The 60,948-nt window shown below is 38.4% G+C and overlaps 2 protein-coding genes and 1 non-coding gene across 3 annotated transcripts in view; all 3 read right to left on the minus strand.

The window, feature by feature from the left end:
* The window catches only part of aqp1a.2 (aquaporin 1a (Colton blood group), tandem duplicate 2), a 6,929-nt gene extending 2,906 nt beyond the window's left edge, over positions 1 to 4,023 (minus strand). Inside the window, exons 1-4 of the mRNA XM_067452168.1 lie at positions 3,650 to 4,023; positions 2,835 to 2,999; positions 2,636 to 2,716; positions 2,216 to 2,393 (exon numbers count right to left, since the gene is read on the minus strand). Of these exons, the coding sequence (XP_067308269.1) occupies positions 2,216 to 2,393; positions 2,636 to 2,716; positions 2,835 to 2,999; positions 3,650 to 4,015 (790 nt within the window). The 5' untranslated portion in view covers positions 4,016 to 4,023. The remainder of the gene's footprint in view (positions 1 to 2,215; positions 2,394 to 2,635; positions 2,717 to 2,834; positions 3,000 to 3,649) is intronic.
* Positions 4,024 to 34,680: 30,657 nt separating this feature from the next.
* On the minus strand, positions 34,681 to 38,273 carry aqp1a.1 (aquaporin 1a (Colton blood group), tandem duplicate 1). The gene is made up of 4 exons (XM_067452169.1): positions 37,863 to 38,273; positions 36,686 to 36,850; positions 36,328 to 36,408; positions 34,681 to 35,253 (listed from the first exon to the last, which is right to left on the minus strand). Exons 1-4 carry the CDS (start codon positions 38,217 to 38,219, stop codon positions 35,074 to 35,076), a joined length of 783 nt encoding a protein of 260 aa, XP_067308270.1. The 5' UTR covers positions 38,220 to 38,273; the 3' UTR covers positions 34,681 to 35,073.
* Positions 38,274 to 43,137: 4,864 nt separating this feature from the next.
* On the minus strand, positions 43,138 to 43,212 carry trnaa-agc (transfer RNA alanine (anticodon AGC)). Its single transcript has one exon. It is a non-coding gene; the product is annotated as a tRNA-Ala (tRNA).
* Positions 43,213 to 60,948: the final 17,736 nt, after the last annotated feature.

Below are 60,948 nucleotides of genomic sequence, written 5' to 3' on the forward strand. Positions count from 1 at the left end.
GTACATTCTATTGTCAGAAATCTTTTGAAATAAGACTCAAACTTACTAACCATCTGTCTCTCAAATAAAACAGATCTCCTTCAACTGTGTTTATTTCATCTACCTCATAAGACAATAAAACATAGTTTTCCAATGACACCGAGCCAAAAGTTATAATTACCATTTGAATGCTGGCCAAGAATTTTATCCATGCACCTTAAATTCTTTGCAATCCTCCAATGCAGATGCAATGCATTGTGGGATGGCTTGTTGTTTTTCAGTGGTGTTAAAACGGATGTTAAGCATTGATGATAATTTCTCATAAGCGAAAAGCTCTCCCTAAAAAATAACTATTGTAGACAACTAACAGGGTTTGTTGTAGCGCTCATTAAAAGCAATATATGCCTGCGTAAGCAGACGTGTGCATACGATACCTCTGACTGCGCCAAAGAGGAAACAAAATCATTCATTTAAAAATGCACAAGTGGACATATTATTTTTTATAATGTTTTCAGTTAGGACAGAGCTAAAAGCATGAGACATTCAGGTCATGAAATTGTCCAACAAACAGTTTTGTTAAATTCTTTGTAATTCGTGCAGTCAACAAAATGCTGACTTGTGTGACAGCTTTAGCATCAGTTAGTCTGGAGGTGATACAGAAGTTGACATCAGGTCGGTTTGGTTATACTTGTTAACTGATTTGCAGAAGTGTTCTCAAACCCCTCAGTAAAATGTTGAGCACATATTGCTACAGACTTGCAAATGATTAAATATGAAGTGTGTAATTCTTTCAATGTTAAAACACTTTCCTTTTTGCCAATTTAATATCTAGAGACAGCTAAGCCATTCTTAAGGCAAACACGTGTTGAAACTGTCGCTCTTTGATTCCTTTGAAGCTTTGCTGTGTTTGTTTGATTATCCCAGCTAAGCCGACATAATATTGCCTAACCCAATAGCCTGTTTAATAAATGAATATCTGTTTAATCAATGTCAATCAATGGTTAGTGTTGGGGAAACCCATTCTGCAAATTTGGTATGCTAGTGCCACAGAAACTTACATACTTTCAATTTGAAATTATGTGGTTCTTGTCTAATTTTGTAAAATCCCACCTTAAAATCCAGACATTTTCAAACATAGACGAAATATTCTGAATATTACAGTTTACAAGGAGGTCTTAAACAACTATACCCTACAAACAATGCTGCAATGTCTGAGAGAGGAGGGTGATGATACACGGGGCACCTTTGAGTAATGTTGCAGAGCGACTTGGTTGGGCACTTTCCCAATTGAGAATGGGCAACAAATTTCTGTTTGGATAATTTATAATGGTCATGGGCCCGGCATCTCACCTTGTTTCCCTTTGACTGAAGCATTGCCTGGTGTATCATCACCCGAAGAGATAGAAGAACAGAAGATCTAAATGACTTCACCTTATTATACAGTTGTGATCATAAGAATCTGCATTTTTTTTCATTTTAACTCATTAAGAGGGATAACGTAACAGGATGATCAGAGCAAGTTGTAATTGTTTCTTCTGTTGGAAAGGGTTAAATATGCAGAAGATGCTGGAAAACCAAAAAAGAACATCTTAGATGAGCTTTCTGAACAATGTTTAACTCCCAGGACAATCAAGGGACTAGCTAACAGAAAAAAAAGTATTTAAAATTAAAAACTTTGAACAATGGCATTTGACATTCTATTATGTGAAATAGCTTATTCAGAGCATTATTAAAAACATAAAAAGCAATTTTTTATAATCCCTTTATTTTACTAAAATGAGTAGTTGTTGCAGATTCTGAAAGGTGTATGTAAACGTACGACCACAACTGTATGTAGGCTATAGGGCTGTCAGCAAGTTAACATTTGAGACCGAACACATACGAATTGATAGGAAAATGAAAGTCAAGATAAGTCATGTTAGTGCTGAAAACAAGAATAATTTATTTCAATCAATTGCCAGCCCTTAAAGAAAAAAATATCTGCCTCAAAGAATAAAATTGTAGGTGCACTGAATGCCGTTACAAGAAGTTCCTGAGATGTTAGACAGAACACGGAAGTAGCTGTGCAAGTAGCCAATTCAGCTAGAATGATGCTGCTACATAGAGTAAGAAACTAGAGGAAGCTGGCAAATGAATAATTTGGACAACAACAAGAGAAACTGTGTTGTTTGTTTTGGCAATGTATGTCGACATTTAGTGAAGGTTAAAGATATATATCAGGGCCTGGGCCACTGACCAGAACCAGATCTGGGGGTTCGGGGTTCGATTAGGGCTTCTGTCTCCGAGGGGTCCGGATCAGCTGTACCCTTTAGAACATTCAGTCGCTTGCCAAACGCTTCCCTTTTTGGGTAGAGCAAGAAGTCATACACAACAGCAGCAGCCACCCCGCCAATCAAGGGTGCAACCCAGTATACCTGTAGGAGAAAATAAAATTGTCCTTTTGCACATGGTACGCAAAAAAACAAGATATCTAAAGGAACCAATCATTTTCCTTTCTGCCCCAATAACACTTTTGAATTAGTGTCACAATGTTCATTATGCAAAAGAAATTGTGACTATCATTTCTACCATTAGCAAAGCATTCAAGTTGCCATTAATTCTTGTTTTTACTCAAACAGCAATTGCAATTTGTTCTGGTAGTGGTACAAAAACTTACCCAGTGGTTTTTAAAGGATTCAAGAATAACGGCTGGTCCAAAAGATCGAGCAGGGTTGATGCCGCACCCAGTGTAACTGATCTGGGGATGGGAATGATGAGCTTATAAGTCTCGACTAAGCTTGGTTGGAATACTGATACATTTATATATATCTTAGCATATTTACTTTTGGTTCATGAAAAGTTAATCAAGTGCTTACTGCTACCAGGTGCCCTAAACCAACTGATAGTCCAATGGCTAGGGGTGCAGAGCCTGTAACATCAGTCCGATGTTTATCTGTTACGGCCAAGACACAGAGTACCAGCTGAAATGTTGCAAAAAGCTCAATGGCAAATCCCTGTCCCACTGTCACACCGTTACTCAGCTATAAGAAAATAAATATTGGATTAACTCATATTACAATAGTAAGATAATAAAATAAATGTGATTTCAAGCATCCTAACATCTGAATGAAGTATTGCACGAAAAGAGACAGCTCATTTAACAAATCTTTACCTTATTAGTAGGGAATGTAGTCACAATATGGGAAAAGTTGTTAGAATGGGAACCTACCATTAAATATTGTAGACTTCTTAAAGTAATTTATACAGAAAATCAAAAATTAAAGAGCAATAATTGAATATACTGTATAGATTTAAAATTGTTTTGGCCAACAGAAATGAAAACATTAAAATAGATAGTTCAAATATTACCTGGAAAATATTTATATTGTTTATTGAGTTGGCAGTGTATGAAATATAAAAATTACATTAACCATATTTCCTTAATACTCCCTAGAACCCGTTTGCAGCCCCAACCATGGATGAATCAAAGAAAGCAAAAGGAGGGAGGGAACAATAATTAAAGTATTGCAGTTTAAGACAATTGTGAGTTTGAAAATCAACATGAAAAAACAAAAATAACACATTATACACATTACTAATGTCTATTTACTAAAATATAGCCTCTGTGATGACTAACAATGACATACAGTTGAGAATATTTGAATTTAATATTCTGTGTAAAGCAACTTACCATATTGAGTCCCAGTGTTGTTTCAGGGTCAGGACTAACTTTGAACATAATGCCACTAGCCACCACAGCTCCGAACATCTGGGCAACGATATACATGAAGGCCCTAAAGAAACTGATCTGACAGCTAACCAAAAGTCCTACAGTAATCGCTGGGTTCAAGTGGGCTCCACTGATATGCCCCAAACTCTGAGCCAGTGTGGCAATCGCCAGACCAAAAGCTAAAGCTACTTTAACCTCCTGGTCAGGATATTTGTTATGCTTGTTTCCAATGGCAGAACCTATACCAATAAAAATGAAAATGGTCATCCCAACAAACTCGGCCAATACTGCCCGCCAAAAGGACCAACTTTTAAGCTCTCGTGCCATTACTCTTCTGCCTTTTAGCTGATAAATGAAAATGCCAACTAAGCTACCACTTATAAACACGTAGTGAAAGAAGGTTGACAGGAAACTGGTTTTAACAAAGAAACCACAGTTTAAGACAAAAAAAAAAAAAAAAAAAACGGTAGAAGTTAATTGCTTACTGCCCAAGAGCTAGTGTCACATAATAACCCTATTAACATTATATTTTAACATCAATATCATTATCTAATGCACAGCAAAATCATCATTGTTAAATGTAATAATAAAAATAACACAGGAGCAGTGTGGAAGTTGATAAGATATAAGTGATGATTTACAATTAGTGGTGACACCTGATGCTAATAAGCATAATAACTGAAAAACTAAGTAACGTAGCTGTTCCGAGACACAAAGGTTGAGAATCCAAACGCAGCTTTAACGAAAGGGTAATTCACAATTGTAGTCAACAGTACAGGCAAGGTCAACACAGGTATACAATCAAAACAAACAAACAAACAAACAAACAGAGCAGGGGACAGAGGCAAAACGGTAATCCGGGAAACAGGCAAGCAATCCAACAAACCAAGAGACATGCAACTGAGAAAATTGGTCAGAAATGCAGCATAACACTAAACAAGACTTCGCAGTGAATGACAGTGAACATGGGCTGCATTCGAAACCTGGAAAATGCTGCCTTCAGAGGACACATTTCAAGGCAGGAAGGCATCAAGTCACATCCTTATCTAATATTAGCGTCCGGAGAATATATCTGGAGATACCTTCACCTATCGATTTTTGAAGGAGGCATAAATGAATCCTTCGCTGCCTTTGATATCCCACAATCCTGTGCGTTCTATTCTGTGACAGTTGAGCTGGGGTAAAAAAAATGCTGTCCGAAAGTTGCATTTGCGGGTCAGTTTGTATGTAAATGTATGTTTTTTTTACCAACTTTTTCCACTTATGATGTCATTTCAGTCATTTCATTTTTGTCAACTCAAAGCTAACCCTGTAAGTCTAACCCTGAGTTTGTTCAACTATCAATATGGTATGGGCTTTTGATGGTCTGTTTTGATGGTATCACGTAATAGTTCATGATTTATTAAAGCTGACTATGCTTGATGTGTAACTTTAGTATAAGTGATTGAGTTTGAGATCCAAATCAAATCCCCAGTGTTAAATTAACTCCCCTCAGTGTCACAGTCCACACTATAGGGCGTTAAAATAGCACTGAAGTAGTGTTGAAGTCAATGAAATAATGGCGATGAATTGAGAAATCAACTTTCCCTTGAGCCTTTGACATAAAAAAGTTAATTGTGATATAAGAATATCCTGTAAGTTTCGAAGCTGAAAACTTCCTTGTTAGTCAAAGAAAAGCTTTTATAGACACCAGGCCCAGAAAAACACTCGATCTCAGAATATTTCGACCCTTGACATCATCGTATGCTGAAACGCTGCCTCGACAGATAAATATGTACGACTGCTTCTGTAGCCCCGCCCACCAAATCATGGAACTACACTGCAAAAAATGCTCTTCTTACTTAGTAATTGTGTCTTGTTTCTAGTCTAAATATCTAACAATTCTTAAATCAAGATGCATTTACTATATAAGTAAAATGACATAAGATATTTTTTCTTGTTTTGTTGAAAATAAAATCAAAATGAAGTGAGTTAAAACAGGCAAAATTATCTGCCAATGGGGTGAGAAAAATAATTGCTTCTGATTGAAATCTTGTGACTTGTTTCCGTCCAACAAAAATAAGATTATTTTTCTCACCCCATTGGCACATAATTTTGCCTATTTTAAAGGGGTGATGAATTGAGGAATCAACTTTCCCTTGAGCTTTTAATATCAACCTGTCCTCCAAAAAAATACGACTCTATAGGTCGTTTTTTAAGCACCTTATTATGACCTATATTTACGTTTTATTGTCATACGTCCTCTAGCTGGCGTGAAAATAATCACAGTGTCTGTTACGTCTGACGTCCTGAAATGATGTATGACTGTTGTTACCGACCAAAATGCGTGTTCATTTTAATGCAATGTCTTGACTTTTTACCACCATTTGTCATATTTCCATTTAGCAAAAATATTACAACTACACCCACCCCATCCCTAAACCTACCCAGTGATTTATAGTGCATACACACTTTAAGAGCACATGTATTCCCTGGGATCGAACTCATGATCATATGATCACATGTTGTTGTATAGTGCAATGCTTTACCAACTGAGCTATGCAAAACCTGAAATATTAAGCAGATAAAAGGGAAAAATGCTTTAAAATGAAAGTGTCCTGCTGTCAATAGGAGCACAACTTTAGAATACGATCCTGTGCGTCGTATTTGATTAATTAAAATATTGTCGATAGGGGCACAACTTTAGTAAACGCTTCTATGGGTCGTATTTCAAAGAAGTGACAAACGACCTATAGGCGTATTGGTTGGAGGACATGTTGTTTAATATATATAAAAGGTCATTGTAATATAAGAATATCCTGTAAATTTCAGAGCTGAAAACCTTCTTGTAGTCAAAGAGAAGCTTTTATAGACACCAGGCTCAGCAAACGGTCCTGTGCTTCATACTGACGTCAGTGCGCGACGAAACACACACCTCTACAGCGCATCTAATTCAGTAGCCCCGCCCACCGACTCATGGAGGGCTTGTGCAAGCTGGTCGACAACAATTTAAGATATTGTGCTATTCCTGTTTGTGGAAGAACACAGTTGCTGCATACGCTTCCTTCTGATCCTAATATTAGGAATGAGTGGTTGAACTTTATTTTTAATGAAGTTCCAGCTCACGTGTGGAAGACATGTTAACCTCATTTCACTGCGGAATCATTTGTAAAAAAATCTCCGGTCGATGCTGGATTTGGATCCGACATGGATGGTGCAACACACCATGTGAGTAAAACGTGTTTTTATATGTGATAATATTGCATTGTTATAGATTGTTTTGCTTATGTGTACATGTCTAACAGAGCATACCTTTAGCACGCTGGACTCAAGACACATATGGGCCAGGGTTCGCAAAGCCCGGCAGGCCGATGAATCTCTTGGTATTCTGTTCTTGTTCTGCTATTCTCTCTCTCGAGTTGGCATCTGAAGGGTGGCACACTTGCCGAACGTGTATGTGTGTGCGCGCGGTTCGCGCTTATACCGTCTGATCTTTCGGGATATGTGTCATATAAAAATGATAGTCCAATCAGTCGCGGGTCGATGAGATTGTGTTTGTTTGATAAAGACGTTTACGAGCCCTGTGATTGAGAAAATCATTCTTGTTGCCGCATCTCCCCCATCTCTCCTCTCTCATGTCACTAAACTGACAGGGGAGCTTAAGCTCATTAAATATGCAAATCTTATCCAATCCTAGCCGTTGGCGTTTACTTCCAAGTCTCCAGTGCTGCCCACCCATCAAAACCCAGCATTTTGGAGAGAGCCTCAAAACCAGTGTAGAAAAAAAGCCTATTACTTATTAGTTATGTTTTTAAATGTAAAAACCACACAAACATCATTAGTTGACCTCAGACAACATTATAAAAATAAAAAAGCCAGTTCATGACACCTTTAAGCAAAAACTTTTTTTTTTTTTTTGGTTTCACCTTTTGAATTTTTTAGCACATCCACTGAGGCGGTGGTCAATAAGTTCAAGGAAGTAAAGAGGTAGGCATCAGCCTTTTAAACATTTATACCATGCCGGCCTAGGTCTGCACCCCAAACCACCGGGGGGTAACTGGCACATCTTGTCCTATGCTTAAATGTCCTATGCGAACCTCCCTGACAAACCACAATTTTTGGTTATCAGAAGTTTTGACATGCCCTGCATACAAAAACCTCCGTCCTTCAGATGAGACGTTAAACTGAGGTCCCGACTCTCTGTGGTCATTAAAAATCCCAAATTTGCCCATTGGCCCCTGTCCATCATGGCCTCCAAATAATCCCCATATAATGATTGGCTTAATCACTCTGTCTCCTCTCCACCAATCAGCTGGTGTGTGGTGGGCGTTCTGGCGCAATATGGCTGCCGTCGCATCATCCAGGTGGAGGTTGAGGAGATCCCCCTTCCATATGTAAAGTGCTTTAAGTGTCTAGAAAAGCGCTATATAAACAAATGATTTATTATTATTATTATTTTTCCTTTTTTCAGTAGCTTATTAATTATTAAACATATTAATGTCAAAAGTGTTACTACACTGTATTCAGCACAAACTGGACTACGATAATATTTGAGCAGTCTATGGTTTCACCACACGCTGATGTCACAGCCTGGCACAATCTGAGATCAAGCGTTTGCTGGACCCGGTGTCGATAAAAGCTTTTCTTTGACTAACAAGGAAGTTTTCAGATCTGGAACTTACAGGATAATCTTATATCACAATGAACTTTTATATATCAAAGACTGAATGAAAAGTTGATTTCTCAATTCATGACCTTTCTTAGTTACAGCTTTCCTTGTAGCCTTTAGTAAATTAACATGTCTACGAAAATGATTCATAAAACATACACTCACCTAAAGGATTATTAGGAACACCATACTAATACTGTGTTTGACCCCCTTTCCCCATCAGAACTACCTTAATTCTACATGGCATTAATTCAACAAGGTGCTGAAAGCATTCTTTAGAAATGTTGGCCCATATTGATAGGATTGCATCTTGCAGTTGAGAGAGATTTGTGGGATGCATATCCAGGGCACGAAGCTCCCGTTCCACCACATCCCAAAGATGCTCTATTAGATGAAAACTGTAAAATGCTTCACACATTCACTGCAGTTGGTCATAAAAGATGGTTTGAAAGAAGCCAGTGGCTGTCAGCCACCCTAGCCAAGCTGTTCCGTACAGCCAACCTCCATCCTGTCATCCACAGTGGCACCTTTTAAAGACTGCTTTGAAGCATACAGCAAATGCTACACAATGGAATTACACTTTGTAGCAAGTAAAGGCATATGTGAATTTTGACATAAAAAAGCTAACATACGTTTTGGACTAAGAGGGGCACAAAGTCTAATCCTATCACAGTGAGAATATGCTCAGCTTAAATAACTAATTGAAGTTCTTGATCCATTCTTAGAGGCAACCAACTTGACTCAGGGAGAGAAAACTGTCACTGTCAGTGTTGTTGTGCCCTGTGTCCTCACTCTGCACAGTCATCTGCAGGAAATAAGAGGAAGAGTCATATACATGTGGACCGCTGGTGAGGGCTCTGGAGAACTCCATAAAAGCAAGGTTCACAGAGATCTTCAGTGAAGTGATGATGTCAGGATGTCAGCCAGATGAAGGAAGAGGCCCCACCAAATTTCCTTTCACCTTTGCCTACATTGTAGCATCTGTCTTGTACCCAGCATTTGGTTTCAAGTGGCTAGAACATGATGTGCAGCTGGAAAATAGCATTAAAAGGGATCTAAAGAGTCAAATAAAAGGTAAGAAATGTTTTTCATTTTTACGCCTATATTTAATATCTAAGCCCATTTAATAACATATTTATAACATATCTTTTTTGCAGCATGATTAAAGATGTACTGTGTAAATGTTCTTCGCTAGGGGACTCAATCACAACAGTGGAAGTAAACAAATGCTTTTAATGCTGTCATAAAGTTGTAAAGTGTGTTGCAAAGTGTCAAATCAGTAAATAAACTCCCTTTGCATTCGTGACATTGGTGTCATTTTTGTTAAATGTAGAACCTCTTTTATAAATGTTATCAGCTCTTTAAAGGTGCCAGAGTGGAGACATGAAAGGCATTGGGGGCTCAAGACTCGACTCGGACTCGAACTCAGGTAATGGTGTCTTGACTTGGACTCGACTCAGACTCTTTTAGGGTGACTCGGACTTGGATTTGGACTCGGAACACTGGGACTCGAGACTCGACTCGGACTCGACAGCTGTTGACTCAACTGGTCATAAAATGGATGGACATGGTCAGAAACAATGCTCAGTTAGGCCGTGGAATTTAAAAATGCCCAATTGACACTCAGGGGCCTAAAGTGTGCCAAGAAAACATCCCCCACACCATTACACCACCAGCCTGCACAGTGGTAACAAGTAGGGATGGGCATTTTCCCAAAATATTTTATTCGAATATTTGGGCTCATTAAAATCGAATATTCGAATATTTGTTTATTTAAATTAGGTATTTTGAGAAAATGAGAGAGATGTTTTTTTGTTTTTTTTAATCAACATGTCGTCACCATTTTTGATAAGGCAATGTACACAACACGCTTACGTTATATCTTAAGGTTTTAAAACATTAAACAGTATGTGTAAAAAAATATATGCCTAAAGAAGAAAAGCATTATAAGCTCAAGCAGCGCAAGTGGAAAGAACTCTAAAAAATCAGAGTGCGCCATGTTATTGTGCAGAACGTATAGACACACACACACACACACGTACACGAGTTAGTATATGGTTGTCGGCATATGGTTGTCGTGTTTGTATTGTTTTTCATTTTCATGTTGAGAGAAACGATAAATATTATTGGATGATGATATTATTAACGGGTGAGAAAACATGGCACTGACAGACGTTGCAGAGACAAAGATAACAGTTAAGTTAAGTGTTTTTAAAGGGTAAGGTTCACCCAAAAATGAAATTGATGTCATTAATGACTCGTAAGACCTCTGTTCATCATCAGAACACAGTTTAAGATATTTTATATTTTAGTCCCAGAGCATATGCGCACTATGCCCACTTTACTGTCCTTGTCCAGAAAGCAAATAAAAACATCATCAAAGTAGTTCATATGTGACATCGGTTGATTAGAATCTCTTGAAGCATCGAAAATACATTTTGGTCCAAAAATATCCAAAACTATGCATTTATTCAGCATTGTCTTCTCTTCCGTGTTCCTCCAAAAAGATTCAAACGGTTCATGAATCAGTGAATCAATCAATGATTCGGGTCGCCGTCATGTGATTTCAGCGGTTTGGCAGTTTGACGCGATCTGAACTGCTGAAGTCACGTGACAATGGCAACGTGAATCATTGATTGAGACAGGGCAAGAGAAAAGGAGAGATATGGGGATAAAAAGAAAGCCAAATAATCTACCACACACTGACATGGTTCCCTTTTGAGAGGTCTCTCGTATTGCGTATGGGAAAAGCTAATTTTCTTGAGAAGATGAAGCAAAAATGTTATCCTATAATGTATCTATGTAAAACGCGAGCTTCGTGCTGATTGGCTGTGCTACGGCAACTGCAGGAACCTATGGCGAGGCGGTCCAAACTGACTCAGATGCCAGACACCAGACACAGAGACCTCCTCACGCAGGATGAAAGAAAAATCTGGCATCCCATACCGATTTGTGTGCCCTTCATGTGTGGCCCATCAATGGATACCTGGGAACCTCCCTGAAAGGGTCTTGAATACTATTTTTGAAGCTAGAGCCCCCGCAACCAGGCGGCTTTATGTGCTGAAGTGGTCGGTATCATCTAACTGGTGTACAGCATGAAACCCTCGACCCACACTCGTGTAAGGTGGCAGAAACTCCTCCTCCGCCACGCAAAAGGTACATGTTACTGCCATAGCAGCACGTTCAGGTCTCAGGACAATCACTGGGGAACAGCGAGCTCATTGTGCGCTTCCTTAAAGGAAAGCACACAATCCCCCCCCCTCAGTTCCTAAATGGGACCTCTTCACAGTCTTAAAAGCTATGAAGGGCTCCCCATTTGAACCACTTCAGTCTGTGAACAGTCACCTTTCACTCAAAACCTAACGACTCTAGAGTCGTTCTCAAGCCAGAGCATATATCTAAAGTGCTTTCCATTTCCTTTAGGCAAGGCAAGTTTTTGTATAGCACATTTCATTACCAATGGCAATTCAAAGTGCTTTACATAGAAATTAATTAAAATAGTGGTAACATATGCATGAGAAAAAAGAATACCATGTGTACAAAAAACAAGTTAAAAACAAGGGTAGTTTAAACAGTTGTAAAGATAATTAAAAAATAAATTAAATAAATTAAAATGGTCAGGTCCACAACAGTGGTCTGAAATAAAAATAAAACATCCTTCAGTTTACAGCCTACATACATGTACCATTTTAATTAGAACACTTCTCCTTCATTTTTTTCTCAAACACATTCATAACATCCATAACAGATTTGAACGTGGCTACTGTTGGAGCACATCTGATCTGTTCAGGAAGCCGGTTCCAACTACGGCTGGCATAATAGCTAAAAGCAGACTCTCCTTACTTTAAGTGAACTCTTGGTATTTCTAACTGTCTTGATCCTGCTGATCTGAGTGATCTGTTGGGTTTGTATTTAATAAGCATATCCTGCTTTAGAGCACAGGTCATTTCACTATCGGCTCTGCTCTCGTCACAAGATGAATCTCTGAATCTGCTATGCCCAGTTAGGGCACTGAGGCTATATCTAGAGCATTCTGCCCCTTCTAGGCAGTCGGAATAGCTCTTTGTTTGCTTTGGTGGCTGCACTTAAGTTAGCTTTAGTTGGCTTTCACTTGGCTTGCTCAGTTGGGGACACTAAAATGATGATCCAAGTTATTCAACTAAATATACAAATAATATTTAATTCTATAAACTATCCAAATCAAACTAGCCAAATCAAATTTTGTTGCAGTATTGTCCTGTTTAACACTGTGAAGCTGCTTTAAAACAATCGTCATCGTAAAAGCGATATATTATAAATAAAGATTGATTAATTGATTGACTAAAGGTTGCGCAGTCACGAAGCAGAGATTGTCACATTGGATAGTGGACACTATCTCACTGGCTTACAAGTCAAAAGGTCTTATTTGCCCTATAGACATCAAAGCCCATTCCACTAAAGGCATGACCTCATCATGGGCATGGTCATGTGGAGCCTGATCTCCCGAAAATGCGTATAAATAGTACGAGTTTGCGGCGTACTATTATGGCGTATTATACATACGAACCCCCCACCCCACCACCCTAAACCTACCCAAGAGCGTGTCATATGCACGCCATAAAGTGCATCATAGCAAAAAACTGAGTAGCATTTGCACGCCAAAACCAACACGATCTCATGGTCATGCGTATAAATAGAACGAGTTTGCAATCTCGTGGAATGTATACGCCAAAATGAGTTTTGGCGTGCGTATGGTACGCGGTTTTTCGCGTGCATATGAGACTCACTTTATGCCGTGACGGCGACACACTCTTGGGTAGGTTTAGGGTGGTGGGGTGGGGGGTTCGTATGTATAATACGCCATAAAGTGCGTATCATTTGCACGCGAAAAACCGCGTACCATAAGCACGCCAAAACTCATTTTGGCGTATACATTCCACGAGATTGCAAACTCGTACTATTTATACGCATTTTCGTGAGATCCGTCTCGCCAAAACTCATTTTGGCGTATGCATTCCACGAGATTTCACACTCGTACTATTTATACGCATGACCATGAGATCGTGTTGTCATGTGGCATACCTCTGGAAAATATCTGTGCGGCGGCAGGCTGGGCCTCTCTGTCCACTTTTATCAAGTTTTATAATGCAGAAGTCCCTGCTTTACAAGCTGTGATTTTTTTTTCTCTCCATATAATAAGGTACTGTCATCTCACTCTTAAGACCCAAATTACTTCCGGTCTGATGTCCATTCTACACATATAAACGGTGTAAGCATATGTTTATATTACCTCAGGTTTCTCCTCAAATTGGGTTAGGTTAAGCACGCATGGCGTTTTACATGTTCCCACATGTAATACGAGAGACCTCTCGAAAGGGAACGTACTCCGTTACTTACGTAACGCACAGTGCTTGTGCTTTTCAGGGTATCACTTTAGTAGATTTATCCTGAATCCTATGGTTAAACATGGTCTTTTATAGCTTCAATACGGAATTCTTAAAGCTACCTTATTGGTTTGCTCACTCAGCCGCCTCGGCATACAGCCAATCAGCGCAAAGCTTGCTCTGTCAGATCTGCGGTGCAGCCGCACTGCGTTTTACATAGATAAATTATAGGATAAAATTTTTGCTTCATATTCTCGAGATTTTTTTATTTTGGCCTACAGAACATCTTAAAATGCACATATGTAGATCATAGAAATCTACATTTTCTCGGGGAGCATGCAGTTCAACACCCTTAACTACCTCACATTTGGGATCTGTGCTTATAAACCTGCCCATTCCTGGGTACGATTAAGGATTTTTTAATTTATTTGTAGATTTTTTGATCTACACTAATGTCATGTAGAATAAGGCATTGATGTTTGCTTTTATAAGTAATACTAAACAGCCAATATCATAATATGCATGATAATAAGCTACTAGTTAATAGTGAGAATTGGACTAAATTAAAGTGTTACCATTCGTTTCATACCCTCAGTGAGGGCTGAGTCCCCCTAAAATGAAAATCCTATAATCACCCCTGTTATGGTGGAAATGTATTTTCAAAATGAAGTGTGTTTATGTTTCCTTAATACACAATGAGAATTCAGTTGTGATTCACACTTGGCAGGTTCATGGTTTTGTTCAGTGTTTTTTGATTAAGTTCTGTTGTCTCCTTGTCATTATTTGACCTGGTTTCCTAATTTGTTCTCTCATTCTGTTAATTATCTAAGCAGTTATCCTTGTTGTTTAAGCCCTGTGTTTCCTGAGTTCATTTTTCGGTGTCATCAATGTCAAATGGTTGTGATATCTATAAGGGTTCCTGTGGGTTTTTGGATTAAAGTATACTTATGCACCCTGCTTAATTTTTTTAGACAGTACACTTCCGCAGTGTGTTAAATAAAAGAACAAAAGATTTAGAATTTTAAAGAATCACAACGGAATTTTTGATGTATACTTAAAAAGATTTACGCACCAAAATGAGACAATATGGTGAGTGTGGTGTGGTTCCTATTATATAATCACTTTCACATAAATATTACAAAATTACTGACTGATAGAAAATTCTAAACAGAATAATTTTATTGTGCATGAGTTGCATGTCCCTTGTATATCACACATCTCAAGCATAATCTTCACTAATGTTCCTTGGTAACCTACACAAACGTTTGATTAAACTGTAGGTTGTGATGAAAGTGACAACACTGATTGTCGGATGGGACCACTAGTCCTAATGCGGCATTCAAATTAAAGTCAGAGGTGGGAATATTCCATGTAAAATGTCCCACTTCCGACCTCCCACTTGCATTCCAGTCAATCACACCACAAGGTGGAGCCATTTCATTTCAAGTTCAAATTGTCCCAAAATAAGTACATCATTTGTTATCCAAAATGTTTAAACCATCTAATATATATAATGTATTTAATATATAATATAACAAATATAATGATATTAACATCTTGATGGTAATAATTTTCAAATTCCTTTATTTTTATATTCCACCTAAACTGAGTAGCACAATCCTGCAAAACCGGAGTCCCAAGAACCGTTTACTTTTCAATTCTGTATTTGTTTTATTAATTTTACTATATAAATGTATTGTAGATTTACTGAATGATTTCAATTATTCAAAATTAAGTGATATTTTCTCCTGACCAACACATAACCCTAAACATAACCACTGGTAACCACCTTGAACGTTTTAACCTTTTGGATTATTTACATTTCACAGCATTTTTAAAACATCACATTGTCTTTAGTATATTGAAATAATCATCATGTTGCCATTTTTCTTTTCTTCTTCAGAATACACAGGTACATCTCAACAGCCATCAATGGAGAAAGATTCTTTTGCCAGCAGGGTTTGTAGTTACAACATCTACTAGCCGGGGCTAAAGCACCATTTACACCAAGAACAACAACTATAAATAAACAAAAACGATAACAAATTAATTAAATAAATATATTATATCTCTACTACATATAGCATCCACACCAATGGACAATAATTTTCTGTTTGTTATAAATGTCTGCTGCATTTGTCGCCTGCAGTTTTAATGCTCTAGTGAAAAATAAATATATCAAAATGTATTTGAAAAACATTTATTAAGTTAACTATACAACAAATACATTGACATATTTATGTACTTAATATAAATACCCTGCAATTGTACTTTTGGAATACTAAATTGCTATACTTAAAGCCTGTAATTGGAACAACTACTTTTGTACTTAGTGCAAAGGGTTAGTTTCCCCCAAAATGAAATTTATGTAATTAATGACTCGCCCTAATCTCGTTCCACACCCGTAAGACCTCCATTCATCTTTGGAACACAGTTTAAGATATTTTATATTTAGTCCGAGAACGTATTCAAGTGTATGCACACTATACTGTCCATGTCCAGAAAGGGAATAAAAACATCATCAAAGTAGTCCATATGTGACATCAGTCCATATGAAGCATCGAAAATACATTTTGGTCCTAAAATAATAAAAACTACGACTTTATTCCACATTGTCTTCTCTTCCGTGTTTGTTTTCAAACCTCAAATAAAGATTCAAACGGTCATGAATCAGCGATTGATTCATGATTTGGATCGCATGTCAAACTGCCAAACTGCTGAAATAACGTGACATCGGCGATCCAAATCTTTGATCGATTCACTGATTCACAACCGTTTGAATCCTTATTTGAGGATGTGATTGATGTCACATATGGACTTCTTTGATGACGTCACTTTGGTGTCTCCTCTGAATTTGCCTCACCGACACGTCATCCTCAATAAACCCGTCTCCGGCATGATGACTCCGATCTTTCAAATATTCATACTCTTGTGTAATTGACCCGCCATCCTAAATGAACCCGTCTCTTGCGTGATACCCAAAATTTTGAATATTCCTATCTAATAAGATTTATGACCTGAATGGTCACCAGAATAATAATTATGCACTGTTTGATAATAGGCCAGAGGAGAACTGGCACCCCGACTGAGTCTGGTTTCTCTCAAGGTTTATTTTTCTCCATCATGCCCTGATTTGGTTCCTTGCCACTGTCGCCTTTGGCTTGCTCAGTTGGGGACACTAAAATTATGATCAAAGTTATTCAACTAAATATACAAATAAAAGTTATGAATTAGGTCATATTTAATTCTATAAACTATCCAAATCAAATTATCCAAATCAAATTTTGTTGCAATATTGTCCTGTTTAATGTGAAGCTGCTTTGAAACAATCGTCATTGTAAAAGTGCTATATAAATAAAGTTGACTGATTGACATAAATGCGTATAAATAGTACGAGTGTGCAATGTCGTGGAATGTATACGCCTCATTTTGTATAAAACTCATTTTGGCGTACATATGATATGCTGTTTTTCGCGTGCATATGATACGCACTTTATGGCGTATATATGACACGCGCTTGGGTAGGTTTAGGGTGGTGGGGTGGGGTTCGTATAATACGCCATAAAATGCGTATCATATGCACGCGAAAAACAGCGTGCCATAGACACGCCAAAATGAGTTTTGGCGTATACATTCCACGACATTGCACACTCGTACTATTTATACGGATTTTTGTGAGAATACCCTGGGCTATCTCCAGACCAAGCTCAATTTAAAATTGAACATTGGTCTGGGGAGTCTGCTCTGTATTCTGTACTGCACAAGTAGACAAGAAACTGATTTGATGCAAGCACCTGTGTCTCATTCCTACTGGACATTTAAAATAGTTTATGTTATGTCGATCTTTGAGGGTACCATTATCGTGAAGGGTAGACCTTGTGGGTGGCTATGGAAAATTAATTAATGTTGTTCTCAATGAGCTGAAACTGTGGTAATGCCAGTGATCAGATTTAAAAAAAAAAAACTTAATTATTACTAGCATTCTACAAATGTTACATTTAGCATGTGGACAAGTATATATATATGTTACACAAACTTTTTAAATGTTCAAAATAATAATAAAATAATTAATAAACATTAATCACCTTGGGCCCTATTATACACTTGATGCAATGTGGAGCCAGACGCATCGCAAATGTTTTTCGCTAGTTTCCGCCTGACACAGTTAAAATTTTCTTACAGTTATCTTTTTTTCGTGCCCATCTGTTTGCCCATGAGTGTGCTGGTCTGAAAACAAGGTGTGTCCAGGTGCATTGTTGGTGTGTTGCTATTTTGAGGCAAGTGAAAATTATTGCGCCTTTTTTCAATTGGTCAATGGCGGTCTTTTTCAGTTGCCTCAAAAAAATTATTTTGCTATTTTTTTTTTTGTTATTTAAAGGGTGTACAATGCACGTACTTATTACACACACAGTGTAAATAGCGAATACGCCATGATGCAAGCCCAACTGGCTTTTAAAGGGAATGGGAGATCAGACTCTATTGGTTTGCTGCAAGTTATGCCCAAACACACCAATAACTCATTAAGAGACTAGGCACACCCATTTTGGACCATGTGCCTGAAGCGCAGACCATTTTTCCCATAATAGCAAAAGTAGATTTTGGGCACCTAATTGCACCTACACCATCCACTTCAGACCGTGTGTTGTTAAAATACAGCTCTTGAACAGGTCTTTCCTTTTTCCTAAAAACATAGAAAACACATGGCAACTCTGCTCAAGGGCACCAGTATGAATAGCAAAAGCACTAGTTGGATAAACAAGAGTGAATTATGTTCAGGAAACATTCACAGAATAAGTCAAATTAAATTGATGTGATCTGTTTGAATTTTTTTGTATACTTTAGTTTCGGTACTCTTTAAATATCTTGCATTTAAGGATGGATATTATACACCGATCATACTATCCTTACTAGTGATATTAAAACACATTTTAGGCTTACAATTAAGAAGTGTGCATTGTGCAATAAAGAAGTACTCCAAATAACGTTTAACTATAATATTTATATATTAAGTCTCAAGCGATATGTCAGTAAATATGTTAATGGGTTTGTAGTATGCTTGTATTATAAAATAAATATATTTATTATAGATTTTCACTAGGGTTCTCAAGCTCTTTAATGCCAAATTAATTCTGCTTGGATGTTTTTATTATTAAGCTGAAAAAAAAACTCTTATATTGTTCCTCTGTGTCATTATCATTATAGCTGTGTGTAGATTTCCTTACAATTAGAATTATTATTACAACTTTATAGTTATTTTTATTCTGAGACATCCTCAAATTCATGTTAATTTAAAAATCAACTTTTATAATTTGCAATGAAAATGTCTATCTATTTAAATTAAATGAGAAAAATGCAAAATAGAGGCATTTTTACAAGTGGTCTCATACTCTGTTGTAACACATGCATGCAATACAAAAATACTTTGCAATACTTGCAGAAAACGTATTTATTTATTTATTATTGGGTTGCTCATTCATGATGCTCGTGTCATAACACTGGTTTACTACATGACATGGCGAACAATATGAAAAAAGAGATGCAACATTCCTTGGTGTGGAACAGGATACGAGACAGGATAAGATGCACAAAGGAGGGAGGTGGGCTTCCAGGGGTTATCCATGGGGTAGCTACTAGTCCATTAAACATCATTAAAAAAACATTTACAGAAGTATGTATTCACCTATATGAAATATTTCCGTACATGTGAAGACAGATTTTGTTTATTGACAGTGAGATTATTCACATCATTCTGCTGTTTAAAAGCAGCACTTTTCTTTCCTTTTCTCAGAAACGCCAAAGAAAATCGTGGTAAATCATTACCGCTTGCAAACAATATCACAGACTATGGAACTAGGACACAGTCTTAAAAATCAACATGAGTAATGTAATGATGAACAATTACATAATTTGTATTATATTGATATTCTTATAAATGATTCATATTGCAAAATACATAAAATGAGCAAATGATTAGTATTATTATTTTTGTCGTATGCAGACACACACTGTTCCATATCCCTTTATAGCTTATGTAACTTATGTTATTTTTAATGTACACTGTAAAAAAAAAAAAACTTATGTTTTGTATGACAAATTCAGCTTTTAAAGTTTATTTAACTATTTAACATGAAAGAATTTGAGATAACTAATTGACCCTAAGCTGAGAAAACTCAAAAATGTTCTGCAGCTGGTTGCCATAAACTTTTAAACTTTTTTTGTTTTACATTGTAGATTTTATTTTAATATTTTCACATTTCCTATACATTTCAGGTTCATTTTAGTTAGTTTCATTAATGGTTTATTTTATTTTGTGAACACATATCTATTTCGTTTTTATATACAGGTCCTTCTCAAAAAAAATAGCATATTGTGATTAAGTTCATTATTTTCCATAATGTAATGTCAACCTTCAAATAATTATGTTCAGTTATTAGTTATGTTCAGCCTGTGGCACTGCTGAGGTGTTATGGAGGCCCAGGATGCTTCGATAGCGGCCTTAAGCTCATCCAGAGTGTTGGGTCTTGCGTCTCTCAACTTTCTCTTCACAATATCCCACAGATTCTCTATGGGGTTCAGGTCAGGAGAGTTGGCAGGCCAATTGAGCACATTAATACCATGGTCAGTAAACCATTTACCAGTGGTTTTGGCACTGTGAGCAGGTGCCAGGTCATGCTGAAAAACAAAATCTTCATCTCCATAAAGCTTTTCAGCAGATGGAAGCATGAAGTGCTCCAAAATCTCCTGATAGCTAGCTGCGTTGACCCTGCCCTTGATAAAACACAGTGGACCAACACCAGCAGCTGACATGGCACCCCAGACCATCACTGACTGTGGGTACTTGACACTGGACCTCAGGCATTTTGGCATTTCCTTCTCCCCAGTCTTCCTCCAGACTCTGGCACCTTGATATCCGAATGACATGCAAAATTTGAGCAACAGTCCAGTGCTGCTTCTCTGTAGCCCAGGTCAGGCACTTCTGCTGCTGTTTCTGGTTCAAAAGTGGCTTGACCTGGGGAATGCGGCACCTGTAGCCCATTTCCTGCACACGCCTGTGCATGGTGGCTCTGGATGTTTCTACTCCAGACTCAGTCCACTGCTTTCGCAGGTCCCCCAAGGTCTGGAATCGGTCCTTCTCCACAATCTTCCTCAGGGTCCGGTCACCTCTTCTCGTTGTGCAACGTTTTTTGCCACACTTTTTCCTTCCCACAGACTTCCCACTGGGGTGTCTTGATACAGCACTCTGGGAACAGCCTATTCCTTCAGAAATTTCTTTCTGTGTCTTACCCTCTCCCTTGAGGGTGTCAATGATGGCCTTCTGGACAGCAGTCGGGTCGGCAGTCTTACCTATGATGGCGGTTTTGAATAATGAACCAGGCTGGGAGTTTTTAAAAGCCTCAGAAATCTTTTGCAGGTGTTTAGAGTTAATTAGTTGATTCAGATGATTCGGTTAATAGCTCGTTTAGAGAACCTTTTCATGATATGCTAATTTTTTTAGATTTTTTGAGAATTTTGGGTTTTCATGCCAAAATCATCAGTATTAAAACAATAAAAGACCTGAAATATTTCAGTTGGTTTGCAATGAATCTACAATATATGAAAGTTTAATTTTTATCATTGCATTATGGAAAATAATGAACTTAGCACAATATGCTATTTTTTTTGAAGGACCTGTATTTATTTGCAGTTTTAGTTTTAGTAATTATAGTTTAGCAGAGTTAACGGAAGATTTCCATTTAAAGACATTTATTTTCAGAGTGTAATGTTTTTCACAGGTTACGGTTAACTCTTGTGCAAAGTAAAATAATTGCATTCATACTAATTCATATTAAAGATCTTCTTCTTCTTTCGGCTTTTCCCTTCAGGGGTCGCCACAGCGAATCATCTGCCTCCATCTATTTCTATCCTCTGTATCCTCTTCTCTCAGACCAACTACCTTCATGTCATCCTTTACTACATCCATAAACCTCTTCCTCTTGACCTCTTGCCTCTAACATCAGCATCCTTTTACCAATATATTCACTCTCCCTCCTCTGAACATGTCCAAACCATCTCAGCCTGGCCTCTCTAAATTTGTCTCTAAAACATCTCACATGTGCTGTCCCTCTGATGTACTCATTCCTGATCCTATCCATCCTCGTCACTCCCAAAGAGAACCTCAAACCTCATCTTCAGCTCTGCTACCTCTAGCTCTTCCTCCTGTCCAGTGCAACTGTCTCAAAACCATAAAATATCACTTGTCTCACTACTGTCCTGTACGCCTTTCCTTTCATTCTTGCTGGTACTCTTTTATCACACAACAGAGCTGACACTTTTCTCAACCCATTCCAACCTGCCTGCACATGATTCTTCACCTCTTTTCCACACTCCCCATTGCTCTGGACTGTTGACCCTGAGTACTTAAAATCCTGCATCTTCTTTACCTCTTCTGCCTGTAACCTCACAGTTCCACTTGGTTTTCTCTCATTCACACACATGTATTCTGTCTTGCTGCGACTAACCTTCATTCCTCTTCTCTCCAGAGCAAACCTCCACCTCGCTAGACTTTCCTCCACCTGCTCCCTGCTCTCACTACAGATCACAATGTCCTCCGCAAACATCATAGTCCATGGAGATTCCTGTCTGACCTCATCTGTCAGCCTGTCCATCACCACCGCAAACAAGAAGGGGCTCAGAGCCGATCCTTGATGCAGTCCCACCTTCACCGTGAAATCCTCTGTCTCACCTACGGCACACCTTACCACTGTTCTACTGCTCTCATACATATCCTGTATCACTCTAACATATTTCTCTGCCATTCCAGACCTCCTCATACAATACCACAGCTCCTCTCTTGGGACTCTGTCATATGCTTTCTCTAAATCTACAAAGACACAATGCAGCTCTTTCTGACCCTCTCTGTACTTCTCCATTAACATTTTCAAAGCAAATAATGCATCTGTAGTGCTCTTTCTTGGCATGAAACCATACTGCTGCTCACAAATGTCCACTTCTCCCCTTAGCCTTGCTTCCACTACTCTTTCCCACAACTGGCTCATCATACCTCTGTAGTTTCCACAACTCTGCACATATCCCTTGTTCTTAAAAATCAGCACCAAAACACTTCTCCTCCATTCCTCAGGCATCCTCTCACTCTCTAAAACCTTGTTGAACAACCTAAGTTAAAAACTCTACTGCCATTTCTCCTAGACACTTCCATACCTCCACTGGTATGTCATCAGGACCAACTGCCTTTCCTCTCTTCATCCTCTTCAAAGCTCTCCTAACTTCACCCTTGCAAATACTTTCTACTTCCTGGTCAACAATACTCGCCTCTACAACTCTTCTCTCCCTGTCATTTTCCTCATTCATCAGTTTCTCAAAGTACTCCTTCCATCTTTCCCTCACCCTCCTGTTCATATTATTCAATTCATATTAAAGATGATATCTTGTTAATCATTATGGTTATGATTATTCTTTTATAGTTATTTATATAATAATTCCCTTCAAGCATATTATTCTTGTATTGATCCATTTATCAATATTGAATCTTTTAATATCAAAAACTCTATATTTATACTCATATTAATGTGATCTATTTAGACCAGACATTTAGTTCACTTCTACTCTGAATATTTATGTCTATACTTTGTGAGACATGTTTTTTTGTGTGTTTTTTTCTCGTTTTCTGCTCAGTGTGGTATCTTGTCTATGTGTGATATCTTGTTTATTAAGTTTCTCATGTGATGGCTATCTTACCTGCTATTAAGGTACAGCTGTATGTGCATCAGGTCTAGACGTTGGCTTTTTCTGCTTCTTAGGTGGCGAGACCACAATGCTTAGCTATGTTTGCATAATTAACAGCAAGAGACCAAAGCTGATTCGTAGAAAATGTTTCCTTATACATTGAATCTATGTATAAATGCTCCTACATCTCTCTCTCTCTCTCTCTCTCTCTCTCTCTCTCTCTCTCTCTCTCTCTCTCTCTCTCTCTCTCTCTCTCTCTCTCTCTCTCTCTCTCTCTCTCTCTCTCTCTCTCTCTCTCTCTCTGTGTGTGTGTGGTCCTGTTATTTCCTACATTTTACAGTATTGTCCTTTGCATGGATAACAATATTAATAATGTTTTGTAAAAGAAAAGACAGCCTGTCACCATCATGCACTGCTTTTCAGTTGTTTTTACAGTGCATCCGGTAAGTATTCACTTACCCACATTTTGTTATTGTACAGCTTTATTTCAAAATTGATTAAATTCATTATTATTTTCCTCAATACTACAAACAATACCGCATAATGACAACATGAAAGAAGTTTGTTTGAAATCTTTGCAAATGTATAAAAACAAAAAACAAAACAAAAAACAGGTGGACTCCAATCAAGTTGTAGCAACTCTCAAGGATGATCAGTGGAAAGAGGATTCACCTGAGCCCAATTTTGAGTGTCCTGGTGAAGACTGTGAATATTTATGTACATGTGATTTTCTTCGTTTTTATTTTTAATAAAATTGCAAAGATTTGCAAACAAACTTCTTGTTATGGGGTATTGTTTATACAATACAGGGATGGGGATGGGGGTGGGGGGTGTAAATGTAATACTGTTGGGGCTGCCATCTCAGTTAGAGCTTGGTAACCGGTACATGACGAAGGAATAAAAGACTTGCAACTCAGACATTATCTGACGTTTTCCACCTGCACTCACGCACAAGAGAGCAGCGGCCATTTTTATTAATGATTGCACACCTTTGATGTTACTCCACCCACTTCATGGAAAACAGATCACCGTCAATTAGAGAACATATACAATTACATAAGTCAACACCCCCACTTGTTCTTAAATTGACAGAATATAACACAGTGCATCACATACATGCATTTCTTCACACTCCAAATAAAAAACACATAAATTTATACATCCTAACTTTAGACACAGATTTTGTTAATATGTCTGCCACCATATCAGCTGTAGGACAATCATGAAGAATTATCTTGCCATCATTCAGTACAGATCTAACAAAATTATACCTTATATCGATATGCTTACACCTTTGTCGACACACTGGATTCTTTGAAAGTGCAATAGCACCCTGATTGTCCTCAAAAATAGTCACTGGTGCATATTCAAGTACATTGTCCATTCCATTGATTAGATTGGTCAGATACACACTTTCTTGTGCAGTAGCTGATAAAGCCATATATTCGGCTTCACATGAGGATAAAGCAACAGTTTGTTGTTTCTTAGATTTCCAAGAAATAACAGGCCCATTCCCAGACAAACTGAAACAGTAGCCTGTAATACTATGCCTGTCATTCAAGTCTGCTGCCCAGTCTGCATCGCTATAAGCTACAAGTTTCAGATCTACATAAGTTCTCTTATAACATAATTCCAAATCTGCTGTACCTTTCAAATACCTCAACACATGTTTAGCAGCCACCCAATGTTGTTCTTTTGGTGCCCCTAGATATTGTGCTAACTTACTCACAATGAAGCTCAAATCTGAGCGAGTACTTGTCATCATATAGATTAAACTGCCAATCACTTCTCGATACCTCTTTGGGTCAACAGGTTCACCATCATTGTCAAACTTACTTTGATTTCACATGGGGTTGACCTTGATTTGCAGTGAGTCATATCAAATCTCTCCAAAAATTTTAAAATGTATCTTTCCTGATTCATTTTTACTTTACCATGTTCTTGCGTAAAGTCAATGCCCAAGAAATGTCGAAGTTTTCCCAGATCTTTAACTTTGAATTTAATCCCCAACATTTCCTTCACATCTCTGAGTATTTGATCATTACTCGCTGCAATGATGAGATCATCAACCCAAATAATCAATATGACTCTTTCTTTGTCAGTTTGTTTACTATAAACACAATAATCTACTGTGTTTTGGACAAAATCATTTTCAATTAAGAAATCATGCAACATCTTGTTCCAATTTCGTCCTGATTGTTTCAGACCATACAGTGATTTATTGAGCTTACATACCAATTCTTCTCCTGTTTTTGACTCGACTTCAAATCCTTCAGGTTGCTTCATATAAATTTCACAATCTATAGGAGCATGCAAATATGCAGTTTTAACATCCATCTGATGTAACTTCAAATCATATTGTGCTGCAAGCTGCATTAAAACACGTATTGAAGTTATATCGGCAGTAGGTGAAAATGTCTCATTATAATCAATACCTGCCACTTGACTATAACCCTTTGCCACATACCTGGCTTTATATACTCTCCCATCAGAATTTTCCTTTATCGCATAAACCCATCTCCCCCCTACTATCCGTTTACCTTCTGGTAGTGTTGTTACTGTGAAAGTATTATTCTCTTTCAGAGAATTCATCTCATCTTCCATAGCTTCAACCCACTGCTCTGATTTTAAAGAGCCCAATGCTTCCTTCAGCGTCTGGGGAACATCACATGCAACACGATAGCAATAGTCAATAGTCAATAGCTGATCTGTCTCATCTTTAACCTCATAATCATAATCTGCAAAGTACTGGGGGGGTCTTCTTTCTCTTTTTGGATATCTAGTTCCTAGATCACTCTCTTTTCCACCCTTTGTACCGACTTCACCCTCAACTTTCATTTCTTGTGGAATAACTTTAGGCCTGTCCAGTTTTGGTACTAAGGTTTCAACCTCCTCCTCATAGTCCACTGTCTGAGTATCCCTTTCATTTGTACTTTTTGTAACAAACTTCACCAGTCTACTCTTGAGTACGCTCCCTGTGTCTGGATAGTAAACAAGATAAGCAGGGCTATTTTTATCATAACCCACAAATATACCCTTTTTACATCGCTCATCCAACTTTTTCTTGTCATACTTGTATGCATAACACTCTAACCCAAACACTCTCATTTTGGATAAGTCAGGCTTTTTTTCCAGTTATCAGATAGTATGGAGTTTGTCCCAGACGTCTATTAAAACATCTATTTCTATCTATGGCAGCGGTCTGTACCGCATACGTCCACAACTCCTTGGGTAATTCACTCTCAATTAGCACACACCTTGCCATTTCAAACAAAGTCCTCCAAGCTCTTTCAGCTGTCCCATTTTGATGGGGTGAGTAAGGAGCTGAGGTTTCATGTCTAATAGCATTTTTGCTGAGCAATGACTGAAATACAGAAGATGTAAATTCTGTTCCATTATCTGATCTCATACATTTGATTTTACCATATGATGCAACATCAGCAAAGAATTTCTCGGTGGCTACAGCAGTGTCACTTTTGTTCTTCAAAAAATAGGTAAATACAGCTCCTGAATAGTCATTTGTGAATGCTAAGGCAAATCTAAAACCATCTTTCCCTGCTGGTTCTAGACCAGCCAGATCTGCATGAACAAGTGCAAACACATCTTTTGCTTTCTCATCTAGATCTCTATTTCTGTTCTGAGCAAATTTGCCTTTTACACACACTTCACATTTCAAATTGGATCTGTCAATTTTACATCTAATTTTCATCCCATCTGTAACATTCTCCAATTTTAACACATCATCATAATTACAATGACCCAGTATTTCATGCATTGTCTGAATATCATAGCACGCGTTACACTCATCAATCTCATTAAGAACAGTACTCAAATAAAACAGTCTGTCATACATATGAATATCAAAAATTGTACCATTTTTGTGAATGAGTCGGTTCTGTCCCTCTTTGAAGATTACTGTCGCTCCGTGCGAAATTGCCGCTTTGACGGAAAAGATGTTTTGAGAAAATGATGGCACATAAAGTGCCTCCGTCAACATCATGTCCACAATGCGGCCGTTGCTATTTCTCAAACGCAATTTTGCGGTACCTTTCTTCAGCGCAATACCACTGGCCCGTTCTCCATCAGCCAGCTCCAGAATGTGACTCTGAGGTTTGAAACTTAGGTCGAAATCCACGAACTTCTCAATGTCCGTAACTATGTGTTTAGTAGCTCCAGAATCCACCATAAGGCCTTTCATTTCCACTCCATCAATCGGGACTTTATTCACCTGCTCCACCATAAACGCAAATGTGCGATCCTCCTCTTCATCCACCGTTTGCTTCACTTTATCCCGCTTTCTCCGACGACAGTGCACGTCTTTATGTGAGGCGCTTTTACAGAACCTACACCATTGTCTCCGTTCCCCGCGCTCACCAGCAACCACCGTGCACTCCGCGGCTTTATGGCCTTTCTGGCCACAGTCGTAACAGGGAAGTCTCGTGCTCCAATTGTCCCTTCCTCTAACTTTCATTACGCTGTCCTCTCCCGAACCAGCAATGGCAAACTTCTCTGTGCTTTCATAGCTCCTCAATTTTGCTTTAAAATCGGCAAATGTTAATTTTTCATCACTCTGCGTAATAAAAATAGAGAATGGTTTGAAGGTATCAGGCAAACCCTTTAGAATCATGGCAGTCAACAAATCATCGCTCAAAGTCTCTCCCGCATTTCGCAATGCTGTGATGGCAGTCTCGGCATGAATGATGTAATCTGTAACGGTTTCATTTACACCTTTCTGAAGAGATGTCAACTCCGTATACAAACTTATCACACGTGGTTTCCCCTTACCAGCGTAATGATCTCTGAAAATCTGCAGCGCCTTTCTGCCATCATCCGCAGCCTCTCTCATCACAAGCGACATACTCTTGTCGTCTAATAATTGGATCAGAACTGCATATGCCTCTTCATTTTTACCGTCGTCTTCCACCTCCTCACCATCATTGACATCCAATATGGTGGATTTCAAACCCAGAAGACGCAAATGTGCCAGGAACTTTGCTTCCCACAACTTGTAATTCTTTTCCTCTCCGTCAAAACATAAACGATTCCATCGGCTCCCAAACTCTTTACTGGGCCCATAACCTGTTGGGGCTGCCATCTCAGTTAGAGCTTGGTAACCGGTACATGACGAAGGAATAAAAGACTTGCAACTCAGACATTATCTGACGTTTTCCACCTGCACTCACGCACAAGAGAGCAGCGGCCATTTTTATTAATGATTGCACACCTGTGTATGTTACTCCACCCACTTCATGGAAAACAGATCACCGTCAATTAGAGAACATATACAATTACATAAGTCAACAAATACATTTTGGAATAAGGCTGTCACATTAAAAAAATTGTGGAAAAAGTGAAGCGCTGTGAATACTTTCCGGACGGACTGTGTAAACATTTACTTGATGGATGTGTTTGATTGTTGCTGTTGAAGTTTAACCTTTCAGATATTCAACCAGTCAGATTTTACAGCACAGGATGAGAGCTGAGAGAAATTATTAATTATGAAAATTATTATTTATATTTGCTATTTTTTTAATAGTTTTTCCAAAACTGTTGTTAGTGTAATGTAGTTTTATTTTTTTATTTTATTTTGAAACTTTTGTCAAGGTGAAGTATGAAGTAGGCCTACTCACAAAGTCTCATGAAAAACAGTAACTTTTATTGTAAATGAATTACACTAAAAACAGTACCGCAGGATTGAATACAATAAATGAAATCTTTAATATACTGTGCTGACACTTTCTTTCACATTAAATTGAGAATAATGATGGTCGAAATGAATTTTGCTGAGGAAGACAGAAGGATGCAGGTTTTTATGTCGTCTTACATTTGAATAACTAAATTAATGCCCATTTTATCTTGCCCATTTTTTCACAGATAAAACCACAATCATCAGCAGTCAGTTCCCACCTCCACACACACACAATTTTAAATCAACCCCATCCTCAGCCAAACATTTTCTCTCCTCCTTCTCTTCGCTAACTGAGGCTGAAGTAATGAGCAAATGAGCAAAGGCTTGTGGTACCATCACAGAGAGGCATGAAATCCCTCTCCAGGACTTTTTCTTTCATTGTTCCTGGTTGGTGGAACGATCTTCCGTCCTCCATACGCACGAAAGAATCACTCGCTTTATTCAAAAGACAGGTAAAAACATCCTGAAGTCTTCGGGGTAGAGGGGAGATCCCATCTGGTGGTGTTGAGGATGATATGAAAGCCCGGCTGATTGTGTAGGGGGGGATGGAGGAAAGGTCCCATCTTGGTGGTGGTGGGGAGGATGGTGGTGCTGAAGCGGCAGTATCTGCAAACTCAGACATGAGTAAGTACAACCTTAATATGCTAAGGTAAAGGATACGATTGGATAGATGAGAAGGTAATTAGTGACGTAACAATTGAGTCTTCCTGGCAGAACTTGCGCTAGCTTCATTGTCAATCAAGCTTGTGTGCGCTGTGATGATCACACCCCTCTCGTGCGCTCTCATGCGTGTGCAGGCGTTCAAATTCAAGATTTGCTTATTGCGGACAAACAATACAAACTGACAATTCCTCGAGTGGCACCTGCTCATGAAATAACGCCGGGTAAACGGAAAAAGACAGATGACGATGATAAAAAAGACAAAAAGAAAGAATTAGATAGAGGCCGTAATAAAACGAGGGTAAATATTGGAGCGGCTTTTCCAAGGTGTAGGGACGTTATGTATTGAAAGGATTAGAAACCGATGCAGAGTTAGCCACATTTCTGCTTGACAAGTAAATATCCCTGCTTTTGTTACATTCCTCGAAGTCGCTGTGGGTGTGAATTCCTCGTCGGAGCCCACTGACAGTCAAAACTCTAGCCGCATAACATACAGATAAAATGTCACGTACTTTGCAAAGCAACTATTAAAAACCTACTTATTCACTGGCTTGTCATGTTGCTGAAATAATGTACTAGCAAACCTTATTTAGCATTACATATCAATAGAATAATTACTTGCAAACTGTAACGTTAGTTACCGTTATATTATCTTACTAGCTATTTATTACTTAAAGAATTAGTGCAACTTCATATAGTTATGTTACATGTATTGCAAAATACATCATGTTTTAAGGACCAAGTTTGTAGTCAAAGTATGGGCAGGCCATAATCAATGTTAGCTCTTTCCCCGCCAAACACGGAAATTTCCGTTATTTGTGAGAAAACGCTTCCAGGCCAATAAAGAAATTTTCCGTGTTTCCGTGTTTTCACTGTCGGACGCTAGGGAGCGCTATTGCGCATCTTCTGAATGAGTCCTGAATCTCCTGATCAAAACACACGCGAGTAAGACGCAGTGAAACGAGCGATCGCATGTAATCATATGCATATTAAAAATAACGTGATCATTCTCATTAAACAGCATATGAATCAAAACTGCCTAATGTTACTGAATGAAATGTGGACCACAGGACTGTGTAAGCATTAGGGGTGTTGATGGACTCGATCTACTCCATCTGTGTTTGATCGTCGCTCTGAATCTGATCTGGAAACAGTCTTTCACAAAAATTAGATTTTCTCAGCTTTTTGTTAAAAATGTTTTTTGTTTTTTTATGAAACCTACCCATATTCAAGTGTTGATAAAAAAGGAATGCATGAAGCTAGAATAAAACGATTTTTTTTTGTTTAAAAGAAGAGGGTCAGCTCTTTATTTTGATATATTGACAGAAGCTGACGAAGCACCGTCGGCAGAAATAATGTTTGACAAGACTCATGTATGGCTGTGCCTCCGAACTCCTCGCTTTTAATTAGCAAAGTAGTGATTCCTTTGGACCCAGATGTTATAAAGTCGCCATCTTTGCCACTGCATGGTGCAAACAGACACTTCTTTCCCGACATTTCGACCTGATCAAACCATCTCTGTTTTTTTTTAAAGTACTTAACCCTAGAGTCGAATGGTTAAATAATCCTCCACAACAACTTGAAAAAAAGCAGCAATAACACTAAATATTGAGGGGTTTTAATCCTTTCCTTATCAAACCGCAAGAAATTTGCTAAAAAAAAAAGGAAGAATCCAAAATGTTTAAATCATGGTTTTAAATTCAAATTTTGGAACACCAGATTAACCCACAAAAATGGATCTGACTAGAAATTCACAAAGTATTAAAGAATACTGTCATTATAACTCCTTTTAACCTAATGTGAAAATATTAGTAATGTCAACATTAAAATGTCAACATTAAATCCCTTGACTGACTTTACTTGACGCGAAGGTGCATTACGGCTTTTTAAGAAAGTTCTAGGCAAATGAAATATTCCTCAAATTCTTACAGTGACATTTATTTCAACATAGTTTAAGTTCTCCTGAAAATATAGAATATTAAAGCTATAAAATTGTCAGTAATATATTCACACGATATGTTGTGAAGGGTAGACGGGTATCCCTTGCTAAAAATCCACCCTCCTTATCCTGTTGTCCTTGACATGGGTTTAAAGACTTCTTAAAATTATGTAATACACTTTTATATTAATGGTACACTCTAAAAAATGATGAGTTAATTTTAACACAGTGTATTGTGTTAAACTACTTAACACATCATGTGTCATTTTAACACATTGTGTGTTATTTTGCGTTGATTTTGAGTTCAAATAAATGAAATGGACAACACACTTGAGAGGCAAATTATTTTTAATATAGCCATGTCAGGCAAAATGTCAAAAGGGCTTAAGTTTTGTCCAATAAAGACATTGACATGGACTAAATGTCTCTCTGGCTTGCGTCGTCTTTGATTGAGTAGAAGGATACATTGCACTGCCAGCAGCCATATCACCCTGTAGCCCAAGACTGGTTTCCCACTGAAGCTAAGCAGGGCTGAGCCTGGTCAGTACCTGGATGGGAGACCAAATGGGAAAACCAGGTTGCTGCAGGTAAAGGTGTTAGTGAGGCCAGCAGGTCTCTCTGTGGTCGTTAAAAATCCCAGGATGTCCTTCGATAAAGAGTAGGGGTGTAACCCCGGCATCCTGGCCAAATTTGCCCCTTGGCCCCTGTCCATCATGGACTCCTAATAATCCCCATATCCTGATTGGCTTAATCACTCTGTCTCCTCTCCACCAATCAGCTGGTGTGCGGTGGGCGTTCTGGCACAAAATGGCTGCCGTCACATCATCCAGGTGGATGCTGCACATTGGTGGTGGCTGAGGAGATTCCCCCCATATGTAAAGCGCTTTGGGTGTCTAGAAAAGCGCTATATAAATGTAATGAATTATTATTATTATTACTGCCATTTAGAGCCAAATTGTTTTCCAGATGTTAATTATCTTAAGTGATTGCCAATTTAAATGCTTTAATGACATTACAAAATAGCCTAATTACCACCATATTAGTTCTGATACCAAATAAAGTCAACATCATAAATAGGCCTGTATCCATTGCAAACATATTTTATTATTAGTCTTAAAATGTCCATAACATAAAATCATTGTTTTTATTTTGTGCTGTACTGCGCTGATTTCAAAAGACTGCTGCAGAGTGGCGACGACTAGCGTCTTGAGCTTTAACAGCGCTAAGAGAGCGCTACGAATGGTCCAGACCAACCTTACGAAAGTGTGACTTACATAAGATATACTTAGCGTAGGAACGTTTCGGGAATCGCTCCATAGGGTTAAGAGAGAGGTTAAGGAATAGGTTAAGAACTACTTAGCGATAAGAATGTTTTGGGGAACCGGGCCCAATTGTTTTGTCCGAAAGTAATATAAATGTGTTTAAATTTATCCAAATGTATTATAGAACAATTTTGAAGTTTGAAAGTGCCAGAAATGAAATCAGCCTCCTCTAAAAACCCTAAAACCACTCACATATTGTAGAAATTAGCCATACAGTGCAAAATATGTGGTCAAAATGGATGATTAAGCTAATAATGCTAATAATGCAAATTAACATCCAGCAATTTCTGTATGCTCGAGACCCATACTTCACATTTCTGGAATAAAACTTTGTGTACTAAACATTTCCAGGTTCACAATGGGGCTCTATGGGCTGGCTAAAAGTGAAAAAATATACAGCACATTTAATGCATTATAATACATTCATAATGCTTTATAAGCAACCTTATAAAATGTTGTTTCATCTGAGGAATAATCATAACAACAATTACAATATATTATAATACTTATTTGTGGTTATAACTTTAAAGAGTACAATGCATTATAACACCAAATGAAGCCTGCATTTATAATGCATCATAAGGGTATTCTTAATGCATGCAGGATGCCATAACCTTATACACAACATACTGAGCGTGCATGGCAGATGTATTGAATGGATATATGGAGCCACTGTGGCAACAAGAGTTTTGAAAGATCACCTAATTGTCTTGAATGTGAATACTGCATGCCAGGAATCAGCCCTCACACATTCTTGGCCTTCTTTTACATGGAATACTTTTATACATGTGTGTGAGTTAACCAGAATTAACTCACAATGTGGTTAACCAGACAGTAAAAGAACATATTTTTGTGCACCCCAAACTATATAATGTTATGTATTTAAATGTAACGTTGCTTGTCATTTTCAGGACAAGAACAACATTAACAAATAAGCTGGACATAAATACAACATAACAGTCACACTTTAGATTAGGGTCCAATTTACATGATTATTCATAAGATAATACAACATATTATAAGGTTATTTATAAGGCATTATGCGAGTATGCATTAAGTATACCCTTGTGATGCATTATAATTTCAGGCTTCATCTGGGGTTATAATGCATTGTACTTTGTGTAACTTTACCACAAATTGGCAAGTATTATAATGTATTGTAACTGTTGTTATGATTTTTTATTGGAGGATACAACATATTATCGTATTTGTTTATAAGGCATTATGCATGTATTATAACACATTAAGAACACCCTTACTATGCATTATAAATATGGTAACACTTTACAATACGGCTCATTAGTTAACTGCATTAGTAAACATGAGCTAATCATGAACTGCACTTATAAAGCATTTATTTATCTTTTTTAATATTAATTTCAACATTTACTAATATTAAAATCTTGTTAACATTAGTTAATGCACTGTGAACTAACACAAACAAAGCATAAACAGCTGTATTTTTACTTACTAACATTAACAAAGATGAACAAACACAGTAACAAATGTACTGCTGGTTAGTTCATGTTAACTAATGAAACCTTATTGTAAATACAGGCTTCATAGAAAGTGTTACCAAAAACTCAACTTATATTTAATCTTTTTGATATTTGACTTTCATTAGTAATTTGAAGAAAAACGTGAACTCTTATATTTCAGATTAAACATGCTGAAGTTTAATTACAAAAAACAATATCATAGTGTACACATAATGCAATACAAAGTGGAAAAAAGTTCACAAAAACAAAATGTGAATCTAAATTTTAAAAGCTTATATGTGAATTTTTTGAAAATTGTAAAACATTTATAATTGTCCTGAGGTACATAGTTTCACTAAATAGAAGTAAAACAATGATACAAAACTCTAATCAGTCAATACAAAATGCCAGCTGTCTACATAAATGCTTTTACATTTGCAACTCCACACTGCCATATAGTAAATTTTAAATGAATGCTATTTCACTGTAGGAAAGAAAAAATATATTTACAGATATTTTGTGGTCTCGAAGAATATCATACACTAAATATGCAGAGTATTGTATCACTTTGATGACATCTCTACAGCAGGGACATCATCAGTTCCATTGACCTCATAGTCTGTGGCGGGGCCGGACACCAGCACTCTCACGCGGTCAGGGAAGTCATCCAGCTTAGGGTAGAGCAGGAAGTCATAGACCAGCGCAGCGGCCACACCTCCACACATAGGGCCTACCCAGTAGACCTGAAAACAGTATAGAAATCATTGCAAACATTGCCTAGGAACAGATTACTCAAGTCAGGCTCAAATATATGCAATATATAATCATCATATTTTCTTAATAGCAAATCTCTTTTCTACAAATGTTGAGGTCCGTACCAAATGTACTACCCAATGTAGTTTACCCAAATTAAGATATTTGAATGAATTCTGAGAGATTTCTGTCCCTCATTGGCATTCTAAGCTACTTCCATTTTAATGCTTCAAAAAGTTCATAAAGAGATCGTGAAACTAATCCATATAAATTGAACGGTTTAGTCCAAATTTTCCGAAGAGACACAATCACTTTATATTTTGATCAGCATTTAAATGTGAAAAAAGAGACTAAATTCAAGCTGTCCCTTATAAAGTGATAAAGTCTCTTCAGAAAATTTGGACTAAACCGCTCAATTCATATAGATTAGTTGTACGATATATTCATGAACGTTTTGAAGCGTCAAAGTGTCAGTTGTGTTGTTGTCTATAGAGGGACAGAAATCTCTCAGATTTCATTAAAAAAAGCTTCATTTGTCTTCTGAAGATGAAAGAAAGTCTTATAGGTCTGGAACAACTTGAGAGTGACTTGAGAGTTTTGGGTGAACTATCCCTTTAAGGTAAGTGCTTTGTTTATATCACTAACCCTAGTAAGCACATACACATCTGATAAACATCTTAAAAAGACATTTCAATTCAATATTATGGCAGATGAGCAAACTTTCTACATCTGAGGTAAAATACATCTATCAGATGGAAACACGCACTTTAAATTTTCGTCATGTGGTATCTGCGACCCTAAGTACACTAAGAAACCTTTAGCAAACAATACACTAACTTAAATAACTAAGTTAACTTTAGATTATTCTTGACTAGGCATTCATCTAAAACAATATCATTGTTACTCATTAACTATAAAAGTTCAACATTAGCTGATTCTGTCTTCTGATAACATCCTAGAAGGTTTACAGGTAACATCTGCATTCTCTGGATATGTTCAGATAGCATGTATTAATATATAGAATATGTATTAATAATAGGGTGAAAATAGAAAAGTAATTTTACCCAGTGGTTGGTAAAGTCTCTTAGAATTACTGCCGGGCCAAAGGATCGAGCTGGATTGATTCCACATCCCGTGAAACTGATCTACACAAAGAAAAACAAAAGAGGATGGTGACAATGTTGGGGGTAGTGGGTGATTGAGCAGGAGAAATAAGATGCCCAAAATGTTTGAATTGATTTAGGCTATTTTTTTAAAATATATTTTCTAAAGCAGAAACTGATTTACATAGCTAAACATTGCTCTATTTGTGTTGTGTTGCTTTATATATTCATATGGTAACCCTGGCAGTATTTACAACAGTTACAGGAATGCTCATGCAAAGAAGAAATGGCAGTAGATGTCTGAATGCTGATTACTCACGGCTGTCAAATGGCCCAGGCAAACGCTGAGGCCGATGGCCAGAGGGGCGGAGCCTGACACGTCCCGCCTTCTTTTGTCTGTGGTTGCTAAGACACATAACACTAGCTGGAAGGTAGCGAGGAGTTCAATACCAACACCTTGACCGGCAGAAATATCCCTGTGGATCTGTTAAAGAGAAAAAAATATATAACATTTAGATTAGAATAGTAATACTTATTAGTATTATTACGTAGTAAAACTTAAATTTCAGTAACAGTGTTTCTAATCATGTATTTGAATGCACGGTGATCACAATTATATTAAAAATAATTAAAGCAGAAGAAACACTCATTTTATCATTATACACTGAGGTATTTTAAGTAAGAAGTAGTTTTTAGGTCAGAAGACAGCTATCTAATGTCATTCATCAATAACAGCATGACATGGCAGCCAGCAGCTTTGGCAAAGCAAATAAGTGCATTACACCTCCTTGAAATGTTAAGAAAGCATAATCACTGGAAAGAAGGCTGCCTCTGAACACGCATGATAAGTTTATCATCAGCCCTTGCCTGCCCACACGCCCATTCATAGTGACTGACGTACAGGCTTTCAGCACTCTGTTTACTAGCATTTTAATACACTCTCAGAAAAAAGGTACAAAAGTTGTCTCTGGGATTGTGCCCTTTCAAAAGATACAACTTTGTGCCAAAATAGTGCACTTAAGGACTTCAATGTTACATATTAGAACCTAAATTAGGACCTTTTTAAAGGATACCATCCCAGTGACAGCTTAAATTACTTTTTTTTTCCTGAGAGTGTACTGTTATTTAAACAAGAGTAACATTCTTTCCGTATACTGAAAAAAGGGACGGAAGTGTTTTATTGGAACCTTAAAATGACTTCTGTTGGTTTAAGCCATTATATTTAGAATGATTTGATTATGATATTGACTTGATGTAAAATAGTCAAAACTAAATTTAGATTTTATATATCTTTACCAGTGCAGCAAAATTCTAAATGTGTACTTCTTTTCGTGTAACTATTTATGAATTCATAAAATTAGAACAAATGTAACAAATCCCCCATTTAGACTTCTTGGCTTACTCCAGAAAAGACTGTGGTTGTAAATAAACTAAATTGGAATTAAAAGGCTCAAAACAGGTTTCTTAGCAGAGATAACAAGAAGAAGCTCACTCACCGTATTCAGCCCAAGGGCTTCCCCTTTAGTGACGCCATACACAATGCCACTTGCAACCGCTGCACCAAACATCTGGGCCACAATATACATCACAGCCTTCAGCAAGCTGATCTGACAGCTGGCCAGCAAGCCCAGCGTCACAGCTGGATTCAGATGAGCTCCGCTGATGTGACCGAGGCTTTGGGCAAGGGTGGCAATGGACAACCCAAAAGCAAGTGCCACCTTGACCTCCTGATCTGGTTTGTCATTGTTGGAGTTTCCAACTGCAGCTGTAATGCTCAGGAAGATGAAGAGGATCATACCGACAAGCTCGGCCAAAACAGCCCTCCAGAACGCCTTGCTCTTTAGTTCCTTCATGACTGGCAGCTGGGCACTCTCAGCTGTGTGAGTGAGAGGATTTCTGTGGGCACTAAGTAAGTTTCTCTGCCAAAAGAGAGTATTTATAGGGCAGGACCTGCTAATGAGACAGGAGGCGGGTTTAAGCTTCGGGAGAAGAAAGAGTGAGTGAGAGAGAAGAAAAAAAGCAGGCGAAAATAATGAGACATCTTTAGTTCCCCCCCCCCTTCTTAACTCTCATTTTATTCACGTCACATATATCAGAGAAGTACATGATCTGACCTTATTTAAACACCAATTTCCATTTGTTTTGAGCCCTTTATGAGCAGTTCAACTTTTATTCTATTCCAACTGACACTATTAGTCAAAAGTTTGGAAAACTTTGTTACTTTATATAAATAAGTTTTATTTTGCATAGAATATTATATCATCAAAGCTATGTTTGGAAATTATGTAATGACAAAATATGGAAAATTGTTTTAAACTAAAATGTGCAATTTGCCGTGCTTACAGATCTGTACACTGGATTTTCAAAACCAAGAGAAAATAAAAATATTTTAATAATCCCCCCACCCCCCACCCCACATACACACTTTTGTTTTTGTGAAATTTGGGGACATTCCATAGGCCTAATGATGATTTTTACAACCCGTATTTTCTATCCCCTTACACTGCCACTGCCCCTAAACCTACCCATCACAGGAAATATTCTGCATTTTTACTTTGGAGGACATGGTTAATGTCCTCAAATTTCACCCTCTCTTGTAATACCCATGTCATTATACACATTTGTGTCCTGATATTTCACAACACACACACACACACACACACACACACACACACACACACACACACACACACACACACACACACACACACACACACACACACACACACACACACACACACACACACACACACATGGGGACCTAAAAATGTCCCCACAAGGACAAGGATTTCGGATATTGCCATCTTTGTGGGGACATTTTGTCCCCATAACGTAGGAATTACCAGGCCACATACACACACACACACGCACGCACGCACACACACACACACACACACACACACACACACACACACACACACACACACACCACTCTTTATATACAATATAGACTAAACAATTATTTGGACTCTTAAGCCAAAGATTCAAGACCTTTTCTCTGAACTAGCTAAGCTGGATTGTGTGATTACAGTGATACTGTTTTTGGGCAAAACACAAAGTAAACCAATGACACAAAAATGTACAAATCTTTGCCCAATCTTCCACATATTGTATTACAGCTACTGCATTCAGCACATAGCTCTTATTGCCAAAATAAAGTCTTTAGAGGACATCTGCTATCAGTGATTTGAGGATTTAACTTTATTTATCTAAATTAACTTGTGGTCAAATAGATAAGGCACACACATGCACACGTGTGTTCATGTTTCCTGCTGGTCAAATCATTATACTTATTATTGCATATAAATTAAGCCATAAAGTTCTTGCTTAAATTGATATTTTCCTTGTCCTTTAAAACATCCTTATTAACAGCATTTAACTAATGAACAAAACCATATGTAATATTTGCAATATCATTCAACAACGGCCACAAATGGGCGTTATCGTGCTGGTGGGGGTTACAGTTTTCGCAGACTGGAACGCAGCCTCTTCTGCTGAGCTGCTTGCTGTCAACATCCGGATTAATATGTTCAACATCCGCTAGTTAGTTTTTCTCTAAAAGAAGCTCCAAATAAGATCTAGCATCTTGCAACATGACATCATGACTTTGCGTAAACATACACCCCATTTTCTAAAGCCAAGTGGCGTGTTATCTGTGCGCATTTTAAGCTATCCGCGTGTATGTCTATGCTGTGTGATTCCGCATGAATCTCTACACCGAAACGAACCATTGTGTGTGTCTGTGTGTGTGTCCACAATGTAAATGGATTTATAAACGTACTAAATTATGTTTTTTTTGAAAATGTAAAAATGCAGAATGTGTCTTGTGATCAGGCCTGCAGTACCCCTCTCAGATACTTAAGCTTTCGCGTCTCGATCACCCCCTGGTGACCGGTCCCAGTATAGTTGCCCCTCTGTGTTTTCTAATGGACGCGAGGCAAACTAAACAAAATTACACCTCAAATATTTTTTCCCCAAAGTTAGTTTATGTCATTGAAGGCAGTTATCATCACAATGATTTCATTTCAAGTGTTCATTTTTAAAATAAGTTTAGTTTTACTTAGTTATTTGATGCTATAAATACGGGGGGGGGGGGGAGACGTCATGATTGACAGCTGAGATTGACGGCTTCTCTGAGTGAAATTGTCACTGAGGCACCAACTGACTTTTTTTGGGATTTTTGAAAGCAGATTGGAGCTTTAGCTTTAATTTCTACATTTCCAAACTGTTTATTTCACACCAACATAATGTTCTGCATCTGTGAGAGTGTGGGCGGGCTTTTGATATCGCAGCAGTACTTCCTGCACTCTACTGCACAACTCCGGTCCCGAAATCGCTCTACGGTCTATGCTTGTAAGGGGTAGGTTTAGAGATCAGGGTTGGGTGCAGGCAATCATTATTGTGATTGACATGGCCAAATGAAATGTTTAGAATCGGTTGCAGGGCATTTCCGCTGAACTGGTTTGGCGGGGAAAAATAATGCATACGACATCATACCCATGTGCCTTGAGAAACTCATCGCGATTGGTCGATGAGATGCTACAGGATCGCCCAATAGTTGTTCTTGTTTAATGACGGGAACGCCCAAGCCACAGCTGGACCCTTCTCAATATTTGGGGAACAAAGGGGGAACTACCAGGAAAATTACCAGATTATTTATACTGTGTAGTTACAGGGTAAGAAGGAATCTACGGGCTGTAAACTAGGGTAAGTGGGGCAACGTGGGGGAGAGGACGCTGGCGTTGTCTGTTCACTGCTTCTCCACCCACAAATCATGTTAACTGTACTATTAGATTTTATTTTATTTTATTATGTTTGTGACTAGTCTGACAGTCAGAGCTACAATTGGGACTGTTGCTGATTGCTGGCAGCCACTGAGAGGAAGTTGTTTGCCGTTTTCCCCCACTGCTCTCTCTTCTCTCTCTGCTCACTGGTGGTCTAACTCAGGCTTGAGCTGCATGGTGGCTGAAGGCGGCTAGCGTCATCATCGTCCGGCATGATGTTGGGATGTTCCGCTTCTCGGCTGCTGAGTCTCGGCTGCTTCGCTGTTCCGTCTTGCATTGCGGCCGTGGAACGGCTTGGACTTCTGCGCCGACCATGGTGTGTCCACAGAAGTGGCCGGAAATCTTTGTTTGCCCCCTGCATGGTGCTGCGGAGATTCCCATCATCTGGTCTTCAGCTGTCATGCCTCGACGACGTCATCAGGACACAGCCGAATTGGGAATATGTGGCAATAGAGCCTCTAGCGCTGGGAGAAATGTAATACATAGAGTGGACCACAGTGTACCGGAGCTTACAGAGACTTCCACCATCAGCTCTGTTTTCTGTTCACCATCAGCTCTGTTTTCGTTTCACCATTAGCTCTGTTTCTGTTCAGTTTTCTGTGTTGGTTGATTGTTTGTATTGTTCTATATTTTTACTTGTACTATATAATTTTTTTTGTTATTTTTTCCCTTTGTTGCACTTTGAGATTCTTCGGAATTAAAAGTGCATTATAAATAAAATCTATTATTATTATTATTTTTAAATGTGAATCTGCGGGCTGTAAATTAAAGTAGTGTTTGTTCCCCTCTTGTTTCATGTGGGTAAGTGTAAATCTATGGGCTGTAAATTAAAGTGGTGTTTGTCCCCCTCTTGTTTCGTCTAGATACAGTGTACAATAAATAAATTAAAAAACACACACAATCTAGAGCTTAGATCGGGCTCAAAAAATCAAGCCCGACCCTTCCCCGAGCCCGGCCCAACACATTAAGCAGCCATATCACCCTGTAGCCAGCAGCCATATCACCCTGTAGCCCAAGACTGGTTTCCCACTGAAGCTAAGCAGGGCTGAGCCTGGTCAGTACATGGATGGGAGACCAACTGGGAAAACCAGGTTGCTGCTGGTAGAGGTGTGAGTGACCCTTTGGTCTGTGTGGGTCCTAATGCCCCAGTATTGTGATGGGGACACTATACTGACAAAGAGCACCGTCTTTTGGATGAGACGTTAAACCGAGGTCCTGACTCTCTGTGGTCGTTAAAAATCCCAGGATGTCTTTCGGAAAAAGATTAGGGGTGTAACCCCGGCATCCTGGCCAAATTTGCCCATTGGCCTCTGTCCATCATGGCCTCCTAATCATCCCCATATCCTGATTGGCTTCATCACTAGGTCTCCTCTCCACCAATCAGCTGGTGTACGGTGGGCGTTCTGGCGCAATATGGCTGCCGTCGCATCATCCAGGTGGATGCTGCACATTGGTGGTAGTTGAAGAGATTCCCCTCTTCAATGTAAAGCGCTTTTAGTGCCTTGAAAAGCGCTATATAAATCGAACACATTATTATTAACTGTAATTATGAGCCCGACCCAACCATTTATTAACACTTGGGCATTCTGACGAGAAAGAGTCTGTAATGAGCAAAGCGGACCGGTGTGACTCATGTTAAAACTAACATTGATCAATTGAAATGAGATGATAACATTGTCATTTTCTCCAGAGCGTCTGTACAGCCGAATCAGATTTTGTTGGTATATTTTCCCGTTTAACACTGTGAAGCTGCTTTGAAACAATCGTCATTGTAAAAGCGCTATAGTTGACTTGACTTGGCACAATAAGGCGCAGGCGCACCGGTAAAATGATGTTTGCTCAAATCCAGCTCAGGCATGATATTTATCTATAGCATACTATACTTGTTGTAGCCATTAATATATTTACATTTACATTTGGCAGACTCTTTTATCCAAAGTGACTTACATTGCATTCAAGGTACACATTTTACATTATTATCAGTTCTTGCTTTCCCTGGGAATCGAACCCATGACCTTGGCGTTGCTAGCGCCACGCTCTACTGGTTGAGCTACAGGAAAGCTACAGGAAATTTATGTTTAAATATTATAATATTATTTTTACATTATATCTGATTATGCTCATGCGAGTGGGTCAGAAATGAGGTTATATTTAGTTAAATATTAAGTTTTGTTTTGTAGAAAGCATTTATTTCCTTTTGTATAAATTTGTATAAATTGTATCTAATTTTAATAAAGGTTTATTTAGCCAATTGCCTGGATTTAATAAATAAGAAGCAAATAGCAGAATATAATCATGATGTGAAGTCGTGGGACCAATCGCTTTCATTGCTCATGAACGGGAGCGCGTCTCATAAATAAACCGAAATTCAGCAGGTTACTCTCCTCATAGACATGAGAAATATGTGTATGGAAAGCTTGAAAAGTCCAATTTTAAACAAAACGTTTCAAAACGAAAACATTTAGTTAAGCAAAGTAGAGTGTTCACGTGAGCAGCTCATGTAGCGTTTCTGTTCAGAATGCTGCGCTTCATCACTGCATGTGCTGTGAGTTGAACACATAATTTTACCCTAATCCTGACTTGTGCAACTTTGTAGCCTACACATTTGTTTCTTAGCTGTGGTATTAGTTCTTACTTTGCCAAAAATATATATTATTTCTGATCATAGCTAGCTTTCTGCCAACAATTAGACTAATAAAGTAGGCCTAATGATTAAAAAAACACAAACGCTTGATCAAGGGACCGGCCCAGGGATAGTGCCGGGAAATCTCGGCCTGACCCGGCCCGCGGGTCAGTTCGGGCCAGGTTCGGGTCACTCGGAAACCTTTATTTGAAAAACAACTTTCAAAACCTTCATCAAATTTTCATCCTCCCCTTGTTCCTCTTCTTTTTCGTTCTTGCCACAGATGAATCTTAAAGGGGTGATGAATTAAGAAATCAACTTTCCCTTGAGCTTTTGATAAATGAAAGTTCATTGTGATATAAGAATATCCTGTAAGTTTCAGAGCTGAAAACTTCCTTGTTAGTCAAAGAAAAGCTTTTATAGACACCAGGCCCAGAAAATGATCACGTGCCGCATCTTGACGTCATCGTGTGGTGAAACACCGCCTCTACAGAACAATAAGCACGTCTGATTCAGTAGCCTCGCCTACTGACTCATGGAGCTGTTCGGATCGCGCTAGCAAGCAGCAATAAACATGCCGAAGAAGATAGCAAGAATTTGTGCTATTCCTGGTTGTGGAAGAACACAGTCGCTGCATAGGCTTCCTTCGGATCCTAATATTAAGAATGTGTGACACTTTTGTGTGATACTTTTAGAGTACATTTATTTTTTATGACGTTCCAGCTCACGTGGGGAAGGCATTGTATGTGAGTTTGCTTCATTTAATCAATCAACTTTATTTATATAGCGCTTTTACAATCACGATTGTGTCAAAGCAGCTTCACAGTGTCAAACAGTGTAATATTGCGACAAAATTAGATTTGGCTGTACAGCCGTACTGGAGAAAACAGTGATGTTATCAGCTTATTTTAATTTATCATATAGCGACAATGTTGGCAGATCAGTATTATAGTTTATAGAATTAAATAAGACCTAATTCATATATTTTATTTGTATAATAAGTTGAATAACTTTAATCATATTTTTAGTGTCCCCAACTGAGCAAGCCAAGCCAAAGGCGACAGTGGCAAGGAACCAAAACTCCATCGGGGCATGATGGAGAAAAATAAACCTTGGGAGAAACCAGACTCAGTCGGGGTGCCAGTTCTCCTCTGGCCTATTAACACACCGTGTAAGATTATTATTCTGGCAACCTTACAGGTCGGAAATCATATTAGATCGGATTATTCAAAATTTTCAGGGTATCACGGAAGAGACAGATTTATTTAGGATGGGGCGTCAATTACACAAGAGTATGAATACATGAAAGATCGGAATTATTGCGCCGAAGACGGGTTTTGAGCATGTCGTGCCAGTGAGGCAAATTCGGAGGAGACACCATTTGACACAGCTCAGCAGACACTCCAGGATGCGTTGGTCATGTCCAGGCAGGTCCACCATCCGATCCGGACAGGGCCCAGATCCGGGATAAACCTCGGGATAAACAGAGAGACTAACATTAGCGTAGATGTCACTCTTTTTATGATGTAACTAGTACATCAGGTGTTATGGGAAGTGTTCCCGGTTCCGGCTGACCTAGTTAATGCAGCCTAACAATCAGTCAATTGATCTGAATAATGAAAGTTAAAAATGTTTTATGTGTATGCCATAGTAAAGAGATGTGTTTTTAGTCTAGATTTAAACTGACAGAGTGTGTCTGCTTCCCGAACAATGCTAGGAAGACTATTCCACAATTTAGGAGCTAAATAGGAAAATGATCGACCGCCTGCAGTTGATTTAGATATTCTAGGTATTATCAACTGGCCAGAGTTTTGAGACCGCAATCGACGTGATGGGGTATAATGCGTTAAGAGCTCGCTTAAGTACCGGGGAGCTAAACTATTTAGTGCTTTGTAAGTAATAAGCAAGATTTTAAAATGTATGCGATGTTTAATAGGGAGCCAGTGCAGTGTTGACAGAACTGGACTAATATGATCATACTTCCTGGTTCTAGTAAGAACTCTAGCTGCTGCATTTTGGACTAGCTGGAGTTTGTTTATTAAGCGAGCAGGGCAACCACCCAGTAGAGCATTACAATAATCTAGCCTTGAGATCATGAACGCATGTACTAACTGTTCAGCATTTTGCATTGAAAGCATGTGCCGTAATTTAGATATATTTTTAAGATGATAGAATGCGGTTTTACAGATGCTAGAAACGTGGCTTTCAAATGAAAGATTGGTATCAAAGAGCACACCCAGGTTCCTCACTGACGACGAGGGCTTGACAGAGCACTCATCAAGTGTTAGACAGTATTCTCGGTTACTACTTGTGGAGCTTTTCTGTCCAATAATTAAAAATTCAGTTTTATCTGAATTAAGTTGCAGAAAATTACTATTCATCCAATTTTTTATATCAGCTATGCATTCTGTTAATCTTGTGAATTGGTAGGTTTCATCCGGGCGTGAGGAAATATAGAGCTGAGTATCGTCAGCATAACAATGAAAACTAACGCCATGTTTCCTAATGATATCTCCCAGTGGTAGCATATACAGGGTGAAAAGCAACGGTCCTAACACTGAGCCTTGCGGTACCCCATACTGAACTTGTGATCGGTGTGACATCTCTTCATTTACTGCTACAAACTGATAACGGTCAGATAAGTACGATTTAAACCATGCCAAAGCAGTTCCACTAACGCCAACATAATTTTCGATTCTATTCAGAAGAATATTGTGATCGATAGTATCAAATGCAGCGCTAAGATCGAGTAACACTAATAGAGAGATACAACCACGATCAGATGATAAGAGTAAATCATTTGTAACTCTAATTAGAGCAGTCTCAGTGCTATGATACGGTCTAAATCCTGACTGGAAATCCTCACATATACCATTTCTTTCTAAAAAAGAACATAATTGTGAAGACACGGCCTTTTCTAGTATTTTTGATAGAAACGGTAGATTCGAGATTGGCCTGTAATTGACTAATTCTTTAGGATCAAGTTGTGTTTTTTTAATAAGTGGTTTAATTATAGCCAACTTAAAAGTTTTCGGTACATATCCTAATGTCAAACTGCGGAATCATTTGTAAACAAGTCCAGTTGGGTTTGCAGACATATTGAGATTAAAACACAATGTTGTGCCTTCTATGTTGGATCCGACAGGAATGGTGCAACACACTTATGTGAGTAAAACGTGTTTTTTATATGATATAGTAGTCCCGGGGCTATGTGTTTTACAGACGAGCTACCAAAACGTAAGTCTGTCGGCAGGCTGGTGAATAAAATAATATTCCTTTCTTGATCTAGGTACGCACGCGTACGTGTATGTGTGCGTGTGTCTGTGTGCACACGAAGTTCGCGCTTATATCCACTAATTGGGCAGGCCAAGTAATACAAAAATAATATTCCAATCAATTGCAGGTTAGGTGTTTGTTTGAAAAAATTGTTTACAAGCCCTGTGATCGAGAGAATCATTCTGGTTGTCGCTTTCAAAACTAAACTAAACTAAAATCAAAACCCAGCATTCAGGAGAGAGCCTCAAAACCAGTGTAGAAAATAGCCTATTACTTATTAGTTATGATTTTTTTAATGTAAAAACATTAGTTGACCTCAGACAACACTACAAAAAAAAAGCCAGTTCATGACACCTTTAATTCTGTAATCCAGAAATGTCCACACTATTTACTCGTCTTTTACACTCATGCCATCTGAGATGTATACAACTTTCTTCAGTAATCCATTCGATCCCAATGAATTAATCAATGTCTTCTGAAGTGAATCGATGTGTTTGTAAGAAAAATACCAATATTTTAACATTTTTAAACTGTAGACTATAGCTTCCGATCAGCAGTCTGTGCATGCATGAGAGGGTTATTACGCTTGACATAATTTGAAATGTGACAATGCTCACAGCAGTATACATACAATAACATAATATATGATCATAGCAATGAAAAACAATCAAGACAGAAAGACAGAGATGCTGTCTAAGATCATTTAAGCTCGAAGCTTTACGTTGCTCTTTAATCATAGTGAAAAGATTAGTAAATTATGAGAGCATTTCTGGGTGTAATTAAAAAAATTATTAATACAGAATAGCAAAAGACATTGGAATTTCTTTAGTGGAAATAATGGAAAGGCAGAAGAGGAACAGAGGAAAAGCCAAGCAAGAGGAACAAAAATAAGGCACAAAACATGCTGCTTCTTTCAGGGCATTAGTATTTGAAATGAAAAGTTTATTTTAATAAAATGACTTACCCTGTAACTACATGAAACAAGAGGGAAACAAGCACCACTTTAATTTACAGGCAGTAGATTTATACTTACCCTGTAACTGAATAACAAACCCCACTTACCCCAAACTACACGGCTATTTACCCCTTAATGTAAAAAGACGTACAGTTTAAATAATTTGTTAATTTTACTGGTAGTTACCCCTTTATTACATATTATTTCCTTATACCTACACATACTTTTAGTTACACTATAATTACCGAAAGTATTTGTTATTGTGCTGTCAATTTGTTTTACTTGTGTACTTTCCGAGTTGTAATCTAAAATGTTACCACAAAGGTGTTATATTAAACCAAAGCCAAGTGGTATTTTGTCTCTTAGCTAGCTGGAGATGTAATGCAGTTTCCACAGAAACATTTAACACCAAACAATGAAATGTTCTGGTTCTCTTTGGAAACATACTTGGAAAAGATCAGGATCTGCAGAAGATAAAGATGTAATCCCAGCACTTGACTGTTCTAGCTTAGGATAAGATATGGCTGACAGAGAACTGCTGATCTAGGGCCTGTGCTAATAAAGATATGCCCCAATCATAAATCACACTTTATCTTCTTCTTTTGTCATAATTATTTTCATATATAACTCTTTTCACTACTGTTTGGCTTGGTAAAATGAACCAATTTCAAGTTTATCTTTACTTGTGAATTTGAATACATACCCCTTGTTAATGTCTTATCTGAAATACAATTCTTGACCTATTTTCAGTGTTAAAATGCTCGTCACAAACATTTTCAATTGCAGAGTTAGAGTATTTACACACGGCTACTGATAACTTACATGAAGCACAGTGTCACCCTTTCAGATACGAGATGCTTAAACAGGCTGACAAAAGATTCAAATGGTTTTGTAAGTACTGAATGTGTGTGTGTGTGTGTGGGTGGGTGGGTGGGGGTGGTATGCCACCACAAAGATGGTAAAAGCTATAATTTTTTGATGTTGTGGGGACTAAATTTGTTTGAATATATATTTTTTAAATGGTTAATTGGGTTTAGGGTTTGCGGATATAATGTAACGTCCAGTATAAAAAACATTATGCCTTTGGAGAGTCTTCATAAAACAAAAACCTTGTGTGTACGTGTGCTGGCTTTATTTATTTAAAAACAAGCAATATATGGATACAATTTTGTACAATTGGGAGTATAAACTGTATAGGGTGTTGGAAATGTATAGGGTGGGGTATGACTCTTTTAATGGACTCTACAGGGCAGAAGTCAAAAGACTTAATAAATCTGATGTCAAGCCATCAGAGACACTTGAGTCTCTTGGCTGCACTCCACTAATGCAGATACTTTGCCTGTCAGATCACTATAAACACGCAAGTCTTCTTTTTTTATGATGTGAGGGGCACAGTAGCCAAGCAAGAGCAATGCATGGTATTATACACATATACAGTATATGTAATATCCAAATGTCAAATAGTTCAAATATATGTAATCTCTCAATAATTCCATTTTTGCATTAAGCTGAAAAGTAGAGTATTTTTTTCTAATGAACAATTAAAGACAAATACTTTAAAACTCCTGCAGAGTTCAGCTCCAACCCTTCTTCAATACACCTTTTTGTAATGACTGAATCTTATTTAACTAGTTCAGGAGCTGTAAGGTAGATCTCTAGCAACAATATTAGGAACCTTTGCTTTATAAAGTCTATATAGAAAACGTCTATATCCAAAAATATGTCTGTAGAGCATGTTCAAATCGACTTTTGCTAGTGTAACGATGGAAAAAAATTGGGAGCAAACTGTAGCTTTAGCTTTAATTTCTACATTTCCATAACTGTTTATTTCACACCAACATAATAAATTGTTCTGCATCTGTGAGAGTGTGGACGGGCTTTTGATATTGACCTGCTCTACTTCCTGCACTCTACTGTGCAGACTCTGTCCCAAGATGTCAGCACCGTGCAACTCGCATCAACCATATTTTTTACAGGATACAACCCTTATATAACATGCGCCAGGTGCACCGACCATTTTTACCGTCGTTAAACTTGCAAAAGTTTAACCTAAAAGTTTATCGAACCATTTTCCCACGCCTAATTCTGAAACCCATTTCAGATGTAATTTTTGCCACTTCTGATGTATGCCACTCTCCATAGGCGTAATTGATTTTATACTGTACAAACCGTATTTTCTATCCCCTTACACTGCCCCTGCCCCTAAACCTACCCATCACAGCAAACATTCTGCATGTTTATTTTCTCAAAAAAACATAATTTAGTATGTTTGTAAAGCTATTTGAATGATGAGGACATTTGAAATGTCCTCATAACCCGCATTTATAGTGTAATACCAGTGTAATACCCATGTAGTTATACAAATTTGTGTCCTCATAAACGACATAAACAGGCACACACACACACATATATAGAGCTCTGAATTTTTTTTCCATAGCTAGCTATAGCTAATATATATATATATATATATATATATATATATATATATATATATATATATATATATATATATATATATATATATATATATATATATATATATATATTATAATAAGAATATCACTATTATAATAAAATATATTAATATTTTTTTAATAAAAAACAAAAAAACAATGCAAACTAAGTTTATTCTAACTAGACAAAAGATTGGTTGTCATAAAATCGTTATTGGTGTGAATAAAACCTATATAATTGAACAGCTCGATTGTGGTCTCAGCCTTGATAAAGTGCACATAAGTTAGCCGTGATACACAAGCAGCACGATTAAGTCGTTTACCGAAATAAAAAGCTACAATTTCAACGTGTTAAAGCATCCAGATTTGTAGCCATGTTAATAACGTTTGTAAGAAACCAAACCATTTGTAAATCCGACAAGATCTCAAGATAAGATAAGATAAGAGCAAGATAAGAGTATTTATGTTCGTACAGATCACTCATCTTACATCAGGTTCCACAGAGCCCGACAGAAAGCATGCCTGTGCCAAGATGGCCGCCGGTGATGACAATGGTGACTCCGCCGTAAGACATCTAGCCTTTATGGATATCTATGGTTTCACATGTCTACCGAATGTCATACATTTTGTTAAAACATAGCGCGAACAGCGCTTCATTAAACATTTTTGTAGGTGGCGCTGTTAAGCCATTTTGACACACCTAATTCTGAAACCCATATCAGCCCTCAAAAATGCGAAGAATGATAGGCAGAGCAATTACAATAGGGTCCTCACACTATCGGTGCCCAGGCCCTAAATACACCTGTAATCACAGATGCACATGTTAGAAAACCTGTGATGACCGGAAACAAAATTGAGTGCACTTGTGATTGTGATGGACAAAACACATAGCCTATGTCCGACATCTGCTGGTTACAAAACTTTGAAAACTCCATCTGAGCTTGATTTTGGTAGAATGTTAATAACACATGCAGGTATTTGACCATATAAAGTGCGTTATTTAATGTAAAGTAGCATATTAAAACAGGTTTAAATTTCACAATATGAGGTAAATCTGACCCCAAGAATATTCCAGTATAACAACCCAAAGCAAACTGTCAAAATCATGCAAAAGATTGAAATGCAAAAAGTGCAAACTTTAGCCTGACCGAGTATGTTATCGGACTTGAAATCAATAGAAAACCTGTGAGGTATTTTAAAGATGAAGCTAGGGCAGCACAACCTTCAGCAAAGAGCAGCTGAAAAATATTTTCTCTTGAGAATGACAGAACATCTCTCCAGAAACATCCAGAGGCGGATTAAGGTGGTCAGGGGCCCCTAAGCTGCTCTTTGTGTAAGCCCTCCCCTAATCATTATGCTTTACTGGAAAAATGTATTTAGTGCTATTCATGGTCTATGCACAAATATGGTGAACTGACATATACAACACATTGAGATACTACCAATACTACAGTGTTTCCTCTACATTCCTTCAAGTACATTCCTTCACAGTACGTAAATTACCACCATACCACATAGGTAAAATTGAACATTACAAACAAAGCACAAATACAAACAAGCACAAGGTCCAGTGCTTAGAAGCAGTCCTTTAATTAGCAGAGATGGTGGAAAGATATTACCACCACAGCCACAAAACCATTACAAAGGAAATATGTAACTATAAACAGCAAAGCAACAGAATTCAACCCAGGTCAATTGCAAGCTGGTTTCGCTTTATAAACCAACAGGTAGGCATCTGCATCTGTGCAGAACACCTTGTTCTACTGAGGCAAAATCACAACATCATAACTGAGTCATAAACCACTGCGCAATACACTAAACAAAGTCATAATAAAAATGGCAGGGATTCCCTCCATCTCTGCTGAGGACGCGGCTGACCCATGAGCAGGTGAACAACAGCCTTTTTTTACATGAGCAGCCATGAGCAGGTGAACAACTGCCGTGGGAGTGCAACAGCCATGAGCAGGTGAACTCAGTGGTTCATGTAGGTTGTCTACAAACCAGAAGGTTGGTGGTTCAATCCCCGGTTCCACCTGACCAAGTGTCGAAGTGTCCATATGCAAGACACCTAACCCCAGCTGCTCCCGACGAGCTGGATGGCTGACATCGCCGTCGGTGTATGAATGGGTGAATGTGAGGCAAAAATGTAAAGCGCTTTGGATAAAAGCGCTATATAAATGCAGTCCATTTAGTCCATTTTTACACCGTCGAGCCGAACGGTTTTTTGAATTTTTAGAACGGTTTTATAAGACCAGTTCCAATTGTGTTTCCACTTGAGGCTGATCAAATGACGTGAAAAAATAGAACCAGCCTGAAAAAGCAGATGCTCGCTGACAGTCCTCCTGCTGTGGATCTTGTCTTTGACTGGATGTATCCAGTAAATTTAGGTTTTTTTTCCTGCATATCCTGGTTACGTTGTTGTTTTTACCTTTGTATTTTCCCTTTTTGTGCTCCACTATCGTACTTTCTTTTTGACATTTTGCAGCTATGCCTTATTGCCCGTCTATCAATAGCAGTGACGTAAATGACAGTGATTGACCGGATATGACCAGCAGCTGATCACCTGTTTATTTTGTTTAATTTTTCTAATGGACTAATGAGGGTCTTTTTTTGTTTGTGCTGAATTCAATTTTAAATAATACAAAAACAGTCTGGCCCCTGCACACCTGGGGACCCTAGACTACAGCCTAATTAAAATAATTTTATTTCTCATGGTCTGTGTGTCCCGGTTTATATTACATTGTGGGAACCAAATGTCTTCGAATGTCTTTGTTTTTTGAAAATGTAAAAATGCAGAATGCAGATGGGTAGATTTAGGGGCAGGGGCAGTGTAGGGGGATAGAATGTACAGTTTGTACAGTATAAAAACCATTACGTCTATGGAGAGTCCCCACAAAGATAGTGAACCAGACTTTACCAGTGAGTGTGTGTGTGTGTGTGTGTGTGTGTGTGTGTGTGTGTGTGTGTGTGTGTGTGTGTGTGTGAGCCTGTTTATGTGGTTTATGAGGACACAAATTTGTATAACTACATGGGTATTACACTGGTATTACACTATAAATGTGGTTTATGAGGACATATCAAATGTCCCCATAATTCAAATGGCCTTAAAAACATACTAAATGATGTTTTTTTGAGAAAGTAAAAATGCAGAATGTTTTCTGTGATGGGTAGGTTTAGGTTTAGGGGCAGTGTAAGGGGATAGAAAATACGGTTTGTACAGTATAAAAACCATTACGCCTATGGAGAGTCCCTGTAAACCACATAGACCAACATGTGTGTGTGTGTGTGTGTGTGTGTGTGTGTGTGTGTGTGTGTGTGTGTGTGTGTGTGTGTGTGTAATACAGGAGACAAGACAGGAACTCTCCAAAGAGTTCTCAACTTCTCAACTCACATGATAAGGGAGATAACATTTTACTATGACGTTTACCATGTAAACACAGGAGTGGGTGCCAAGAGCAGTGGGGTCAGCTCACACACAGTCATTGGAATGTATAGCAGGCTGACATAAAACACACATGCACAAATCCAGGCGTAGTGAGAAGAAATAAGCATGTACCAGCTAGTACCATACCTACTAATATGATAAGATGGAGAGAAGTAGATGAGATAAGGGCAAAGGATAGGGTTGCGATTGTTGAGCTGTAATTTATTAGCCGTATTTACATTAAATAAGCTGGTCAGAGAGTTCAATCATTTTTATAGTCCAATAATATCGAGTCCATAAATAGATAGCTTGCTTCTAGTTTAATATATACTGATCCGCTATGTATAGACATAGTCCATGACATAGTCCCTGGTTGATAGTACTGATCAAATAGGGAGAGCTCTGAGTTATCCAGCCACAAAACACTGTGTGACAGAAAAAAAAAAACTCAGTTCACTAATTGCTCACATGTACCTAATTGCTTCATATCGCCGCCAGGCAGAGAGGAATGCCCAAACAAAGGCTGAGATCTGCGACAGCTATTGTTTCCATGGGAAATGAAGACTATCCATTGAGAGCTTCAAAGGAGGAGGTTTGGGAGGAAACCAGGGGGTGAGAAAAATAAGCATGTGTGTTTCAAAGAAAAGAGCTGAGAAATAGAGGAGCGGCAGATTCTCAAATAAACTTGATCTATAATCATCTTAGAGGACATGCTTTAAAGTTATTTGTAAAAATGTGCATTTCCCAAAACATGATTGGTGCTATTTTTTAACCTAAGTGTAATAGGGTTTGGTCAAATCCCTAACATTTAGTAAGAGCATCAGTAATAGTAATGTCTGATAGTATTGCCTCAACACAACCACAAACGTTTGAATTATTGATAAAATACTCACTATACACTTTTATACTTAAGGCCACAGATAGCCAAAGAATGTGAGCTGTTTATAAACAATGGCGCTCCCTCATTGTTTAATGACTAGAAGCGTTAGTGTTCCCGCCACAACTTTGTTTTTAACAAATGTGCTGTCCCCAACTCTCCAGGAATCCTACTCTCTTAAAGGGTTCCATTTAGCTCAGGATGATCATAATATTGAAGTCCAAATCAGTTATGAGGGCTGTCTAATGAGCATGAACTTGGCTTACCACAGGAGCAAATCTTACTGCCAGAATTGTTATGTAATTCATCAGAAAATATAATACACTTAAAAAAAAAAACATAATTACACAATGCACGCTCCTGTATAATCAACAAAACTGTTTACACTGAACTCTAGTGTTCTAGTATTGCAGTGTTTTGTCACAGCTCTCTAGGTTTGACCCCAAAATGATCAAATCTTCTTTAAGCAGTAGGCTTGCATGGGGGACTATAAGGGCTGTCCTTTACCAAAAGTTTGGGGGAGGGGGCACACCCCATTGTCCAGATGAAAGATGTTAACCTAAAAACAGAACATCTTATAAGAAATCAATGGTTGTTGGACATGTAATGAAAATCTGATTTTTTTTCTTCTGTGTTTAAGTAATCAGATCTCTGGTGCATCTACCAACCCAGAAAACATGAAAAAGGACTGGTAAGTCTTTTTCTGCAAGAATGTGAAAAAATGAGCCACCGAGATTTTTCTCCCCTTCTGACGTAGGAAGGGGATCTAATCCTTGATGTGCACATTTCTACCCACGGCTTTGACAGAATGTTCTGTATTAGCATAGTTTCCGCCCTCAGTCAGTACACTCTAAATGCTAGCTTAAAAACAACCCAAGTTGAAAATGGACACACCCAGAAATTGGGTTGTTTGAATGGGTTCATTTACTAGGGTTCAAACAACCCAATTTCTGGGTTTGTCATTCATTTGGAATGTATTTATTTTTTGTGAGGCTGAGCTGTATTTTCCATATGCCATCATCTAAACCATGATCTAAACCCATCACAGCTCCGAGGACCAGCACTAGTAGAATAGCTTGCCTTCCATTGATGCTGCTATTTTCCAAGGGACCATAGCTTTGAGTGACGTGGGTCATCAGCCAATCAAATTTTGATGTGTAGTGATAGAACGACCCAGAGGCCCAGCGATGTGTCGGCGCGCTACCCACACTGATGTCATCAGCCATTTGAACTTTTCGCGGGTTGTAAGCGCTCTATGTGAAATGAGCTATGGCCACCTTGGATGACAGGCTGCGTTTGAATGATCGATCCTGATGTCAAGCCGGTAATATTAGTTAACAAGCTGTGTTTTTTTTCTGTTTCTTTTGATGTTCTTGTTGGTCCGTATTTTTGTTTGTTTAAGAGTATTTGTGCCAGTGAGCTGAGTTTGATTCATTTCACCATTTGCCTAAATGGTGACATGTGAGTGCAGTGGTATCATCAATAAATAGTCAAATTGCCTTTTTGTCTCGCGTATACTTTTTGCTTGGCCCCTTCTCAGCGAACACGTTGAAAGCGATGTTCGTAACAGTATTGTGTCACAGGCCGGAGCGGACCGCCACTAGCGCGAGTCCCGCTCCTCCCCCAGTTTCCACCCCGAGGAGGTCCCGGAAACACGCCAATGACCAGACAGACGAGGACAGGTAAGTTAAAAACAATGTTTATTAATTTAAAAAGAGATTTATAGGAAAGGGGAGAAAGGGATACTAAAAGAGGGGGACCCAGCCCTCTAGGACTGGGGCCTTGGGATCTGAGTCGCTTCTGACTCTCGACGGATCTTCCCAGCTCTCTCTCTTCTTCATACAAGCCTGGGCTTACAAGTGGGTATGCAGGCGGTACACTGGGCTCTTGGCTTTAGACGTGCAGGTGAGTATACAGGACCGTACACTGGGCTCTTAGCGTTAGACGTGCAGGTGAGTATACAGGACCGTACACTGGGCTCTTAGCTTTGGACGTGCAGGTGAGTATACAGACGGTACACTGGGCTCTTAGCTTTGGACATACAGGTGAGTATACAGGCGGTACACTAGGCTCTTAGCTTTGGACATTCAGGTGAATATACAGGCGGTACACTGGGCTCTTAGCTTTAAGCGTGCAGGTGAGTATACAGGACCGTACACTGGGCTCTTAGCTTTGGACGTGCAGGTGAGTATACAGGCGGTACACTAGGCTCTTAGCTTTGGACATTCAGGTGAGTATACAGGACCGTACACTGGGCTCTTAGCTTTGGACATTCAGGTGAGTATACAGGACCGTACACTGGGCTCTTAGCTTTGGACATTCAGGTGAGTATACAGGACCGTACACTGGGCTCTTAGCTTTGGACATACAGGTGAGTATACAGGCGGTACACTAGGCTCTTAGCTTTGGATAATCAGGTGAGTATACAGGACCGTACACTGGGCTCTTAGCTTTGGACGTGCAGGTGAGTATACAGACGGTACACTGGGCTCTTAGCTTTGGGCATACAGGTGAGTATACAGGCGGTACACTGGGCTCTTAGCTTTGGGCATACAGGTGAGTATACAGGCGGTACACTAGGCTCTTAGCTTTGGACATTCAGGTGAGTATACAGGCGGTACACTGGGCTCTTAGCTTTAGACGTGCAGGTGAGTATACAGACGGTACACTGGGCTCTTAGCTTTGGGCATACAGGGCTTTCTCTTCGACCTGGGGAGGGATCGCTGACAACGTTTGCACAACACAACACTATAATTCTTCAGGTGGACACACATCAAAAGACTCACCCACTGTACTCCACACACACTCACGGTGAATTAGGGTCAGGATCACCACGTTGGGCCGGGAAATAGGTCCTGGATAGTAGAAAGGGTCAGTGCAGAGGATGACCATATGAAAACGTCAAGACCGCGACCTTTCAGCACACTCCTTCCTCTTTTCAATACGTTCCCAATGACTTCTCAATGTAAACAATCTCTTCAAGGCAGTAATAATACATATCAACACAGTTGTTTCAACAACGAATGCTTCAAACACTTAGCTCCATGTTTTCTTCAGCCCAGTACTCTGTTCTCACTTCGCCCAGTCTGTACCATCCGCCTCAAGACGTCCCTCCTACTCACCGATCGCTCCGTCTCACCCACCGCGCTGGCCGGAATAAACTTCCCCACACCCTTCCCTGTTCTCCGGTTACCTTATTTATATGCCTCCTTTTCTCTGAATTGTCCAACCATCAATCGCCACGTCCATTCGCACACCTGTTCTTAATAATCCTCCCTTTCCGTTGCCCGGAGTTACCGGAACTAGTCGCGTGTTTCATGGACAACGGTCCGGGCGGATAATTTCCGCCATTTTAGGTTCCGCTACATTAAGTCACTCCGTGACAATTGTGTAAAGTGTATTGTATTTGTAGAGTGTGTGTGTGTGTGTGTGTGGTGATAGGGGTTGTTATGGCGACGGCGTGGGGTATGTTGATCGTTAGTGAAGGCCCTGACTGAAACCCCACGGTATGCTACTGGCAATACAGGTGCCTGACAGGGGACAATTCAAAGCAGGTTTTGCTAAAAAGCTAAAGCTCAGAACCAACCGTTCGAGATCCAGCTTATAGTCTCCGGGGTGATACTGGTAACGAATACTGGATAAAAAGTTGACCAGTTTATTAAGCACCCCCTGTAAAGGCATAAGGTAATGTATATATTTGTTTACTGTTAGTTGTAAGGAGTGTTCTTGTGTAATTTCGTGTTCTAGATTAATTCGATTTAGACTTTAAATGGAAGACTTGAATCTGCACTTCTTGTACTCCATAAAATTCATCAGTAAGTTTTGGACATCATTCGGACAGTGTCCACTACAACAGGCTTGTACTAATAGTAAATAAAATCAACATGGCAACATACTTGCTCTATATCCATGCAGCATATATTCTCTTGCGTTGTAGGCATTATTTACATACTTCTTGAAAGAACAGGCCTGGAGAAGCTGCTCATTTGCATTTAAAGGGACATACACAAAAACAGTGTGTTTTTGCTCATCCCCAAAAAGGGCATGGCAATGTTACCCCAATGGCAAATTTAACAAGTTATAAAACATGATCTGGGTCATGTTTGATCATGTTTGATTCAACATGATCACACTCTGGGGACATCAGATACTTATTTTACATCTTGTAAAAAGGGGAATAATATGTCCCCTTAAAAATGCTTGCTCATGGGCACTCAGTTCCACATACAGGTGGGTTTAAGTTGATCCACCTTTGCCACATTTTTTCCTGGCCGAGCGTACCAGAAGAATGCACATAATCTCAAGCCTCTCAGTAGTGACTGTCCCGCCACGCTGAACAGCCAAACCTTGATGCTGACAAATAGCAGGAGGGGCATAAAGATAATTTTGGAACCTGAAAACAAATTTAGAGATTAGCCTAAGATCTTAAGACACTGTTTGGTCTTACCATCAGGGGCAGGAAACACTCACAGTCAGCTTTAATGTTTTGCAGCTTCATTGGGCTTTCCATCTATGGTCATGTTATTAGTCTGATATACTGTGGGCACTTTATCTTATGTAATCAGTACAGTAGGATATCCTGTTTTAGAATTAAATTTACTCTAATATTTTTTGTGTTTTAGTGCTTGCTCCTTGTGCATACTGTGCTGAGCTAATCATTTCTAAAATATAGCCGCTGTGGTTACATATGTAAGCAAAAAAAGGATCAGCAACTACTGCTAACATGTCTAAAAACAATTTGAAGGGGATTCATCATTAAACATAATTTTAGCATTCTTGTCACTCAACAGGATCATTACCTTAATATGTGTTTTGTGTGCTAATTTTGTTGCTGTGGCTACTATCTAGACAAAGCCAACAAGCGGGAGATAGTTTTAGGGTGTTAGCCACTTACACTAAAAAAAAAATGCTGGGTTAAAAACAACCCAAGTTGGGTTGAATATGGACAAACCTAGAAATTGGGTTGTTTGAAGGAGTCCATTCACTGGGTTCAAACAACCCAATTTCTGGGTTTGTCCATTTTGGGTTGTTTTTAACCCAGCATTTTTTAGAGTTTTTTTTTCCTAAGAAGTATGCACATTTAACTGTCTCGGAAACAAACAACATCCATCCCTCCTGAAAGTGTCAAACCTTATCTGTGAATTTATTAATTATGAATCAAATATTTGTGAAACAACATTGCAGAATTATTATCAAAAGTTATTAAACACACCTTTTTTTGACATGGAATACAAAAGCAAAAGCTTTTTGCACTTATGTCTGTATGATAGGGGTTAGATAGTCTGACTGTGGACAGATGCTGAAATAAGGATCTTCATCACTGCCCTCAAATTCAATACACCCCAAACTATTCTGCTTAATATTTGAGCAAAATAAGATGGGCTGCAGGCTCAACCTGAAGGTTACAGTAGATGTAAGTAAAGCCCTAAACCCGCTGTCTTAAACCACTTTATATCTAACTCATACCACAACCTTAAAATATTCTTTAGCTTAGACAGGAAAAAATTATGCATTGCGTCATAATTGATGAAATATTGCTAATAAAGTTGAATCGTTGTCAAAGCAGTATATTATTTAAAATTTGACCAAAGCAAGATGGAGCACAGTAATGTATTTAATAAAATAAGGGAAAAACTTTTTTTGTTTTTGTTTTGTTGAGACAAAATCTTTGGTAAATAAAAGCAATAAAAGTAACTCTCTCAAAAAGTCAATGTACTTATACTTGTTTATCAAAAGTATAGCTGTACAGGATAGGCTGGACACTGGACAGAGAGCTCTCAAACCTCAAGACATATAAATATTCATGACCTTGGTCAACTTGTGTTGCATCATATTCTTGGAGCATGACACCAAGTGTGTGAAGAAATAAACAGTTGAAAAGGAATTGAAATAATGAGATTTTTACTCTTGATCAGAAGTTCTCACTAGCTCTTTTTATCTCTGCAGGAGGAATATTCTTGGCAGACACTCTAGTTATTTATTAAACATCAAATAATCTTGCTTTTTAGAGTTTTACCATTGCAACAAACAACATTTTACAACCATATTTACACAAGGACTGTAAATACAGACTATATTTACAAACGACAGAGTAAGTGTGAAAGCATGCTTAACACGACATCTAACTGGGACCTGTATTTGTCCATCGCAACACTGTTTCGATCTCTTTCTCAGAGGTTTCATTTCACTT

The sequence above is a fragment of the Pseudorasbora parva genome, chromosome 9 (assembly GCF_024679245.1).
Source record: "Pseudorasbora parva isolate DD20220531a chromosome 9, ASM2467924v1, whole genome shotgun sequence".
Lineage (NCBI taxonomy): Eukaryota > Metazoa > Chordata > Actinopteri > Cypriniformes > Gobionidae > Pseudorasbora > Pseudorasbora parva.

Coding starts and splice junctions, on each gene's coding strand:
- aqp1a.1 (XM_067452169.1), bottom strand. CDS start 38,219: ATGAAGGAACTAAAGAGCAAGGCGTTCTGGAGGGCTGTTTTGGCCGAG. Junction 36,851..37,862: donor AAGCCCTTGGGCTGAATACG/GTGAGTGAGCTT, acceptor TCTCTTTAACAG/ATCCACAGGGATATTTCTGC. Junction 36,409..36,685: donor GCCTGGGCCATTTGACAGCC/GTGAGTAATCAG, acceptor TTCTTTGTGTAG/ATCAGTTTCACGGGATGTGG.